The sequence below is a fragment of the Malania oleifera genome, chromosome 1, assembly GCF_029873635.1.
Source record: "Malania oleifera isolate guangnan ecotype guangnan chromosome 1, ASM2987363v1, whole genome shotgun sequence".
NCBI lineage: Eukaryota > Viridiplantae > Streptophyta > Magnoliopsida > Santalales > Ximeniaceae > Malania > Malania oleifera.
This window is the reverse complement of record NC_080417.1, coordinates 127,815,290-127,876,639: the sequence shown is the minus strand read 5'-3', so window position 1 is coordinate 127,876,639 and position 61,350 is coordinate 127,815,290. Positions and strand designations below refer to the sequence as shown.

At 37.3% G+C, this 61,350-nt stretch overlaps 2 protein-coding genes across 4 annotated transcripts; one reads left to right on the top strand and one right to left on the bottom strand.

Moving 5' to 3' along the window:
* The first annotated feature begins 705 nt into the window (after nt 1-705).
* On the top strand, nt 706-5,330 carry LOC131151114 (BES1/BZR1 homolog protein 4). Of its 2 annotated transcripts, XM_058102321.1 has the most exons (3): nt 706-1,483; nt 4,097-4,851; nt 4,946-5,330. In XM_058102321.1, exons 1-3 carry the CDS (start codon nt 1,268-1,270, stop codon nt 4,947-4,949), a joined length of 975 nt encoding a protein of 324 aa, XP_057958304.1. In that variant the 5' UTR covers nt 706-1,267; the 3' UTR covers nt 4,950-5,330. The 2 variants fall into 2 exon arrangements, with proteins under 2 accessions (XP_057958304.1, XP_057958311.1); XM_058102328.1 differs by having other exon boundaries at nt 713-1,483; nt 4,097-5,330.
* A 4,107-nt stretch (nt 5,331-9,437) lies between these two features.
* Nucleotides 9,438-41,427, bottom strand: LOC131151101 (uncharacterized). Of its 2 annotated transcripts, none has more exons than XM_058102304.1 (5): nt 41,246-41,427; nt 38,288-39,202; nt 33,365-33,565; nt 29,822-30,017; nt 9,438-9,974 (listed from the first exon to the last, which is right to left on the bottom strand). In XM_058102304.1, the coding sequence occupies exons 1-5, from the start codon at nt 41,324-41,326 to the stop codon at nt 9,790-9,792; spliced, it is 1,578 nt and encodes a 525-aa protein (XP_057958287.1). In that variant the 5' UTR covers nt 41,327-41,427; the 3' UTR covers nt 9,438-9,789. The 2 variants fall into 2 exon arrangements, with proteins under 2 accessions (XP_057958287.1, XP_057958294.1); XM_058102311.1 differs by lacking the exon at nt 9,438-9,974 and adding an exon at nt 10,223-10,625.
* Between the last annotated feature and the right edge of the window lie 19,923 nt (nt 41,428-61,350).

The following is a 61,350-nucleotide window of genomic DNA, read 5'->3' as shown; positions in this document are numbered from 1 at the left end:
AGAAAAAAAAATCGTGAGTTGGTAGTTATAAGTAATAGTGATATTTAAAATAAAAAGAGAGATACGTAGATGACTTTGCTTCCTTACATTTATGGTTCTTATAATATGGACGGAAAAAAAATTAGTAGTGGACCATTAATAAAGAAATTAGTGACAAGCTTTTTGAAAACGGGTAATTAATTTTTTCAGTATTATCTTTCTGTTCTTTTTTAGTAATAATAATAAAGAAATTAGTAGCAACCTTTTTGAAAACGAGTTCTTAATTTTTTTTAATATTATCTTTCCGTTTTTTAGTAATAATATAAAAAGACTAAATAGAAGAATTTTAGACAAAGAGACTAAGGATTAAGGAAAGATGAACAAGAGTAAAGAAAAAGTAATAATTTTATGAAATAATATAGATATAATTGGAAAAAAAATAATTTTATGAGAAATAGAAAATAATTTGTATTTTTAAAAAATTTATGTAAATTTTTTTATTTTAAAAATATAAATTTGAATTATTCTTGTTGAAATTATTAATTGAGATTTAATGAGAATTAAGATTAGTGCTTTGCTAGTTAAGCTGGTGAAGCGTAGACTTGACCAGCGGACGACATCGTTTCAGCGAAGACAAGTGGGCATGGCAAATTCGTTAATTAAGGGAAAGCCGTGGGGGAATTGTAAGAGACAACGTATTTAGCTTACCAGCTCCCAAAGTCCCACCATTGACATGTATGATTCATGGGTCTATCTTCGCCTCCCTAGCTACTCTTCATTTCCCTCAACACCATAGTGGTTTGCCGGCGACCTCCGCTGCCTGGTTCGCCGGCTACTTCATCCCCTCAGTCAGTCTGTGTCTCTTTCTCTCTCTGCTCAGTTTAAACTCTAGATCTGTTTAACCGAAACTCGTCCCCGTTCAAGCTCGATCGGGTTTCTCCCGGATCCCCAATTGTCCGAGCTGTTTTCCGGCGGTAGAACGTGCCGCAGTTAATCTTGTATTTTTAGGGTTGAAAATTCTTTGTTGCCAGGCCATTTTTGTAGAATATCGTTCAATTAATTTCCTGAGGACGTTAATTGCCGCGTTTGATTTATTACTCGGATTGTCCTTTGTTGTTTGTTCCTTCTTCTGGATCTGTCCTATCCGTACCTGTCAATCCAAGAACGGCGTCGTTCTCGTCGCGATCGCTGAGCAGTATTTCCCTGTTACTGTTTGATCATCTTTGACAGAAAGAGGGAGAGAGTGACGGGGGAGGGGGTGGGGTGGGGTGGGGGGAGATCTGAGGAGATGACGACGGGGACGAGGCTACCGACATGGAAGGAGAGAGAGAACAACAAGAGGAGAGAGAGGAGGAGGAGAGCAATAGCGGCGAAGATCTTCGCGGGGCTGAGGATGTACGGCAACTACAAGCTCCCAAAGCACTGCGACAACAACGAGGTTCTCAAAGCCCTTTGCAACGAGGCCGGCTGGACGGTCGAGCCCGACGGCACCACTTACCGCAGGGTACGTACGCATTCCCCATTTTATTCGTCTTTACGCTCATCCACCCACCACACTCCCACCACCGCCGCCGCCGCTTCCCTTGCAAAAAATTCCAGTGTGGTATCTTCCCCCAGCCATCTTTAGCGTATTTATGACTTTAAGTTGCTCGGCGCCTTGGACCATAGCTGACCACAGCATGTACACTTATCAGTTGTCCGTGCTAACATGCGCTTGTTCGGGGGCTCACGTTAGTGGGCGCGGACTTCGCTCGCAGACTCTTTTGTACCATGGTCCGTGCCAGCTTGCTTCATGCGGCCATGCTAAAATGCGCCGGCGCCAGGGCGTAAGTTAGTGACAGCCATGGGATGCTATTCCACCCTCTTGTGGCTGAGAGCGTGATTGATCTGATCAGTTGGTTTCCTCCTTTCGTTGTGTGCGCGCGCGCACGTTAGCTGCCGTAACCCCTTGGTGTCTGATAAAAAAGACATTGTTGATGAAGTCTGTTGAATTATTTGGCTTCTTTTTTCTTAGCTCGCGGGCGCACGTTAGATCTGCAGTTGTCTCGCTTTTTTTCTTCTTTTCCTTCGTTCTTTTTCGGGGACGCGTGAAGTGCAAGATTCTCTCTCTCTGCTTCCAAGTTCTTGATGATAACTGAGAGTCTCAGACCCTGGAAAATAAAAAGAAAAAATTATTCATCCCAACATGATCAAAATGCCCTTACTATTAGTCTGCTCTGGGCCTGGAGATTCCTTAAAGACAAGGGTAATTTGGGCATTGTCGCACTTTCTCTCTCCTCAGTAGATTGAGTGCGACTTTCTTTTTTTGAGGCATCCCCTTGTTTGTTTATTGGGACTGACTCTCTTTTCTCAGTACTGCAGAGTCTTCCATTTTTGGACACATCTATCAGTGCAGTGTTATCTGATGAACATTACCTTTTTCTTTTGTACTCGGGGGAAGTTCCATTAATTCAGGTCACACCCATATTAATTAGCTCTTTTAAGAAGTTCAAAACTTTTTCGTTTTTTTTTTAATTACGCATCGTTTTTTCACGTGTACGTTTTACGGTTTACGTGACTAATCCCGCACCCCTTGAAGTCGGTTCCATAATTCCAAAGGAAGATAAATTTTAAAAATTCAGGGACGAAAATGAACCCAGGAGGATTTGAACACCAGACCTCATGAGAGGCACTTCCCTTCCGCACCCTGCACTATCACCTAAACGGATAGAAGTTCATAACTTTGGCTGGATGTGAAGGTTGTTTTGGCCTCTTCCTGATTTGGGCATATTTGTTTTAGATTGGGTTTTGTAAGATTGAATTTGTAATAAATGCCATTCCGTAAGAATAAAGGTGGAAAACAAACATGAATTATAAAGTTAGTCAACCCTAGCCCGGAAAACAAACATACCCTCTGATTTGATTTTGGTGAGGGAAAAGCTTCGCAGTCTTGCACGCTGCTTGGGTTATATTTTGACAAAATTATATCTGATTCAAAACTTGGGCTCCAGATCCTCTCCTATGCACCAGTGTCCCCACATTATTTAATTCGTATGCAAAACACGGGTGCTATGCCCTAGTGCATGGTAGAGGAGCTGGGCCCCAAAACTTGTAGCAAGTTTTATTGAACTTTGCGTACTTTTAAATCCAAGGCTTGAATTATGTTTTCCCAAAAGCGGTGTTAGGATAGCTTTGGTTGCCCAGTTGGGAGTAACAAAATCATGAGAAGGGAAGGAGAAACAAGATAATTGTTTGCTTATTATTCTGTTCAGTAATTTTGAACTAGGATGTCAACTACCTGTTCACCATATGAAGTGGTTTGGTCCACAATTTTTATTTTGGTGCTTTCATGCGCGACTATTGTGTTTTTGGACAACAATTTGATAAATATTTAGTATTTTATCATTTTAGGTCAAGTAACCCATGCTGAGAAGTAGAATGTCTAAATTTAGTGCAACTCTTGCATCACATTCCAATGCAAAAATCTGCATTTCCAGAGGATTTGTGTTGCACTAATTTGGTTGGTGACTGCATCATTGTCTTCTTATCACCAAAGAATGCCATGTCTGCCATCTTTGACTTTGACCACCTTTTTTTACCTGTGTCTCATCGTTGAACTCTCTTTCCACACACACCCTCTCCCCCTAAAAAAGAATGATCATATTTAGTGGCCTAGTCCAAGTCATTATAACTTTGTTTATAGGATTATCAATGGTGATTGCCACTCCAAATAAAATGAAGGAAAGCCTTACCTAGAAAATGAATGAAGAAAAGTTCCAGAAAAGAGCAAGTAGCTAGTGGAAATTAATTAGTGTTGCCATATGGAGAGCTGTTAAAAAACTAGTATGATTTTACCGGAAAGAAAAAGCATGCACCCATTAAGATGATTTGGCCATGTATGGAGTAGATCATTCATTATGCCAATGAGAAAGTGCTGACGGTTATGGGCTGCAAATGAGAAGGGCAGGGGTGGTTAGAGACTATACAAGACATGGATGGAACTACAAACAATAGGCTTAAAATATTGTGATTCAAATGCCTTATAAATTTTGATGTGAAATGGTACTGATGCATGATAATTTGCTGTCGTATCTGGGAAACTTTGGATGCTATGCTTATTCTTGTTGAATTTCTGTAGGGATGTAAGCCTGTGGAACGCATGGACATTGTGGGTGGATCTGCATCAGCAAGCCCATGCTCGTCTTACCACCCAAGCCCCTGTGCTTCCTACAACCCAAGCCCAGCCTCCTCTTCCTTCCCAAGCCCAGCATCATCCTCATATGCTGCAAATGTCAATGCCGATGGCAATTCCCTGATCCCTTGGCTCAAAAACCTCTCATCAATATCCGTGTCCACTTCTTCTTCAAAGCTCCCCAATCTATACATCCATGGCGGCTCCATCAGTGCTCCTGTCACTCCTCCTCTGAGCTCCCCTACTGCCCGGACTCCTCGAATGAAGACTGATTGGGAAGACCAGTCTGGCCGCCCGGGCTGGGAAGGAACTCACTACTCCTTCCTGCCCTCATCCACCCCACCAAGCCCTGGCCGTCAGATTGGTCCCGATTCGGAATGGTTTTCAGGGATCCAAACTCCCCAAAGTGGTCCAACTTCTCCTACATTTAGCCTCGTCTCTTCGAACCCATTTGGCTTCAAAGAAGAGGCCCTGGTTGGTGGTGGGTCCCGAATGTGGACTCCTGGTCAGAGCGGGACGTGCTCACCTACCATTGCAGCTGGTTCTGATCAAACTGCTGATGTTCCAATGGCTGAAGTAATCTCAGATGAGTTTGCATTTGGAAGCAATGGAATGGGGCTAGTGAAGCCATGGGAAGGGGAGAGGATTCATGAGGAGTGTGGAGATGACCTCGAGCTCACTCTTGGAAGCTCAAGGACCAGGTAGTTTAGTAAGCATATACTTTATTGAGGTAGATAAAATAAAAAAATGGAGCTTTCTGGCTCATCGCATGACTTGATTGGCATTTCATTGCAGATAAAAGGATTGTGCCGGGACCTGATCAATGGGTTTTTGCATTGAATGATCAAGCTTTTTAGCATTCAAGTAGTTGTAGGAATGATGAGTACCAAGGGAAATTAGGGCGAGAATGATGGAGCAGGTGCTTTTTATTTTTTCCCATTTCGTCTCATTCTCAATTCCTATTGTTCTTAATTATATCTAGTTTCTTCAAGGTTTGGGGTGGTTTTGAGACCCTCTTTTTTTTTTTGTTTCATTTGGTCCTCCGCTGCAATCTGCATGATCTTAATTTTATTGAAAGAAACTTGTATGCAGGCATATATATATATATATACATATATGGATTGGCTGCCCTAAATTGTTGCCGAATGACCGAAAGTGAATTGGAGTAGTGTTATCTTAATTGACTAGATCTTTTTAATTTAGTGGGTTTGGATAAAGTGGGAGTGGACTTCTTTTACCCAACAATTACCCATCCCTTTTGTATATTATTTTTGACATTAGAAATTAAAATGTGGTACGCATGCTCTCCACAGTCCAACTAGTCCTCTTCCTTTCGGCTATTACTTCAGTCCCATGATTATCATTTTCTAACTTTTCTCTCTGATATGTTGATTGACACAAACACACCATTATTGGTGATAAGAAGATTTGTATATAGTACTGCCTAGAGAGAGAGAGAGAGAGAGAGAAGACAGCAGACAAGTAGTGAGTAGGAGGCAGTGTGCCCCCAACCCCAAATTGTGGAAAATTGGGATTGCTACAGGGGGCTGTCTCTCCTTGAATTCTGAGTGATTGTGTATGTTTGACCCATCTTGGAAGGGCTGTGGCGATATATATGAGGCAGCCAGCCCATTCATTATTCAATTGTCCCCTTTGTTTGAATTGGAAGGGCAGAAGAGGACAGCAGTTGTGGCTTCTAGGTACCAAAATTTCACAACAGAGATTGCATTGAGCCTACAAATGAAAACCCACACTCTCAATGGCATGTGATGTAGACTATATCTACTCAGTCCTTCCAATGATAGGCTAGGCCTATGCGGTTGGTACACAGAATAGAATAGAATAAAATAAAATTCATTCATTTTATATGCAAATATCGCAAATTAATTTATAGACAAAATAATAATAATAATAATAATAATTATTATTATTATTATTGCTTTCTTTGCGACATAATATTTTTAACGAATTACATTTAATTACAATTAAATAAAATCGCGTTCTGAAAGTTTATGTTAGTGAGATCTCTTTATTTTAGACCCAAAAAATGGAAGTCCATTTTAAAAGTTGCAGTTTCATAAACATTATATTTGAAAATGGGCTGCTCTGATTATATTATTTATTTTAGACAGATTAAGATTTAAGTTTGAAAATTTTTGTGAACAGATCAATTCAGCTATTCGATTCTAAACAATGAACTTGGCTCCTAAAAATAATTATTAAGATCAAATGTATGTATAGATTCAAAATCTCCAGACAAATTTGTTTCACACCCATTTATTGACTTTTAAGTGGAAAAGTAACCGCAAAATAAAGTTTTAAATAATGAAACACAATTTAAATAAATGTTAAAAAACGGTTAAATATTGCTCGTAATTTTCTTTGTAAATTACTCAAAATATAATAGTTAATAGTAAAGATAACTGTACAAAATATGCATAAAAATTGAATAGACTAAAATAAAATACCTTTAAATAGCATAGGTGCAAGCAATTCTACAATAAATTATAAGATATTATAAACAATTTTCATCCTAATTTTTCCTACATCTGTTGAAAGTATATTGTGTTGCATTATTTTAAGAATATCAACAAAATATCCAAAATTTTAAAATTTTCCAGCAAAGCATAAACCAGAAAAGCACATATATAACAACAGGGCTTCAAAAAGAAGGGAACAAAAAAGGCCATAGGCTCTAGCGAAGCCAAGAATAAACTGTAATTTTTCATAGATAAACGAAATAATTTATCTAATCAATAAATTTCTCAATGTTCCGACATGATATTTCAAATCAGGGTTGATCCCTATAATAGAGTTATAAAAAATCATTAATGCGAATCTAAGATTTCTAATTAATTTGATCCTCTTTGACCACCTACTTATCGAACTTAGCCCGATTGATATATACGTATGCATATATGTATGTATGTATGTAGGTATGTATATATGTGTTTGTATATGTATGTGTGGTTATTTTGAACAATTTAGGGAGCTACTAAATTATTTTCTACCATTATATGAATTTTTTTTAAACAAATTGAAATTTTATAAAATCATTTCTTACTTTTTCAACCCAAAAGATATTTTAAGTTTACCAAGGGGATCTAACATCTTCCAGTACACATTAAATTATGTATTTTCTTATTGGAGTACTATTTTATTTTTCGCTACTAGTAACTAAATGGCTAAATCATTTTAATGTCCCCTCCTCTCTTTTTATCTTTTTTTATTTATTTATTATTACATAGGAATTCCAACCATCAACAAGCCCTTCAGACCTCCTAAAAGGAATCATCACATCAACTCGCCAAAAAGTAGCGCAAGGAAGATGAGAGCACAAACTCTATTTACCTCAGCTTTATTCACGTAGGTGAAATCGCCATATATAGCAAAACTACAATGATAGTCAAAAGTTTAGACCATTGCTATGTAACGGTGAATTCAATCTCACGTTAACCTACTGGAATATGCATTGTATGCCTTAGGAAGTAGAACATCTGAAAGTTGTGAGGAAATGCGATGAATAATACATTTTTTTTTTCTCAAGCACGTGGCAAAATTTATTGCCTCCTAACTGGATTGTTGAGGAAGTTAACCTAGAAACATTCCAAATAAAGCCTGCACAATGGAGGAAAGAATCAGGAAACCAATTGTAATAAAGAGCCAAGGTCACGGGTCCGATTCCTCTTTGAGAGTTTATCTCGGTGAATTACTAGAGGTGCGCCAATGGGCAGGCGGCTTTCACTTCTCCGGATTTGATGCTGTACTATAGTGTTCAAAGTGGCACGATGATGGTTGGAGACCTCGAATTATCAAAAAATAAAGAGCCAATAATTGAGGAGCGATTATTTATGTAAGGATTATCTATCAACGATTGGATATTTCAATGTTTACTTCAATTTAAGGTCATGTTTTTGGGAATTTCTTGTAATTCCAAATCAGACTTGGTAAGGGTAGAAATAAGTGTTCGATTCATGGTTGTAGGACCTTCAACCATTTTCGCACATAACACAACTATTCCACCATTAAATGACTCAGTGCTAATCCCCCCCTCTCTCTCTCTCTCTCTCACTCTCATTACTTTTTTAGTCTTTGCACAATTCCTTTATTTCTCTTTCTTCCCTTTTCTAATATGTGTTTGATCACCTCCCTCATTTCACCCTCCTTTTACGATCTTATACAAGTTCTAGAAATCTTGTTCTACTATTCTAACCCATAGGGTGTACCTTGTATGATAAGATATCGTCCTAAAACCTCTAATTTGAGTGTTGGCTGAGAATCCCATCTCATCCACAACCAATCACAAACCTTCACATCATCTCCAAAAATACCTTCAAAAGGAAGAAAAAATAAGCATTGCACGACATTTCAATTTATTTTTGCTTTAATCTAAAGGCAAAACTAACATTTTATATATTTTTGTGTTAAAATTTATTTAAAGCCACACATCTTGAAATTCATGGTCTCAAAATTCATGCACCTCCAATGCTATGGCAGTTAGTTTGGAAAGTACAATTGACTTTTTTTCTTTTTAAGCATGAAGCATGAGTGGCTAACTTGTGGGGCCACATGTATTATTGGGTAACAGCCCAATAAAGCCTTAGAAATAGGAAAGAAAGAGGAACAATAATGAAAAATCATTGGAAGATAAAAGTAACATTAAATTAACTTTTGACCCTTACACATATTATTTCTTCAATATTTTTGTTGTGCAGAAGCCACTCCCTTTCCTAAAATTTGACAAAAAGATAGAAACATGAGATTTTAAAAATACAAAAGACCTCCCGGAGATTTAAACATATCTTAAAAAAGCTTATCTTTTTCCAAAATATAAGAGAGAGTTTGTATCCTTTTCACAAATCTCATAGAAGTTCTTAAAATTCTTGAAACTTTAAAAAAGACCTCTGATATTTTTAAAATCTCAAATAAAGTCATAATCTTTTGGCCAAAATTTCTAAAGTTTTCAATTTGTTCAAAGTTAGTTTTGAGGATGTCATATAGGACGCAATTGATCAAGGACAAAATTATGACCCTTAGATCAAGCTGGTCCTGAGCCCTAACGTGGTCCCTGCAATTGTTGGAGATTTGGACAGAAGAGGGTGTCCCTTTCTCAAATGGTGGGGGTTTCATGTGAAAAGACCAGTCAGAAAAGTAGCCCAAAGAAGCATGAATACTCGTAGTCCAGTCATCATTGTCGTAAGTGGTTGTTCCATACTCCAATGCCAAACACGAGTAGGCCGCCCGAGTGAAAAATGAATGGGTCACAGGATAAATGTAGAGAGAGAAGAGAGAGAATTACCTTGTATAATTGATAATGTAAATGTAATTGAATAAAAGCATCAATATTTCTATCAGTGAACTCTTGCAGCAATGCACTGAAAGTATTCATAACTTACACATGCCGCCCTAGTCTTCCTTCAATTTCAACAAATGGTAATGGTGTTCGTCTAGATTGAATTTTTCAGATTACTTTATGCTGTACAACCACTTGGTGGTGACTGCTCTGGAAGGAGCAAAGAATAGAGATGGAGAGCAATTTATGCTCAGAAATAGGAGAAGCAGACAGAATCTACATGAGTTGGAGGACGGACTCGCACTAACATCCTTGGAAGGAAGTACAGAGACTCGAGGGCCATCAATCACGTATTGAACTGCTGGAATAGGTCTGACAGTGCAGAATAGAGAATGGTGGCAGCGGGAGGCCTGGGTAATGAACCAAGAAGTATATCTACTGCATTGATGGATTGATTACCATAGAATCTGGAATTCTCTTGTGCTCGGGTCATGACGATACTTCCCTCAAGTGAGCAACCAACAAATGCACCTGCAAAATTGACCTAAGTAATTTTATCTTTTTTATTGTAGCATGTTACGAAATAATGAAGAATAAACAAATAGCATTTCATTACATTCATGTCCATGGCCTCACATGATAGATCCAAAGCACGTAACAATAACAGAAGTAGATCACAACAAGAACACTAGGGAATTGGGATTATTTACCAAGAAATAAAAGTCAGACATACAAGGTGGAAGCAAGCAGCATATATGTGCAAAACCACAAAGCCACCTAGGGCACGGATGAAGAGGGAGATTTCATTTATAGAAGTTTACCGTCTTCAATGTCACTGGACCATATGATAGAACTACTCAATGTTCATATGCTTATTAATTTATATTGTATAAAGGCATTGTTTGCTAGATAATGGCTTAAATTACAATGCTGCTTCTTTCACCTTCTTGATTCAATATTACAATATTAATAGACCTGAAAAGTTATGCACATGTTCTTCATATAGATGATTAATAACCCAACAGAAATCCAAGAAGGTGTTTTAGTTGGATCATTATCCAAGGCCTGCAGCCCTTTGTAATCTCCCCTGTAAAGGGAGACTCCCAGTACATACTGGTTGCAAATCTGGCAGTTGAACCTCAGCAGCAGTGAGCCATTGTAGCATGAAAAGATGAGCTGTTTCTGTTGCACCACCAACAGAAGCCAATGCAAGTGTAGCAAGGTTACCAGAAATGCTAATACCTTGTGTTGTGTAAAAACCCTCAAATATGCACAGCGGAATATATATATTTTTGTAAAAGATCCAACACACAATGCAGCAATCTAAATGGTGAATATAAAACAATTCCACAATCACAGCAAGTAAATAAAGTAATGACAATAACAGTGACACCAAGAATTACGTTGTTCGGCAATGCCTACATCCATGGGAACAAACGGCAAGGATTCACTATCTTCTTGTGTAAATTACAAAAAACAATACAAGAACCCTCTCAATAATACTCTCAACCACACTTGGCACACAATATACAACGTATTCTATGTATATATAAGCCTAGCCTCCTAGGAGGTTTCCCCCCGAAACCCAACCGTATTAACGTCCATTTATTCAAAATTTGAAATCTGCGCTGACCATCCCGAGCCAAACCGTCGACGGTTTCAAGCAAAACAGAAATACCGCCCTGCTGCACCCTGATTTCCTTCATGTTTTCCTTTAGAATGTGAGCCAAAATTCACAACTCCACCTTGGCAAACATATGCCCTTAGGAGAAAACAAAAAAACATGAACCCGTTGCTCCATCTTGAACTAGGGACGTTAGGTTGAGACCATCTCTTATCTAGCAACTGGAAAGAAACACCAAGTCCAAGCAACGCTGCTTGAACTTGTCGATGGCAACTTCGGCTTCTACCATCAACCCCGATGCAGTTGTAGATGCAACAATCTGAGACTTCGCCTTAGGCTTCCAACAAGGCATTCCCACAACAGTAAATACAAACTCTACTGCAAGCCTTCTATCACCAAAGCCCCCTGCATAGTCCTCAACAAATCTCACAACTGACAGTCCACTAAGTTGCCTGCCGAAACACCCCATTACACCATCATGAAGGACCTTTGGCATATCTTGGACATCACAACCCGTACTTAGGTACCAATCGATAGACATTCCATATCAATTCTCCACAGAACTCCCCTGAGATGGCCTCCCCTGAGACGGCAAACTAAGTCTCTATGCGATTCTGTCCACAAAGCCACCCTGAGATAGCACCAATCTCTCTGTAGCCTTGTCTATGCGAATCTTCAAATTAAGACCGTTCTTGATCGTACCCAATACATTCATGTCAAAAATTTTCAATAGAGTTCCCAACTAATAAGCCTCAGTCAAAGTCTTCCCAACCAATAACATGTCGTTCACACACAACAGATATATCACTCCATTGCATCCTATCACCCTCTTCCACACTAGCAGCCTCACCAAACACACACACCTAGTACATATGCAATACTTCCATTTTCTCCACCATAGCTCTCATCCACCTATTTTCCCCTTTGCCATGCATTGCAACTTGAAAAATAGTACAAACCATGCTACTAATAGTAATGAATGCATAAAACTCCAAATTGTCAAATTTTCAACTGAGTGGTGGTCTGATAGTGCACATGGGCCCACCATGATCCTGCTGGTCTCCCAAACTGAAACTCCCTACAATATGAACTATGTCATCTCTACCTTGAATCTGTTGCTCCACTTGCATCACATGCCCATTCATACCGTGATACTGTTAATCCGAGATAGAACTCCCCGCATTTCTATCCCAAGTCCTCAACTCTACCTAAATTACATGTTTGCTACTACCGCAGTTTTCTGGCAATTGTTTCTCTTCCTTTATCTGAGTACGCTACCCCATGACTTTATCACCAAAAGTCATGTCCTCGATCACCCCTTTTTTTTGCCACAGGATCACCCAGCTTGCACCCACCTTTCTAATACCCCAGAAAGATGTAATGTCCGGACATAACACTAAGTCTAGATCCTCCATCACTAATGCACCAGTGGACATCCACTCACAACCAAGTGATCTACTGCAAAACCTGCCAATAATTCATCTGCAACTCCCCCATCTAAGGATACATTTGGCGATCGGTCACACGAGAAACGCGCCATACTCACTGATTTCACCAAAAAGTACCCTGCAAGCCCTGTATATTACTCACAAAACTTCTTGAACGAAACCAGCATACTCAGCCCCAATGTTTGACATGAGGACTTCTCTCCCGGTCTGGCCCTCCACGTCAATCACAAGTTAAACCTGGGAAACACATCAGGCTTGTGCCACATGAGATAAACCAAGACCTTTCATGATAAACCCACGAAAAACATGTCTGCCCTGTGATGTTATCCTCACCGGTCCCCAAACATCTAAATACATGTAGTCACCCATATGTCTTAACTGCATATGTTACAGAATATCTGACTCAGATTCTACAACTGCAACTCCACCTACAACCGTAACACCCTGCAGTGCATAGATATTTCCCGCTACCTTTTCTCCTTTCATCACTATTGAGTTACCTTCACACACTTTCATTTCCTCACTTTCAGACTTGTAACTACACTCGTTATAGTCTAAAGTGCCCAATAAAATAATATTCTTCCTTAGACCCGGTACATGCCTTACATCACATATAGTTCTTACAACACCATCATACATTTTGATTTTGACATTTTCAATACCAAGTATTTTGCATGAAATATCATTGCCCATCAAAACACAATCAGTATTAATTGACCTGTAGGTGTCGAACCAATCCTATTTGTTGTCATTTGATAAGAGTATCCAATATCTAGGATCCAAGAATCATCCGCGAGACACTCCAAACCCAATGAAACACATAACATATCACCATCACTGCTATCCGAGTCTCCTTCCACAACATTTGCAGATTTTGACGAACCCTTAGACATATATTGGTTTTCCAGTTTATGCCAAACTGATGCCGGAGAATCCTCATCCATGACGTGATACAACACTTTATCAGCCAAACAAAGTCAGATGGTTGATACTGTCGTTGCCCCCAATTCATTCCAAGTCGCTTCATTCATGCTATCTGGTTGAATTATATATAAGACCTTCACCATGCCTTACTGCACCTAAAGATCCTTCACCCTTCTCTGCCACAAACCGAAATTCTCAGTTTCATCAAACTTGACAATGTCAAATTTAACAGATGAAGATCTAGAGGCCATTACAACAATGCTTTGATACCAATCATGGTTTTAAAACCCCCAAATATGCACAGCAGAATATATATATTTGTGTAAAAGATCAAACACAATGCAGCAATCTAAATGGTGAATATAGAACAATTCCACAACCACAAGTAAATAAAGCAATAACAATAACAATGACACCAGAAATTACGTGGTTCGGCAATGCCCACATCCACTGGAGCAAACGGCAAGGATTTCACTATCCTCTCGTGTAAATTACAAGAACAATACAAGAACCCTCTCAATAATACTCTCAACCACACTTGGCTTCCTTGGCACACAATATACAACGTATTCTATGTATATATAAGTCTCCTCAGAGGTTTCCCCCTGAAACCCAACCATGTTAACGTCCATTTCTTCAAAATTTGAAATCTGCGCTGGGCATCCCAAGCCAAACCGTCTACGGTTTCAGGCAGAATAGAAAAATTGCCCTACTGCACTGCTACACCCTGATTTCCTTCATGCTTTCCTTTAGAATGTGAACCAAAATTCACAACACCTTGACGGCTAGTGAATTTATATGAACATAACAAAACATCATACACGAAATCTAGCAACTTGAAGTTTCAACCAAATAATTTTCATACAACTACGATATTTATTAGTAAAAATCGAGCACTATTGCACTATAATGGCATTATTAATATACACTACCAAATAAAATATCTTTTAAATGCTTCTCATTACATATTCTTCACTTGTATATCTAGAGAAGCATGCACATAGTGTACCACATTTTAAAGCATGTGTCGTACTACAATCTTGTTTCCTTCACACGTATCAAAATGTTCGGCACTTTCACTAATTGGAAACATGGTTCAAATGGAAAAAACCTGCACATGATGTATGCTTGTACCTGTTGAGAAGCCCATGGCTGACCTCTCCCCCCTTTCTCTTACTTTCTCACTCACTCTTTTGCTTCTCTGAAAAAGAGTTCACCTTCTTTCTTCTCCCTAAATTTCTTCACAGTTCTCTCCTAGACGAGGTTTCTGTAGGGAGCCATTACCCCTCATGTGATCCATACCATGTATTATTGATTTCCTCCCCAAAACAGACGAAGCTAGACCAACACTTTATTGCCACAAAAAACCTCACAAGACACCACTTTAAATGGAGTTGTCATCATGGGTCAGGGTAAATTTGTATAATCATCTTTGAAAATTTTCAAGGTCCCATATTTACATAGATTTTTCCCCCAAATGCATCCATCAATATTATCAAGGCAATTTGTTTTTCACAGATAATCAAATTTCCAATCCCTCGAATAATACTCTGCCAACAAAAGAGCATCTTAGGGCTTGATATAACTTAAAACATGCCCAGATACAACATTCCATTTTAAATTTGTTTGCTCTAGGTAGGTGGCCGCTAGGATTGATAGGTTCCTGTTTACCACTGACTGGGAAGATACTTTTCCCACCCTTACTCAAGAAGTACTCCCTAGAGTGGTTGTTAAATAGGGTCCTACTCCATTTAGACTAGAAAATATGTGACTAACCCGTCCTGACTTTCACACTCAGGTTAGGAATTGGTGAGGAGAGTGCATTGCAAAGGATGGGAAGGTTTCTGTTCTATGAAAAGATTGAGGTGTACGAAAGTTAAATCTCTGGAATTTGGAGACTTTTCGTGATGTTCGACCTAGAAAAAAAAGACATTCTAGAAGAAATGAGTGCGATTGATAGACTGGCTGAGGAGGGACCTCTTTTTGAGGACATTGTTGGCAGATGAGTCCAATTGTCCAATGAGTTTGAAGAAGTTGTTCTTAGGGAAGAGATAAGTTGGAGGCAGAAATCTAGAATGAATTGGGGAAAAAATGGAGATTGTAATCCTAAATTTTTCCGTAGGGTGGCAATTGGTAGAAAAAGAAGGAATCTTATTAAAGAATTTGAGGATGATAGGGGAGAGATTATTAAGGATCTTGGCCGAATTGAGAGTTTGATTACAAACTTCTATAGGAACCTTTTCATTAGGAGGATGAAAGAATTATGGTTGAGGGGTTGGATTGGTGTATCATATCAGCTGAAAAGGCTGCTTGGTTAGAGAGGCCTTTTGAGGAAGAGAAGATTAAAAGATGGACTTTTGACATGGATAGAGAAAAGGCTTTTGGGCCAGATGGCTTCCTTTCAGGATAGTTGGGAGATTTTGAAGGGAGACATTCTTAAAGTTTTTCTTGAATTCTTTGTCAATGGAGTGGTGGGGATGAGTATGAATTCTACTTTTATTACCTTGGCGCCCAAAAATGACACTGCCGTTAAGGTCAAGGATTTTAGACCAATTAGTTTGGTAACGAGTGTTTAACAAGATCAAGGCTAAGGTGTTACCTAGAAGATTGGCTACTATTCTAGAGGACACTATCCCTCCTAGTCAGAGTGATAGACAAATCCTAGATGCTGCCTTGATAGCTAATGAGGTGGTTGAGGATGTTGTTCGAAGAAGAAGAGGGTCTTGTGTTGAAATAGGGAAAGCTGCAGTTTCTTGGATAAGGTTATGGCTAGAAGATACGGGAGGAAATGGATCAGAGGGTGTTTATCTTCTAAGGCCTTTTCAGTCTTAGTTAATGGTGAGGCTAAGTCTTGGTTTCGTGCATCTAGGGGTCTTAGACATGGAGATCACCTTTCTCCCTTTCTCTTTACCATTGTGGTGTATGTTTTGTGTAGGATGGTTAGAAAGATGTGCATAGAGGGTTGGTGGACGGTATTAAGGTAGGTTGTGAGATTGCATCATTTGCATCTTCAATTTGCAGATGACACTATTGTCTTCCTATTAGACAATGAGGGCTGCTTCTCTAATTTGTTGACTACCTTACAGGTCTTTGAGAAAGTGTCCGGGCTGAAAATTAATTTCTCTAAAAGTGGTCTGGTGGGTCTTGGTATTAACGTGGATCCTTTTGTTAGGCTAGCAGGGTGTGCTGTTTTATCTTGGCCTATTATGTATCTAGGTGTCCCCTCAGGTGGTAACCCCAATGCTGACTCTTTTCGAGACCCTGTTTTTGGGAGAGTAACTGGGAGACTAGAGGGGTGGAAAAGAGTGTTTTTCACTCTAGTGGGTCATGCGACCCTCATCCACGCTTGTTTATCTTCTATCTTTTGCATTACCTTTCTCTCTTTAGAATCCACGTGAGATTGGTGCAAAGGCTTGAGAAATTAATGAGGGATTTTTATCATTGAGTGGGGAAGAGGGTAGTAGAGATAATCTTGTAGAATAGGAGACTGTGTAGGCCTAAAAGGGAGGGAGCATGGTTTAAAATAACAGTAATGGACCACGTAATGGTAACAGTAACAATGTAACAGTTGCGGCTGTCCCAGATGTTATGTAATGGAATGGTCACTGCATCCATCAATTCATTTTTTGCACTACCAAACTTCTTAAAAACATATAGATTACATGTTTTGATCCTTAAATCCTATATGCTAATGCTTTAAATGATTTTTAGTCAATTTTAATCAATTTAAATGTCACATATACTACAAGTATTGGACGTCATCTTGGTTGTTTCAGTTGCTATTGGTGAGAAGAAGCATGCATTTGCTACTTTTCACTACTTTATTGATTATAAGTGAAATTCAAACTAAGAAATCATAAATATAATGAAGCATAAAATATAGAATGTCATCTTTTGTATCTTTTAATCTTTAATGGAATTTTTGTTATCTAAAAAAATATATATAGAATGTTCATATACTAAACAAGAACAAAAATATTTTTTTGAAAGCAAAAGAAATTCATTAGATTGAATAAGAATGTACAATCAAGTGAAGAGGCATCTCCTTAATTATGTATGGGGACCCCAGGGAAAACAAAATAAGAAAACCAAAAAGTGTAAGAAGCAATCCAAGGAATTCAGCACAACCTAAGAAGTCAACAGAGAATGCCAAACTCATTGAATATCTGAGAAGCATATCCCCTTGAAATTACCATTATCCATGCAACACTGAGAAACTAGAAAATGAATCTTCTACCACACCAACCAATATGCTAATTTCTTCCCTGAAAATGTACATGAGTTTTGTTCCTTCCACAAACCCCAAAATACTGCAAATAAAGCACTATCCATAGTGCTTTTCCTTCTTCCTACCAAACCTAAAAAGAGATATCGCTAAAAACTCCCCCACTGTGCCTTGACAAACCCAACTTTTTCCAAAATAATTGAATAACTTGTTCCAAACCAACCATGCAAAATTAAAATGCAAGAAAAGATGCATAGTAAATTCTAAACAGTTTAAACAAAGCACACACATATATATGTAGGAGCAAGTGCCTTTAAAGGCCTAATCTACAAGAAGTTATTAGTATTTATCCTATTAAGCACAACCAACCTAATGAAAGCTTTGATTTTAGGAGGGATTTTGGCCTACCAAATAGTTTTGTAGAGTGGGAAGAAGTTGGTGCGAACCAAGAATTCACAAAATGATTTGCAAGAATAGATCCCCAAGGGATTCAATAGCCAAGATCGGCTATCAGCTTCCGAGGATACCTGACAATTATTCAATAGGACCAACAACGAAGATAACTCATTTGTTTCCCTACCATTCAAGGATCCCCTAAATTGAAAAGTCCAAGAAGGTAAAAGACCATTTGGATCAACAAAAAAAGAGGAAATGGGATCATTTTGTCCTCTGAGCTCAATTGAAATAGGTGAGGAAAAGAGGTGGAGAGGAAAATATTCCCCAACCAAAGGTCTTTCCAAAAACCAAATATTACAGCCCTTGCCCAACACAAATTTAGTACGAAAAATAGAAAGAGGGTAAATCTGAGAAAAAAATTTCCATGAACTTAACGAAGAACATCTAGAATCCACATTGGTACCCCATCCATTCCTGTCAAGTCCAAACTTGCTTTTCCACAAAGAAGAATCCTCTAAAAAAAACCTCCAAAAGCCATTTGGCCAAGAGAGCTGTGTTTTAGACGCCAAACTTCCAAGACCCAACCTGCCCTCCTATTTAGACCTTACAAACTGCCTCCTAACTCACCAAATGATCCATAGGACCCCCTACCCTTGACCATAGAAAATCTCTCAATCTTCCTAGAAACATCCATTGGAATTTTAAAAATAGAAAGAAAATACAATGGGATATACAAGAAAGATAAGCTTGAGTTAGAGTAATCCAACCTCCCAAGGAAAAAAACGATCGCTTCCACCCATCTAGACGCTTGGACACACTCTTAACAACCAGGCCAAAAGCTAACTAACCTAAGATTCCCCCCCCCCCAAAAAAGGGAAAGCCTAGATAGGAAAACGGCCACTCCAACTTGACGCACCTCATCTCCAAAGATAACTCTCTAACACACTCTGCAGGCACGTTAATTGCCATGATACACTCTTCCCATACTTATCTTAAGCCCTGAAATATTTTCAAATATATGGAGAAGCCCCAATATATTCAAAAAATAAGGCCTGTGATCTCCAAGAAAGAGATTGTATTGTCAGGAAACTGAAGGTGTGGGACTGTAATCTCCTCCCTCCCCACTTTCAAACCTCCTAGGTTTCCACAAAAATCTATCCACTGACTTATCAACCAACCTACTCAAAGAATCTGCCACTAAAGCAAACAAAAACAGGGAAAGAGGATCCCTTTGTCTAAACTCCCTCGTGGCCTTGAATCAAGATTTAAGTTTTCCATTTACTGTCATTGAGCAAAACACATTAGAAATACAACCTTTCATCCATCTTCACCATCTCTCCCCAAACCTCTTAAAAAAATATTATCCAAAAAGCTCCAACTCACTCTGTCATAAGCCTTTTCGAAATCCAGCTTAAAAATGAAGCCCTTCTTCCTCCTCCTTCAAACGTCCTCAACAACTTCTTTCGCAACCAAAATGGCATCCGCAATTTGTCCCCCCCCCCCCCCCAGCCACGCACCCCTACAAAAGCACTTTGGGCCTCAGAAATAGGCTTGCCAAGCACCCCACTCAACCTATTAGCTAGCACTTTGGTGATTATTTAATAAATACTGGATACTAAATTAATAGGCCTATAATTAGAAATCTTAATTGATCTACTTTTCTTTGTCACCAAAGCAATGAAGGTAAAATTAACACTCTCACTTAAAACCCCATTCACATAAAAATTGTTGAAAACCTTCATCAAGTCATTCTTCACCACCAGACAACAATCTTGACAAAAAGCTAAGTTAAAACCATCCAACCCAAGAGCTTTATCTTTATCCATTCCAAAAACTGTAGATCTAACTTACTCTACTCAAAAGGTCTCTATAACCAGGCCATCTTGACAATAGATAAAGGGTCCCACTCCAACACTTCCGCCATTAGTTTACTCTCATCCTCCTTAGAAAACAAATTGTGATAGAAACTAGTGATCTCAGAGGCAATCCTAGAAGTATTCAAGATAATCACTCCCTATCCCCCTCCAACTCCCTAATTAAATTCTTTCTTGTTTTTGCACTAGCTATCTTATGAATAAAACTAGAATTACAATGGCCCTCTCTTGCCCATTTAAACCTTCTCTTCTGCTTCCAACATCTAATTTCCTTGAAAATTAGATCTTCCAACTCAATCTTCAAAGAAATCTCTCTAACCTCCTCCTCTCTAGAAAGAGCGATGCTTTCTTCCTTTCTCTCTATCCCTTCCAATTCACCTAAAATTATAGTCGTTTTAATCCTAATATCTCCAAACACCTCCTTATTACAGTCTTTTAGTTTTTCTTTCAACCTCTTTTACTTCTTCATATATCTAAACCCCTCTCAACCCCTATCCACAACCTTGGATCAAGGATTCCTTACCAAATTCTATAAGGAGCCATGATCCAACCACACATTTTTGAACCTAAAAGGAGAAAGACCCTAAGGCATCATGATTCCAATAAGATGGGGGAATGATTGAAGGTGGGTCTAGATAGGACAACTTAAGAGAGATTAGGGAACACCTCCTCCCACTCGTTTGTACACAAGAACCTATCAATTCTACTAGCCACCTCCCTAGCTCCCCCCACCGACCACATAAAAATAGCATTGCCCAATGGAAGATCCCTCAAACCACACTCCCTAATAACCAAATCAAACTTCTGTATAGTGCCAATAACCCTACAACCTCCCTTCTTCTTTTGCAAGAACCTCACCGCATTAAAATCACCACCTATAATCCACCTAGGCGAACAAAAGCCTAAGACAAAATAAAGCTCATTCCCAAAAGAACCCCTAAGAGATGGTCTAGAAGGGCCATACACAAAGGAAAGCCACCACTGACCCTTGTCTTTAACTTTTAGCAGGACAGAAAGAGAAAAAAATTCCACTAAACTATCCCACTTCGGTAATAGAACGAGTACCCCACATCATGAGACACCTCTTGCAAACCCCTAGAAGGGAGCATAAACCCAATCCTTTCTATGCCCTTCCCAAATCCCTCTAACAATCTCTCTATCGACTAATTCAAGCTTAGTCTCTTGGATTAACACAATATCCAGATAATTCTTAAGAAAAACCTCCCTAACTAGATTTCTCTTCCTAATATCCCCTAGACCCCTAATGTTCCAACATTTGCTCCCTTTCGGTACCCTTACAGCCCCTATAATTGATGGATGAAACCAAATTCTTTATTTCTTTTTGCACCTTCTTTTTACGCTCATACGTTTTTAGGACTCATCCCCACCTTAACCTCAGTTCCAGAAAAACTCACTAATTTCAAACCCATGTCATTCAGAAGTTCATTTGGGTCTTTATAGTCCCTCTCATTATTCCCTAGGCCAAAATTAGAGGCACTACCCCCAGCAAATCCCTCTTTATGACATAAAGCATCAAAAGGAGAAAAGGACTTAACAGGAGGAGGGAGAATACCTTTTCCAGCTTCCAAAGAATTCAGAACATCTGAAGGATTGCTGTCTCTTCATCAGTACACTTCCCAATATCAGAAGGAATAGCAACGATGTCCACCTTATTAAGAATAGATTCAGGAGCAAGGGACAAAGACCCCCTTTCAAACAAATCTGTATTTTGATCTGAGTTGTGATTAGCAGAATCTTCTAATCCTTGCCCAGTGTCAAAGGACATTAGAGAGCTCTCTTCTTCTATAAGCTGACTTCCATGTGAGGGAACTCACTTCGTAGTATTTCTCCCTCCCTTTCATATAAACAAAGATCTCTTGAAGGTTTTGCCAATTTGTCTTCTTCTTCCATATCTAACTCAACTCTCAGCTGGTCCACTAGCAAACCGTTGTCAGAATCGTAGAAGCAGCTTCTAAATCTGAGTTAATCGCTTCACAAATATCTTCCCCTTGAGCCTCTTCAATATCTAATGAATACTTGGTGCCGATTTTCTGGGATCAATCATCTTCCTGTTGTGTCACTTCATTCCTCTCTTCCAACGCTGTCTCTGGCTCTCCCAAACTGATTGGAAGATTGCATCTATCCATCACAGGATCTTCCTCCCTTTTAGAGAAAACTGGCATCCCCACTTCCCTATTCTCCTGAACTGGTACTTTCTTTGAGTCAGATCCTTCATCTAGTTCTAAGTATCTGTTTGAAGGGACTTCTCCTTTTCCACCCAAGCTAGACTTATTGATCCAGCCCATTTAAAATCTCTTGGGCCTACTGGAAAGGCAGGCTTAATACAAGGCCTCCAGGCCCAAATTGAGCAGCATACAGTTTCTTGTCCACTTCAAGTATCTTCGGCCCAGGCTTCATTCCACTAATAGTAGGCAAGACCTTTCTAAAGTTTGAATACGGATTAGTCCTAATTAATGCCCGAGGGTCTCTCTCCCACTACTCTGTTGTTTCCATATTCATGGGTTTGCCTTCTTGAAAATTTCGACTAGACCTTCTGGAGTTTCCCCATATCCTATCAAGTGCAGCTCCTTCCTTCACCATCTCTGCATAGCTGGGCTCATTGGGCACCCATTATACATAGGACTATTTACTTCTTGCTGCTCCATGTCTACAGAACCACACTTTGGCAAGACCAACCCAAAGTACTCTGATTACTCTGCTGTTTTTCACCTTCATCCCCTTTCAAAAAATTACAGAAGATCCACCAGCTTGTTGCTTCCTTGCCCTCTGGAACTCTCAAAGAAAATCTGCCCCCAGAATATAACAATTTATTGACAACAATCATCCTGCCAAAATAATTTGTGACATAAATCTGATAATCGATGATTCTCCTGGAAAAATTCTTTTTCTTTATCCAAGGAAATTCAGTATTTTGCGTCCAAAATTCTGACAATTGTTCCTGGGTCCATTGGACCTCATTGTCTAGCAATAAACAGTGAGAGCTTATTCCCAGCATGCTCCAAAATTCTAAGAGCTCATGGCGAAGTAATCCATTCAAAAAAAAAACTTCTATCTTGACTGAGGGAAACATGGTGATGTTTTGGTTAATGAAAGAAAGAAAGGCTATAGGTTTCAATGCGTGAGAGAAGGAACAAAAATGGGTGTTGCTGGATATGCAAAAGTTCTTGGTGGAAGACAAAGGTAGGCAGGTGAGTAAAGATTAGAGACGAGAGTGCTGGATGTGATGGACCCAGGAAAACAAACTTTGCTACATTTTAGGGTCTGGCTGTTTCTGGAGGTATCAATGGAGACTATGTTTTGAAGACAGGATCCTATAGAAAACCTGTTTCTGATACTTCTGATGGTATTCTGCTGCTGAAAAGGGAGTATTGATGATGGGCGATAGGTTTCTCTGATTCCAAAAGGTTAGACGACAGTTGTGAGGAGGATTTTAAGACAATGGTGCGATGAAGTAGCGCAGGGAAGAGGCTTCAAGGGATAAGAGTTTCGAAGGGTGGGTATTGTGGGATGAGGGTATTGTAGGGGAAAGGAGAAACAAAATCACCATGCTTCCAGTCTCGCAGAGAGAAAAAGCTGGGAATAGAGCATCGCACCTGCAGCTTGAAGTTATCAGGAACAGAGTTGTCAAAGACGAACACTTGAAGTTATTGAAGACGAACACTTGGAATCACAAGAATCATCATTCTTGAAGCCCCCATTGTTCCTCTGGAATATATCCGTTACAATTTTGCATTTTCTTTTCCAACTCTAAACAAGAACAAAGTGTATACAATTGAACGTGTCTACTCTCTGAACTAGGTGTAAGAAAAATAGAAAAAAAAATAAAATTGAAAGAATTCAGAATACAAACATATGTAATTTAATGATAGTAAAAGTTGGGTTTATTTTAATGGTAGTTGTTGAAAAAATGCATACTAAATGTCAAGGAAAATAAACCCCAAAAATGAATTTTTTTTAATAAAAAAAATCACCAACTAAATAAACCAACTTAAAATTTAGTTTCTAAGCTTCAATAAAGGGAAAAGAGAGGGCAAAAGGCAAAGAAGGGACCAAAAAACCTGTTTTAGTCATTCACAACCAATCTGGCACTATAACGGCCCATAACAGCCTGTAATGACCCAGAACGTTTTGTAACGGACCATAAGGGTCGTTATGGTTGTGAATCGGTATATCCCTGAGACTTCACCCTGTAGCAGTCTTGTAAACCACCAATAGCATAATGTAACGTCTGTGATGGCCGTTATGCACCAATTTTCAATACTATGGGAGGAAGTCTTGGGTCTTGGTAATTTGGTGTCCAACAACATCTTTTCAGTGTAGAAATGGTGATGGCACTTTTCTTTAGAACCTAATTCTCTTTGGCATAAGGTAATTCATAGTAAACTTGGAATACTACAAAACATGTGCGATGCTGAAGTAGGAATTAATATCACGTATTCACATCCTGGGAAGTTTGTATCTCAGATTTATGACTATTTCCTTCCTAAGGTTCAGTGTTCAGTGGGAAATGCGGAGCCAATTTGCTTTTGAGAAGACCATAGGGTGGAAAAAATGCCTTCAAAATGCCTTTGTCTATTCCACTCCCTCATCTTTTTCGGCTATCTAATCTTCATTATATCCCTATTTCTGTGTTTCTTCTTTTGCAAGGAGATAGGCATTCTTGGAATTTCCATTTTGGAAGAAATCTTAATGAGAGAGATTAATGAATTGGACCTCTTGACTAGGCTACTCAGTTCTTTTTATGCTCATTTGAGGAGTGACGTAAGGGTTTGGAGCTTAGACACTTATGGGAAATTCTCATGTAAACCTTTTTTCTCTTACTTGACTAATGACTCTACTGCAGATAATTTTATGTTTGTATCCAATGATTTGGAAAACTAGCAAAGCAAAAAAAAATAATTGATTTGGAAAACTATAGCTCCCTTGAAAATAAAAGCTTTCATTTGGACTATGATACTTGAAAGAATGAACACCAATTATTTACTTTAGAAGTGAAGACCTAAGAAAGCCGTGTCACTGGGCATTTTTGTCCTTTGCTTGAGTGGACAGACTTGTGCACATTTTTTTTCTTCATTGTCCTTTCATGTTACCTATTTGGAATAAATTATTTGGAACATCTGGTGAAAACTGGGTTTGCCCTTCCACATTCCACATTGAAGGTGTTTTGTACCATTACTATTAGAAGTTTTAGTGAAGGATAGGAAAGCATTATGGTGATGCACTTTTATGGCTATTATTTGTTTTGTTTGGTTGGAGAGAAATGCTAGAACATTCAAAGGTGTGTCTATGTCTAGTAATTTTCTTTGGAGTAGAGTGGTTTATCTTCAGTTCTTGTGGGTATTGGCAAATGGATTCTTTCGGCCCATATCTCTTTGGAGGACCTGTGGCAGGACTGGTTGGATATACTGCATTGAGTTTGGTTTTTGGGTTTAGACTATCAGCTTTGTAATTAAATTATTTTGATGTAAATGGAGGATTTTTTCTTCTCCCTAATTTTTCATTTTTCTTTTCTTCTTGTGCATTCTGCTCTTCCAAACAAAATTTCCTTGTTAATCTAAAAAAGAAGGCCACAGATATTTACCCAATAAAGGCAGCCTTTTTGGGCACCCGAACGGCCAAACCACCCTCCAAGTCCTCCACCTTAGATCTATACCACATATTCCCGATAACCAAATGATCTCTCTTGTCCCCTCCACTAACATAGGAAATCTCTCATTTCCCAATTTTCCTAGCTAACCCAAGCAGGATTTTAAAATGGATAAAAAACAAAGAGGGATACAAAAAGCACTGAAACCCCCCAATAATAAAACTCAATATAGACCATCTTCGTAAAAGTTTAATTTTATGGGTTTGATAGTTCTCATACAAGACTTTGAAAAATTTGAAGAATTTTATTTAATAAATCTCGCCTTAGAATTTTAAATACTTGAAGCTTAAGGAAAGCTTTGGTAGGTTTAAAAAATCTTCAACTATAGTGTTGCCATCCCAAACACATTAACACCCTCCTTTAAAATTTGGTTATTTGAAACTATTTTTATTCATTTAACACCTTACTTACTATCAATGTGTTCCAAAGGGGAACCCACACAAATCCAGATGGTGACCAAGCGAGTGGTTAGGAAAATGTAGTGTGAGATTTGGGTTTCCAAAAATGTTCCATGGAGTTACCACCTAGGGAGCATGGTTTTAAACAAAGGTCGCAACCGCTACATAACGTTTTTTGGGTTACCGATACCATTACACACCGCAAAATCGGTGGAAAGAAAAATCACGACTGTAGCGGCCGTTACGAACAGCGACTGTTATGTAAATGCCGCTACGACTGTTACATAACCGCTACAGGACTGTTACATCAAAAAATTTATTTTATTTTTTACTTTTTCTTCTCACTTTTTCCCTCTCATTCATAAATCATTCTCAATATACCATATGACGAGAGTGGGAAAAGATTATAATGAAGATGACAATGATACAAAATTTATTATTTCTTTAAATACTCACAAGAGATGCATTAATTAACAATTTGAAAAAAAATTAGGAAAACATTTTACTTTGACAATATTAGTAATGTAATATTTATGTTCTATATTTTTCAACCCGTTTAAAATGGGTCCGGGTTTATGCAAGTCAACTCGTTTATAAATAGGTCAACCTGTGATCCGTCCGTTTATAAATGGGTCAACCCGAGTTCGGGTCGGGTCACCCGTTTATTTGGCTCTTATAAATCCTAATCCCTGGACCGTCGTAGGTTGACACAGTCCGACAGCAATCTTGCCATGAAATCCGGTGGCGTGCTTCTATCTTCCCTGAGCTGACACCTCTACCATGCCCAGAATCCCCCAAATCCTGGAACGCCCCCACCTTTTCCCCAAACCACCTAAACTATGAAAATCTCAGGTACCAGCAAAGCAGCCCTTTCCAAAGCCAAAGTTTCCAACGGGCTGGTTATCGCTCCACGTCGTCCACAATTTTAGTCTTAAAGAGTTAAAAGTCCAAAAATTAGAATATTGTGCTTACCCTTCGTGGAGCCAGCGAGAACGCAATGGGGTAGCCCTAGCCTCTGTCCGTTCGATTGCTCTCCGACTTTGCGTCTCTCATCTCTGATATTGACGCAGAGCTGCAAAAGTCGTCTTCTTCAGTTCTTCCTCTTCTTCTAGCCATCTGGGTAACATGAGTGTTTTTTTTTTTAATGTCAATTTATATGAAATTTTTAAAAAAATTTAAAATAAGTAAAGTATATTTTTAAATAGGTAACCCATGACCCGCCCGTTTATTCAACGGGCGGGTTAAGGTTTGCATGCTTGTGACTCGTTTAACACTGACCCATTTACAACCCGCCCATACCCGGCCCGCGAACCCGTTTTGCCACAACTAGTCCCATCATCACTTTCTTTTGACTCTCTTCCATGCGAACTTCTAGAAACGCATCTCGAATACTAGGTAGCGGTTTCAACCCCATGATTCTTCCTCAAACTTCATCAAGGTCCTTGTTGAGCCCAACAGAAACTTATAGTCTTTTCTTTTAAATGATTTTCCGATATTTGATTCCATCTTCTGGGAAGTTCCAATCATATTCTTCAAACATGTCTAATTGCTACCAATTCCATGCGAGAGCGTTGAAGTATTGTGTGACCGTGAGATCTCCTTGGTGTAGATCGTGAAGAATACTTTCAACAACGAACAGTTTGGATTAGTTATCAAAGCTACAATACGTTTTTTTGGCTGCGTCCCAAATGTCCTTTGCGGTCACATACAATAGGAAATTTTCTCCTATTTCATTGTCATTGAGTTGATAAGCCAAGACATCACCATGTTGTTCTTTGACTTCCATGTTCTGTACTTTGGATCTTATTTGCTTGGTGGGGCTGCTACTCCGGTGAGGTAGTTGTCTCTTCCCTTTCTGCAAATGAACATCATTACTGATTGTGACCACTGGAGATAATTCTGTCCATTGAGTTTATGCCCTGTAATGGGAAGAAGATTGCCATTTGATCCTCCATTGCTGCCTATGGCAGAGGTTTCAGGATGGGAGGTGACTTCGGAGAAGGATTGACTTTGCCGATCCATTTTCATCCCGTATTTTGTCATCTATCTACGGTTCAGAGGTGGCTCTAATACCATGTTGATTTTAGAGAAGAAAATAATTATCTTATTTCTTAGTGATAAATGTACAACCTGTATATAATGGAAGGAAGAAAAGTTCCTTTATACTAATTACCACAAAATCAAGAAACTAGCCAAATATAGGAACTACAAAATAAAAAACAAACTACTAGAGATATCAAGAATTTTCTCGAATATCTTTATTCCTAAATTAACGTAGTCAACTAACAATAAAATCAGAATTGTTGCAACAGTATCCCTGAAAATCAATGATCGGGTCTTTTCACAATTTTATGCCTGTGAGATAAACCATAAAGGCTACATATCTTTCAAGAAGATTAATGGAAAAGTTTAACAAAAATAAGATAAGCTAGCATATGGTTTCTATGGACTTAAAGTAAGCCTATGATAGAGTACTTAGGGAAGTTCTATTGCAAGTTTTTGAGAAGAAAAAATGCAGTCGGTATATTAAAATTATTAAGGATATGTATAATAGAGTAATGACTAACATTAGGACTACATATGGAGAGTCTAGGGAATTTCCAATCAAAATAGGTGTACATCAAGGATCTGCTTTTAGCCCTTATCTTTTAGCACTCGTGAGGGATGAACTCATTAGGAGCATCCAAAACGAGGTTGAATAGCATATGCAAATATTGTCTTGATTGATGAAACTAGGGGTGAAGTAGAATTTAAGTTAGAATTATGGAAAGAAGCTTTAGAATCTAAAGCTTTTAGGGTAAGCAAAAATAAAGCAGAATATACGAAATGTAATTTGAGTCATGGTAGGATGAATATTAGATAAAGATTAAATGTGATGGTTAAAAAATTAATAGTGCTACTAGATTTTGACACCTTGGATCTATTATACAAGCTGAAGGAGAAATCGGAGAAGATGTCATAAATAGAGTTAAAGCAAGGTGGGTAAAATAGAGACATGCTTTGGGTGTGCTGTGTGATAATTCAACACCCATAAAAATTAAAAGAGAAGTTATATAAGATGGTTATAATACTAGCTAAGCTATATGGATCAGAATGTTAGACAACTAAGAAACAACATATCTAAAAAGTAAAAATTGACAAAATGAGAATACTAAGGTGGATGAAGAGTATAATGTTAAAACATAAATTAAGGAATGAAACATACTCATGATAAGCTAGGCATAGACCCTATAGAAGATATGATAAGGGAGGGGTTGCTATCCGGCATCTACAATGTAGGTTAAATAATTCACCGGTGAGGAGTGAGCTAATTACTATTAGTGGCAGCATAAAAGGTAGGGGTAGATCTAAACTAACTTGGAATGAGATAGTTAGGATTTAATATAGCCTGAACTGTTGGAGGAAATTGCCCACAATTGTGTAAATTGAAAAAAATGGATTAATATAGTCAATCCCATATAGTGGGAATTAAGGCTTGGTTTGTTGTTCGTTGTTGCCATTCCAATGCATGGGTAAGGCTTTGTACACCTACTGTCTGTGTAGACCCCACTTTAGCAGGAGCCTTGTGCATTGATTTCCTTTTTTTTTTTTTTGGCAAGGCTAAATAGTATGATTATGAGTCTATGACACACAAAAAAAAAAGGGTAAGGTTGTACATTTTGGAATCACCTTGTTGCCACACAATGCATCATAAAGGTCAAATTGAAATAGAAGGGTAATCCAAGCAATGGTGGTCTCTTTTTTTTATAAACAAGAGCAGCAGACAAATCAGTATATTTTCATCTTCAAGTATTCTAAGGCATGTCAGACAAAAGATCTACCTTTACTGCAGCTGTATGTATAAGAAGCAGCATAACCTCCATCACCAGCACGTACATCAGCTTCTGCAGCTCGTCCAACAATGCCAAGAGCAGCACTCAAACCTGCTCCAACTGAGAAATGCACATTTCCACTAAATGTCTTGACAGAATCATTTGTTTTCAATACAATTATGAAGTCTGTCACTTCTCCTCCAGCCTATTATAAATGGGATGACAAATAAATAACAAGTTTCAATAAACTGAATTCAACATGAAACAACAAAATGCCCCAAATAAAAAAATAAAAAAAAAAAGGAGAAATTCTGAGCTCTTGGGCTCTTGTAAATCATATTAAGTGAGAGAAATAATTCAAATGAGTATGTCAACGTGAAAAGGAATAGATGCATTTATGTCCATAAATTTTTGGTATTCAATTAAATACAATTATTTCTCCATTGTTTTATGATAGGTGACAACTAATTTGAATGCAATAAAGTTAGCAAAAATATGATGCAAAAAGCAATGTTTTAAACGGCTCAATCGAGGCTTGCCTCAAGGGAAGCCATGCCTAAAACGCCTTGAGGCTCAACCCAAAATACCAAATTCCAAAAAGAATAGCGCATTACACGCTGAGGCTTACACATTTGTATAAAAGGCACGCCTTTTGTGCCTCTTCAGTTGAGGCTTATGCATTTTGGGTGCGTGATTGTTAGGTTAGATCTGGCTAGAAAACTTTTAACTCCATGTTTATATAAAAGGAATGTATGATATGAGTTGATTTCTAAAACTCTTGAACCTCAACCTTTCCAAAATAAATGAGAGTTGTATCTTAGATATTGAAAATAATTTGAAATTTGTAATGTTATAGCTATCTCTTGTCATGGTTTACATAATAGATTCAAGTTAGCAATTTTTGAATGACCAACAAGTGGTCTGCAAATTATATTTGATTCTTTTACATTATGCTTGTGAATTTCTTAATTTTTTTAATTTTTTTTTAAATATATCTAATTTGTTTACATAGTAAAAGTTGTCGAGATGAGAATGCTTAGATGAATGAGTGGTATAACATTGTATTCATGGTAAGTTAGGTGTAGCTCCTATAGAAGATAAGGGAGGGACAACTCAGATGGTATGGACACTTGCAACGTAGGCCACATAGTGCACCTATGAGGAATAGTGACTTAGTTACTGTGGGGGGTAATAGAAAGGGTAGGGGTAGACCTAAAATAACTTGGGAGGAGATAGTGAGTAAGGATTTAATATCCTTGAATCTATCAAAAGAAATGGTCCATGATCGCATAAATTGGCGAAAAAGGATTCATATAGCCGACCCCACCTAGTGGGACTAAGGCTTGGTTTTGTTGTTGTTGTTGTAATTTGTTTACATATTTTTATCTAAAATATTTTAGATAATAAAGCAATTCTATTAAAATGGCATAATTACAATGAAATGAGGATAAGAAATCCTCCAACTAAAAGCACAAAAGAAAAAAAAGGAAAGATTGACAAGCTACATCAAAGTTTCTTTCCAATCCCTTTGAATGTCGGAAAGCAAAAGACCCCCTCAAACTCCGAAAGAATGAGCCCAAAAAGAAGCAAAAAAAAGAACTTTCACCCAAAGCAGTCTAGGAGAGGTCTTTTGATTTTAAAAAACTCGAGCATTCCTTTCCGGCCAAAGCGACCACAAAATTGTATAAACAGTGCAGTCCTAAAATATCCTCTCTCTCTCTTTCTTCCCAAAGCCCCAAAACTTCACTTCCAAATAATCCTGAATTGTTGCTGGAGCCACCCAAACCACACCAAAGTATGAAAACAAATTATTATTCCACATGCAGCTCACTACAGTGCAATGAATGAACAAATGACTCATAGTCTCATTAGACTCATTGCACATCACACAAATATCTGGACCAAGGGCTTTGTCGGGCCCCCTTAACTGTAGCACATCATTTGTATTGATCTTGTTAAGAAATAAGGTCCAAATGAAAACCCTGATTTTAAAAGAAATATTTTCTTTCCAAACAGCTTTATGTAAGGAGAAAAGGCTAGGATTTGTGGATTTTATGAGATTGGAAAAGAAAGACTTTGAAGAGAAAGACCCTAAAGCCTCCCCAATCCAAAGCCTTGCATCCCCCTCCCCCTGGGAAGTCGGCACAAAAGAATCCAGCACACCCAACAAAAGAGTTAACTCACTAACCTCTCTTTTATCGAGTCTTCTAAAGAAATGAAAACCCCAAGATAGAGAGCCTCTCTTAAAAGAATAAAAAGCTGAAATTGGGGCATTTTGAACAGTGGACAGTCTAAACAAACACAGCACCAACAACTCCAACGAAGAATGACCAACCCAAATGTCCTCCCAAAATTGAATTTTATCCCATTTACCTGCTTTAAAACGAGGAAAAAAAAAAAGGATTAGCAACCTAAGACACTAACTTCCACAGACTCACATGAGTGGCATACGACTCCCTTTGGAATCCCATCTATATTTATATATTCCGTATTTACTCTTTATTACCTGTGCCATAGTGAATTAGATTCTAAGGGAGACCTTCATTACCATTTCCCTATCAAGGATATGTTTACACCTCACCTCTTAAAAGTTAGAGTGCCTCGCCTCGTGCCTCTGCCTTCTAAAATATTGGCGAAAAGAGAATAGGAATCCAACCATATGCATGAGCTTAAACAAATTACAATGGATGTCTAGTAGACACAGTCCTCCTATTTCAACTATGATTAGAGTGCAGCAGCAATGGAATGAGATTTGAAAAAGCATAGTATCATTTATAAGATAGGGCTTGTACACACATCAGAATTGCAAGACATTATAATGGAAGAGAAAGGAAGTCAAAGCCATGAACCACAAATTGGCTAATAATAGAACATCATTATAACTAAAGCAGTGAAAAATTAAAGTATAAAAGGCTTTCTAAGCACAACTGTGACTCAACTTCACAAATCCTCGTATTAATCACTAGTATCAACTACATCAAATTCTTTTACATGCCGCTCAACTCTATTTGGTGTATATTTCATATTGACCATAGGATTTGAAATGAGGACCATGTTGCATCTGAATCCCTCCATCAAATCACAAATTAAACGCACCATTTGAATCTTTAAAATAATATTAATATATTAGCACAGAATAATAGATCTAGATATCATATGAAAGTTATTCAGAGTTTTCATCCTTCCCATCCACAGCACCTAGCCCTCTAATGTACACACCTAAAAAAAAAAATACTTATATGTATGTTGGCAAGTATGCAGACCCTCCATCCTCTCCCAATATAATAAAATAAAATAAAATAATGAAGAAGACCATGTGTTTCTGCAAGCCTGAGAAAAGTGTATACATCAATTCAACTTTGCAGTCATAGATATATATCATCAGCTAATATTGGAGATCAAGAGCATTTGCTGTTAATTCTTGTAAAGAAAATGATATTCTCTTTTTGCCCAAAATTTACCAAGGAGAAAGTAAATTATGTCAAGAAGCATGTCCTACAAATCCTCAAAGATAGACACCAAGATTCCAAATATGTAACCATGCCATGTCACCTGAGCTCCCCAGCCTATGCCGAAAGAAGAAATGGCAGATGGTGGAGACCAAGATCCATCTTCTCTGCGAGCGACAACTAGCCCTGTTCCAATCTTATAGGTCATCATCACCCCAACTTTTGCAACAGTAAGGATAGCAAGGCCTTTTGCTTGTTTCAGAATAGCATCTGGAATAGCCTTCTCAGGCTTCAGAGAGCCAACCTGAGCAATGGTCAAAATTCATGGCAGCCAGTTAACACTCCACAATTTATTTGCAAACGTAATTAAGTGATAAACATTTTCTTAACAGTTTTAATCTCTTTATTAGTGATAAACTTATACAAGATCAATAATAAACCGAGTAACTGATCCAAACAAAGAACTGTGTAGAAAGCTTGTGAGAACTTGACAAAACCCAAGTGCTTCTAAAAAATTGAACTATTAAGGTTACGTTTAGTTCGCATAATGTCGGTTACTAGCTATAGAATGATTATAGTAGAAGAACTTGATAGTTTACAAAAAAAAAAATGCATATCATCATAAAGCAAATAACAATGCAAAATTTTTATAAATGCATAACAAGGAATAGATAAGAAATAACTGTTCCAAAATTTCACTATTTGAATGTCCATTCCTTTCCTTTCCCATGTTGGATGAAAAGCCACAAACTTTTGCTTGAGAGCCCTTTTACAAAGTATAGCATCTTGATACACAAGAACATCAAGTAGGGGTATACAAAAATTACCGAAAAACCGAAAACCAGACCAAAACATATTTCGCTTTGATTTTTCGGTTTGCAGTTTTGGTTTCGATTTTGAAAAACAAAGAATTTCAGTTTCAGTTCTAACCCAAAACCGAAAACCAATTTAATTAATTATCAGTTATGCAATTTAGATGATACAAAAGTTACAAACACTTGCAGTCACATTCATAATTATTTAAAGTTTTAATCCCAAACCATAATGCTTAATGTCCATTTTTCAGAAGTTAAATATGACAGCAATTTTTTCCTGGTAATTTCTAAAAAATAAAGGAAGCCTATGTGTCATTATATACACATGGTGAGGCTACGACAACTTGTAGATTGTCGATGACGGACAACTAAAAGCTTGTTGTTTGCTTCTCTACAACTACTAATGGTTCGACTTCAATCTCTGTTTCACCTCAGAAGTGAATAAGTGGTTGCTGCACCTCTCATTCAATAACCAATCGCTGTTGTATTCCGACAGCAAATCATAGACATAAATCTTCAAATCCTTCAACAACCCTGCTTAATCAAAGTCCAAATTAAAAAATAAAAAAAATCAGCAAAACAAATCAAACTAGTAATTGGGGAAAAAACAGAGCATAGGTTAACTAATGGCAAAACCTTGGTTGTGTTGCTGAAGAAGAGTTGAGGTATTGTGATTCGAAGAGGGCACGGAAGGCGAGAGCACTGGTCGTGGAATGATCAGGGACGACGGTGGCTCTGAGCTTCTGGTGGAGGTTGCAGCTGATGAGCTAGGAGCTGAAGAAGTAGAGGGAGAGAGAAATCCAGAGAACCCATATGAAATAATTGTGAAATAAAAAGATTATCGTGTTGGTCATGCCTGTGGAGGAGCTTCATCTTGACATAGAACCCCTTGTTCTAGGGGGATCTCTTGAGCTCCACCATTAAATAAATGCTCAGGAGATGAATCGTCCGCATAGGAAGAGGCAGAGGCAGGTGGGGTGGGGCTTTCATTGCTGGTTCAAGGTGAAATGGAGAACAAAAAAATAGAGATTGAAGTTGAACCATTGGAGCAGAGCTGAGGGTTTGTTGTCAAAGCCGTGCTAATGCTGCTGCCCACCTCCCAAAAATTCCATCCTATAGCACTGTACCACATCGATTATGGAAGGGGAAGGAATTGGTTTCAATTCCTATAAATACCAACACCCCCATCATGCTTTCATGTCTCAGCCCAGGTTATGGGCTTGCTCTACAGGCCCATGTAAGGCCTATAGCCCTTATTGCTATTGCTCTTTTTGACCCCTGCTTCTCCAAGGTCTGAAAGACAGTCCTAAAAGTTTTTAAAACTGAAGTTTAACCAAACCGAACCCTAAAACCAGCAGTTTGGATATTTTATTAACCGCAGTTTACGGTTCAGTCCCAGTTTATGAAATCTTAAAACTGAAGACTTCGGTTTGGTGCTCGGTTCTGTCAATAACGAAACCAAATAAAACTGATTACACCTCTAGCATCAAGGAATTACAGCCAAGAGAGAATTTGGGAGAGGTAGAGAACAAAATAAGAAGGAAGAAGATAAATTTTTTTTGTTGGGGGGGGGGGGGGACTTGCATTAAACATCTCAATTCAAATTCATAAAAAATTAAAAATAAAATAAAATATATTAAAAAAATAAAAACTAACTCTTACATGGATTTCACACCCTATTCATAAAAAAAACTAAATTACATGAAATTACACATAATTCCCTAAAGATACATGAACTTACAAATAAACTCGTAAAAGACACATCTATTACAACCAAACCCCCAAATACACAGAACCCAACTACTAATTAAACTAAACAACATAAAAAACTAATTAACAAAACACATTTAGGTTAGGATCCAACAATCTTGTGATCCAATTCTAGTGTCTTAAAAAATACATGCATTTCGTTTGAGCAACTTTGACATGGTCAATACTATTAGGTTCTTTCATCTTTGCCTTAGTTGGTTTGTGGAGCAGGCTTCACAAAATAATCTTGTTAACATTCCAGTGAAATAAATATGCGTTCTCATATCCTTGAATCACATCTAAATCTTCCAACCAAGGAGTACATGTCCAATATTCATGGGTATGATATCACAACGAACATTATCAAAATAGTCAACCATTTGAATAGGAATTGAACATCTTTCACAAACATGTGAAGTAGAGTAATTAACCCAAGATATCACACAAGGCTTTGGGCAAGGTTCCGAATGAAGCTACAGAAATGACCCCATTTCTAGAAATGACATTCATAGGGCATCTTCCATAAATGATGATTTTGTTAACATTTGCTCCACAAATGAGAAAGGCATGAAAAGGTTTGAAATTGTGCCCCGGGTATGAGAAAAGGGCATTTCTTTTTCCAATAATTTGTCACTGTTGCTTTTTTTTACTACAATTAAACCCAGTCAAACAAGTGGTTCAGGGGTTGTTAGTCGTCTAGAAGACTAGAACAACATGCTGACATGGCAGGTTGCTGAGGTGGCATACTATTTGTTAGTGTGGTTGGCTTGGATAGGTGGCAGTGTGGTTGAGTTTAATGAACTTGGGTTAAGTACATTGAAAGAGAACATTAAAAAAAGGGCAGCCCGGTGCACAAAGTTCCAGCATATGCGGGGTCCGGGGAAGGGGCGGACAAAGATGTGCCTATAGTATGAAAGTCTGATTTTGTATAAGAAGATGGGATGGCTTGTTTAATTTTTGTTATTTTTTTAATTTTTAGACTTGCAAATAAAGATGTGGGCCTTGGCTTTAGTTAGTATTAAGGAGCTAAGAGGCTGGCACGTGCAAGGAAGATGGGTTTTTATCCCCCTTTTGGGCTGGGTCTAACATACAACGAAAGGGCCATGTCCATTTTAGAAGAGAAAATACAAGAGTTGAACTTTATTTTACTTTCTCATTAGCAGCAGCCAATGCATGAGATACATGGGGATTTCTTCGACAGATTCTAGCTGACTTCCAATAAGAGCAGATCAGAAGATCTGGAACTCAACCATGCTGGTGTTGCACCAGGAAATTTCAGCATAATGAGCAAACAAGAGGATCTGTGGTTGGTGAAGTTTCATGCACTGCATGAAGCTTCCCCAGTCATTAGATGTCAACAGAATTTTGAGGATGAACCTTTCGGGGGTCTCTGTCTCTGATGGTGGTGGAGATGTAGCAAAATGGTTGTTGGAAATTGGTGTTGAAATTGAAAGGCAGTAGCTGTAATTTTTTTTAAATTAAATATTTGTGGATGTTGTGGAGATGAATAGAGAGTGAGGAAAGGAGAAAGATTCAATGTGCAAGTAGGATAAAAAATGGAGAAGATTATTGATGTAGTGGAAAAATATTGGAGAGCAGAACAGCAGTATAGACACTGCTCGAGGAGAACTAAAGAGAGAAATAGAAAGAAAAGGAAAGGAGAAAGAAAGAAAGGAAGAAGATCCAATATAGAGAAGTTGGTTCAAGAATTCTGCAGGATTTTGATTGCTGTCAAAGAGCTCAAATTGAACAGAAAAAAAGAAGGAAGAAGAAGAAGAAGAACAAGTGAGGGGTGAAATGAGGGAAATGGAAGAGTGGAGATTGAATTTGGGCTCTGATACCAAACGATGCACAACAGCATCAAGGAATTAAAGCCAAGAAGGAATTTGGGAAAGATAAAGGAGAAACGAAAAAGGAAGACAGAAGAAGAGAGGAGGAAGGAGATATAATTGGGGGGAAACTTATGTTAAACTTCTCAATTCAAAAACATATAAAACCAAGTCTAACATGGCTTTCACACCCTACTTATAAGAAAGCCTACATAACATGAAATTTCATAAACCCCTAAAGATCAAAAAATTACGAAGGAACCCCTAAAAGAAACATCTATTACAAACCAACCCCTAAAATACACATAATCCTACTATGAGTTAAACTAAACAACATAATAAACTAATTAACTAAACATATTTGGGTTAGGATCTGACAATATTTTTCCAATTCTTCCGGATTAGTCTCTAAAAAGGGCCTAGCCACAATCTGACTTCCTGTTCTACATCACATCCGTATACAATTCTTATTACATTCTCATTGTGTTCCATCCTATTCGTAGGAATAGGTGCTCCACGAGCCGAACATAACCGAAAGTCATGTAGTTAATGTTTTGGGGATGCTATTAAGCAGTAAGGCAGTCTCACACATGAATACAAACTCAAAATACAGCCAGGAAACTCAATTGTTACCTTGTTATAATCACGGATTGCGTTTGTAGCCTTATAGATTTCATATTCCATGGTCTGGCCCCATGGAAAATTAAGCCATGATCGCAAAGTGCTCAGGTCTGTAAGATCATGAGTTGGAAGCTGTGCAGCATGGCTTATTTGATTCATTAAATATGACTGGACAGACTCAAGGCGCACACAACATACATCACATACACGTTGGGGGTCTCCAATTTGGAACTTTTGAGGCAATAAGCTCCTCCCTTTAGAGCACTCATTGCAAAATATCCCTCCACAAAACCGGCAGTGGTGCCTAGAGCACATGATTGGATGGAAACGCACGTTACACAGCATACAAGCAGAAGCAGCACTGTCAGCCAACCATCTAGGAGGCTCTGCTTCAAGAATTTCCTTGATGTTCCCAAAATTAGCCTCAGTAAGAGTTTGAGCCATCTCTTTCCATGCTTGCTCAAAAAGATGGCTTGATATCCAGGGAATTCTACATCTATGGACATCACCTGAGGCAAGAGCACTCACTTTCCCTCGTGCTGTGAGTAACATCTCAAGGACCACGTCCCACATGGTCAGTTCCTTATCTTCCCTAGCAAGCTCATCCCAACCCATGTCTCCATCAGGGAAGTAACCTCCATCCACGCAGAGACCTCTATTCCATTCTTCATGTTCACTTCCTGACATAGGGGGAACAGATACAGGTATCCAGGCCCCAGTATCTTCAGATAGCGATGACTCATAAAAGAAGTATCTGCCCTGCTTCTGATTAACAGTGCCTGCAACTTTTTCTCCTTCATTATCCACAATGGTGCTTTGGGGTGCTTCACTTTCACAATCTCTCTGCCGCATATTATTCAGTTTCACAACATCATCAGTAGGTCTGAAGTTACTATCTTCTTTATGTTCCTCTACTTCTCTTGCAACCTAATCACAAACATCAAGGCCATTAAAATCAATTTAGAGAATCAAGGCAAAGCAGACCAAATTCAACTATTACCAAAAAGCCATCAAAACACCTATAGTTCCATTAATGCCATCATTCATCCATTAATAGGAAGTAGCAGGTCAGAAGAAATTATACCCCGCGAATTCAATGATAAGATGGCCCAGCCAATTAATTAAATAAATACTGACCATGCCATGACCCTGTCAACATATAATGGAAGAGGTAAATTCTTTCCCCGGAATATTTATGCATTTTCACAGGACTCCACTGGATATTATTTACTGAAGATTGCACATATCCAATCAGCTTTTTAAAAGGCTCAATCGAGGCATGCCTCAAAGCAAGGCACGCCTAAAACGCCTTGAGGCTCAATCTAAAGTACCAAAATCCAAAAGGACTAATGTGTTACATGCTGAGGCTTACGCATTTTTACAAAAGGCATACCTTTTACACCTTTTTAGTTAGGGCTTACACATTTTGGGTGTGTTATTCTCAAGTTTGAGATGGTTAGAAAATTTTAACATGTTTGTATAAAAGGAATGTCATGATATGAGTTGATTTCTAAAACTCTTGAACCTCAGCCTTTCCACAATAACTGAGAGTTGTATCTTAGATCATGAAAATAGTTTGAACTTTACAATGGTATAACTATCTCTTGTCATGATTTATGTTATGTATTCAAGTTATCCATTTTTTAATGGTCAACAAGTAGTTTGCAAGGTATATCTAGTTTTTCTCTTTTACATTATATCTGTGATTTTCTTAATTGTCTATATTTTAACAACATATACAAATTTTTTTATATATAAAAAATATATACAATTTACTTAACATCTTTTTATTTTTAAAACAAATTATCAAAGGCTTATGCCCCAATGCCTTAAGGCTTACGTCTCGCCTCTTAAGGGTTAAAACACCTTGCCTTATGCCTTTGCCTTTTAAAACCTTGTATCCAACAAATGACAAATGAGTCTGACAATAACATGAGACATCATGGATAAGGCAGTTTAAGAAAATATATATCTATAAGAGTTTCTATTTAAAATCATAAATCTATGCATCTACTCCAATCCATGTACTTACTCCTCATTCAAAAATTCAACCCACTCTCGCCTTCAAGGATCTCAATTTTTCTTGCCTTTGAAACAACTGAATGAATTGCAGCATCCTCCTAAGGGTTCATCCAACCCTGCACTTGAACAGGGTTCAAACCTCACTATTCCCCTCCCAGTTTACCTATTAAAAAAATACCATATATACACAATTGCTTATTCAATTGCACTACACATCCCAAATGATCAGCTCCTCAGCATTTTCGCTTTTTAAAATTTTGTACATACTATGTGCTAATCTGCCATTGCATATCCTAATCCTAGTTATGATGAATTGTATTCCAGATTAGAAATTGTTTTCCATAAAAAACCAACATTTTCCATCTGATGGCATGATCAACTTAAACCCATCTGTGATTAATTAATGCAAGTATGCAACTTAAATAGATTTCCTTTTTTTTTTGACAAGCAAACTCCAGCCACCGATGAGCCACATTGGACCCCCCATGTGGCACCAAACCCACGGGATAATGGATCCACCCCACTACCCTTCTCCACTTAAACACCAAGGTCTAATCTCGGATGGAAAGCCGCCGACCTGGTCAATGACCAGGAAAACCTTGAGTTTACCACTGAGCCAACACCCAAACCTCACAATTAATCCAAATAATTGAAACATGCTAATTTATTCCATTAAAAAAATTAAAATAAAAAAGTCAACTTCGTTTTGCTACTGACAAAGATAATACAAAATAAAATAAATTGCTTCTCAGTACGCAACTGAACCTCATACAACTCCTTGGCCTACTTTGCTGTTGGCCTTAACTTTGTAATATGTTTCGAGAAAACAATGAAACTTGCAGCCAAAAACAAACTGAAATATTCATTTTTCATTTCAGAGATTTTCTCAGCAACCAAACTCTGGCTAGCGCAAAAGAAAGAAGAAAATTCAAGGGAGGAATCAATTACCGGATCAAATAAGAATTTTGGCTGGTAATCTTCGAGCTGTATTTGAGGGTATAGCATCCTTCCCCCCTCCATGGACGACATTTCAGAGAGAGAGAGAGAGGGAGAGAGAAGCCTTGAGAATGGAGGTGGGTTGGGGTTTACTTGGGAAGACTAAACAAATGTTTGGTGAGTAAAAGGTGCACGCTAATCATTGAGGCCGAGATAGATTAAAACGCACAACAAAAATTAAAGGATTAAAATTTAAAACTAATAACTTTATTTTTTATTTTTTTACAGTTAAGAAACAAGTTATAAAAGATATTTATTTTTATTGCTAGTTGTTTATTTTTGTTGCTGTTTTTCAACTATCAGTCAAAAAATTAAAAATTATATTTTATAATTTTCAATTATTTAGACAACATATTGTCAGAAATTTTAATATCTAAAAAAATTTATTAAATTATTCACTTTACATACTTTTAAATTAAAATCAAAATTAATGATCATATAAATTTAAATATAATTAATATATATATTTCAAAATAATAATAATAATAATAATAATAAATTCAATTACAAAATACCTTTACTATTTTTCATTTGTCACATCAAAAATTTTTATTATAAAGTAAATTTTTAAAATAAAACAATTAAAAAAATAATCATAATAAATTTATTTTTATTGTAGTAATTTTTTAATGTATATTATTTATAATTTTATAATTGTAATCATATTTTTATAATATTATTTGATTTAAATATGAAAATGAGCATTTTTTAATTATGTTTTAAATTGGTTTTAGATTTGTAAATGTTAACCAAATAAGTTTCGGGTTTCTAGTTTTTAGTTTCAATTTCTAGTTTTTAGTTTTCGTTTCTCTAATTTTTGAAAATAATACCAAATGAGCCTTATTTAATTTATGTTTTTTAAAATGAAACACATTGAAAGATTAATTGTAAACTTGTTTATTTTTGTCTTTGAATTAATTAAAAATAAATATATAATTGAATAATAATTTCAAGATAATATCTTTCAATAAAAATATAAATTAACTATAACTATTTTATTTTGTTATTGTATTTTTAAATTTACTTTCTGATGCTCAAAGAAATTTTATCTTTATTTTTACTAAAAATTGAGCATAGAGAATTTAATTTATGAAAGTGAATTCTTGACCATAAAGTAATATGATTACAGGCCATCATAAAAAAAATTGAAAATCCTGAAATTCAACTGTAAAATTTTTCAATATAATTTTTTTAAAAAAAATACCAATGTAAACAAACAAGTTGTATTTATTTTATTGACTGCCATGAAATTAAATAAAAATAAAAATAAAACGATTCCAAATAGCTATAATTGAATTATAGGATTTATGAAAAAAAAGTTACCTTTTTTGAGAGCATTTATATTGTCATTTACTTCCTTTATTCTTTCAAAAGAAATATTTATCTCCTTTTTAAGTATAAATCTCTACAAATTTTTTTTTTGTTTTTCCCCTACTTTTTTTACTAGTATATTTTTGAATTATAGGTCAAAAATATGCAAAAGCAATTGGAGTTCTTAAAAACATAATAAAATACAAAATACCTAACTAAATATAATAGGTTGTAGTTTTGGCAGTATGAACATGACTTGATCCAGTTAGTTTCACATCAATGTTCATATGTATGTTTCTGTGTGTGCGCGTGTGCGCGCGCATATGCATGTATGTAAGTGTTTGGAGTTAGTCTTTGAGCATTGAAGTGATTTTAAATTTCACTTTATTGTAAAATGTGACATACATATGATTCTGTACGCATGCAAAGAAGGCATACTGAAAAACACAAAACAAACTACAATGAAATGAGTAGAATGGAACAATTTATATATACCACGATATGAAATACTTACATCCACGGGTGGAACCCTAACTTTCACTTTACATTTATATTGCCAATGAACTTGCGACAAGCTTTCAACTCTCAACCATGAGTATATAGAGTTCCAATGTGAAAATTAAAAAAAAGCTCTAATACGATAATGTAACAATACTAAGTTCAAGCAACATATGAGGGAGAAAAGCATCCCCAACTATGATATGCATGCAAAAGACAAAACACAAAAGGAAGAGAAATCAAACATTTCAAATTAAAGAAATTCAGAAGGAACCACATTTGTGATGTTAAAACCTACGGGGTTAATTAAACTTTTAAGTTAAAGTTAGTACTCATTCATGCATATCAAAACCATTACGAGAACTCTCATGTTGAAAAAATGAATATAAAAATAGGATGTAAAAAAATAAATTTGAAAAAACTTATCGGATATGGTATGCGTAGCACTACCATTAGAGAAGGTTTCACCTCTCCAATATAGCGTAGAATTTAGGCTCATTGGTGTTTATCATCAACTTTCGATTGGCGTGCGTTCATCAACCGAGGACCACCGAATTGACTAAAAAAGAAAAACGTGCACATTTGATTTGAATTTTAAAAGATTTAAATTATGTTTTTTACGTAACACCCATGCATTAGGACCAAACAACATAATGCAAGTAACTTATTTCCCCTGCCAAATCCCTTTTCACTCTGATAACAAAAATAAAAAACCCTTAATTATATCCCAAGCCCTAACCATAATGTGATGGCTCATAAGAAACATATTTTATTATTTAAGGCGAGTTTAATTGGTTCTCACTTTTAAAAGCAAATGTTGGATATAATGTGTTTGCAAACAATTCTTTCAACAAATAATTTTGAGAATTTTTGAAAGTCATAAATTTGTAACTTTTGAAAGCTATCATCCCGCAAAAAGCCCTCTTCCAACTTATTTTGTAGACATGGAAAATAATTACCGAGTACTCCTGTGACACATCGAATGCAATCATTTTCATTTTAAAAACAAGAAACGAAAGAATAATTTCTCCACCTAAGATTTCAAATACTGTTCCAATCATCACATAATGTGAAGTTAGCATCTAGACTCCCACAAGTAAAAGATGTGCCCAATGACTTGCAATACTAATACAATTGTATATATTAGTGAGCTCTAAATTAATCTTAGGCATGCAGAAACCGTACTTTCAGTACAAGCATTTCTCTACTTCCCAGTGAGCAATTCCACCCTTCCCATCTTCTTCATGGACTCGGCAAAGACCGTCTTGAACTGAGTGAAGTTCTGGCTATAAGTGATGACCAAGTTCTTGATCTTGTTTGCAATGTCGCTACCATCGCCGGAGTAAAGCAGCTGGTCGGAGCTTAGAACGCCCTGCCTCTTCGTCAACCTCACGTTGTAGTCAGCGGCAAATGTGCTGCTGGTACTGTCAAGCCCACAGGTCCCATTTTCGCCCTTACGTGCATGGCAAGTCTAGTTAAGTTGAATTCTGGTTTTGTCGCTCAATGAGCGGTCGTTTCCCGACAATCTATCTTGAAAGGCAATCCATCCCTTCTTCCCAGTTCAACTTTCCACGAAGGTCCTCCAGCCTGCAAGAAAAATTAATTGTTAGGGTATCAAGCATCAAGCATGAATACACATTGGCAAAGCTAGGAAAAAAATTTAAGACTTTAAAAAAAAAAAAAAAAAAATCATTTTGTTAGATTTATAATATTCGTATAAAAATGAAAAAAAAAATTGACACTATTCCTTTGTAAAAAATAGGTCTATTTTTCATTTTAAATTTTTTAAATATGAAAAATGACACCTTATTTTTTAATTTTCTAAGTATGTGTGTGAGAGTTTGAAAATATCTCTAGATGTTTATTTCTTAATTTCGTTGTATTTGGGAGCATAGAATTCGGATCTTCAATTGAATTCACGTATATTTAGACAAATTATAGTACAAGATCGATACAAAAATTCAAATCCAAACTCAAAAATCATGCTTACCTTATATAATTTTTTGAAAATTAGAAAACAAGTTGTATTTTTTTTATAATTATTTTAAAAACTATAGCCGATCCCACCTAGTGGGACTTAAGGCTTGGTTTTGTTGTTGTTTGTTGTTATAAATAGAAAATTAAAAATTATTTGATACAACTAAAAAAACTTTATATTTTCTACTTCTTTCGCACAAATCATGGAAAACTGAAAAAGTAAGCAAAATTCTTATAATTATATTAAAAATAAAAAAATTATAATTAAAATATTTTCCACAACTAAACAAGCTCTAGCCTTTCCAAAACATAAATTCCAAAAGTATTCCAGGAAGACCCTAGGGATGTGAATGAGGTCCACCGGATGCGGGTTTCTCCCCAAGATACTCTCAAGATTGATTTTTTTAAAAAAACTTATCAATTTTCATGCACATTATCTAGGCAGTTAGGACTAATGTCACACTTTGATTCTTTCTTCTTCTTCTTCTTTTTATTACATAGGAACTCCATCTATCAACGAGTCCTTCAGACCACCTGCTGCGGCACCAAACCTGCGGATCAGCGTCCTCCGTCCCCAGGTCTCATTGATCAAGGTAAAGTCTGGATGCGGACACAATTTCTGTACATAAGTTGGACGTTCGGCCAACCCGACCCCCAGGACACATCTCCATTACCATCAACAATTTTCGTTGGCTCACAGAGAACTCTCACCATCCATGGTCCCCGCTGACTCACTAAGTAAACTCTCACCATCCATAGATACCGCTGGTTCCGTGAGTGTATCTACTTGGAATTGAACCCCTAATGCTCCTTCTTACTTGTTGATGTCTCTTCACTGTGCTATGATGTGGGGGTGTCACACTTTGATCCTTGGAATGAAATGGAGTGGGTTAGGATTGGAGTGTAATGAAAAACGTACATGTAAAAATCAAACAATTCAAGCTAGCTAGTAAGATCTATTTGCGCTTTAAATATTCTCTCAAACGTTGAAAATATGTTTTCGAAAACATTACAATGCTATTATTATCTACTAGTCATACATTAGATTGCTTTTGGAAATATAAAGTTTAAGTTTGTCTTATAATATTTAAATTTATGTGAAATTTGATGAAAGTTAATTATATTTTGTATTATAATTTACTCAAATATGTTAGATTACTCATTTACCTAAAAGTTTAAACTGTTAGATTGTGGGCCAACAATGTATATTAAGCTTTAACACTCCCCCACACGTATAGAGATAAACACACAATATGTAACGACCTAAAAATTCATACCATTTTTTTTTCACAGTTGTAAACTTTATTACTCTGATACCCCTATAATATCTATTATAGCATCTCCATCCCAAAGTGGGCACCGAGGAATCCTTGTTCATAAGATAATACACCTATGCAGTAGAAAACATAAAATCATATAACCATAATTACAATACCAGAATTTAGTATTTTGTCCAAAACATATATATACATTACTCTAGTATTCACCAATAGATCATCTAGTATCTACACAAAAACACATCTCCTAACATACACCTACCCTTCTGACAGGGCAGTATAAATGTCTTCTCTATCTCAGAGCCTGATCTGCTCGTCTAACTGGATCATCTAAAATATATTAAATTACTAGGATGAAACAACTCTCAGTAAGATGAAATATACTATTACCAATGTGTGGCAACTAGGTTTATATGAACAATATACTCGTAATCTACTGAAACTGAAATAGCATGCAAAATATAATACTGAATAACTCACACCTATGTGGCTTAAAATATACTGTTTCTGAACTTTCTATTTAATCATACTTTTAGTATCTATAGGTATATTTATTGTTTTTTGTAAATCTATGAAACGACCTGCTTATCTAAATATAAAATGAAACATACTAAATGGAATAGTCAACCCGAACCCGTGGGTAACGGGGACACCTGTCAATCACAGCGGAAGCCTAAACAACAGTAAATATAAATCACAATCTCAAAACCATAAAATATATATAATACCAGAGTCTACTACAATCCCATAATACTGTGTTTATATACAATCTCCAAAAAGGCCAAAATAAACCTATAATCATACAACAAAAATCTCCTAATCCTAGTACAACACTTACCCTCCTAGCGAGGTAACTTAATAAACTCAACGGCAGCCACGACCTGCCAATCTCTCAGGGTCTCCTGAAAAATTAATTAAGTTCGGGGGTGAGACACTTCTTAGTAAGAGAAAATAAACTAAATACAGTTTTGTGGCAACATGAACATTTAATGATATTGTAGATATATAATACATTCTTCATATAAAAAAAAATTCATCATTTAATAACTATAAAAGCGTATACTTTCATATTCTATATACCATACTAATCATAATTGTCTGCTATAGCTAATAATACTGAAAACATACACAGGATGAATAGCTAACTGATGTCATATATTACCCCCCCAATGACGAGTTGTACAGCCCGAAGGCGGGACCTGACAATGGTTGGCCGACCACTGCCGAGTCAAAATTGTCTATAAGAACGATGGGCCCGCCACACCCTGGTCCAGACTGTCAGGTAGACGTATACTCTCTACACTGAAAGCCACATCAACTATCCATCTCCCACCCCTTCGTAGGGTGGTTAGCATTAATTTGATCATAGATATCTGATCTATAAGCTACGGTAGTGTGCTCCTGAACTGAACTAAACTAACATTTGGGTTCTGATAACATATAATACATGATAATATAGCATTTAACATAGATAGATTGATAGCATTTCTATAATTTCACAAATATGGCCTCGTGCCAAACATTTCATAATTACGGCCTCGTGCCGAACATTTCATAAACACGGCCTCACGCTAGCTATCAATCACGGCCTTACGCCGAATATCTCATACATATCATTCTAAATAATAAATCAATTATCATGTATTTTAAAATCATAATGTACTATATTTTTTTATAATCTCTGAAAAACATACTTCATTCATAACATTGTCATATCATAATATTTCTGAAATAAAATAATATTCATGCCACACATTAGCTATATAAAACCATACATTGTATTCTAAAATCATAGTTTCTGACATATCATACATACATATATATTTCAACATATTAGCAGTATTTTCCCAAATGTGCATTTCCCTTGTAATATACAAATATAATACATGCTTTCCTGAAAATAAATTTACTAATAAATAATAATAATTTGTATGGAAAAATCACTGCTTTAGTTTATTCCCTTACCTGCCAACTAAAAAGCCCCTATGAATTCCTGGACTCACACCCCATAGGATTTCCTAATCAATACCCTGAAAGTGAAAACTCTCAGTACTAAACTTCAATATTTTCACGTGAATATCATTTCCTATAACTACAGTAAGACCAAATTCGGCATAAAAAGTCTTATCTCAACTCAGGGATGATTTTCAACGGAGTTTCACCGATGATCCGCTCCAGCAGATATGCAAAGAACTTCTCCAAGAGCGTCGTGGTGGCCTCAGATTATCAATCTGGCAAGCGATGGAGCCGAAATCGAAAAGAGAGGAGAGAGAAATCGAAGGGGAGAGAGAGAGAAAGTGAGAGATTTCTTAATTTCTGCGTTAAAAATCCAAGTTTCTACTATTTATAGGGCCAGATTCGTCGACAAGACACGTCACCTCATCGACGAGTCTTTTAGAAAGTTCGTCAACGAACCTGCACCTTAGTCAATGAATTTCAGACTTTCCCCAAAATCCTCTCTCGATATCTTCTCGTCGACAAAACTTGGCTTCGTCGACGAGGTCCTCTTATACCCTCGTCGACGAATCCCCTGTGTTCATTGATGAGGCCCTAATAATTTCCCTCAGTTAATATTCCCAAAGTGCAATGTCGTTGACGAACGCTTAACCTCCTTCTGTTACTGTTTCCATTTTCCCTCCTCTTTATTATTTAAATACCATTATTATTAGTTAGGTCGTCACAATCTATATATGTGTGTGTATATATATATATATATGTTAGGCCAAGTGATTGATAGTCTTTCATTCCAACCATGTTTTGATGACAACAACCCATTAGCAGTTCTTTAAGGCTACTAACCTTTTTCTCTAGTCCTGTTCAGTTGCACAGAAAGGCTCCAAAGCAAGCAAATTTCAAATCAACCAAAAGCAATATGTGACATGACTAGAGCACAGCCACTCAAACCAAAGCACTCATGGACTCAACATAGCATGCAAGTGTTTTAAAGATTGAGTGTGAGAGTTAGAGAGATTGTTTTTGTAAATCCCTCGTATATGAAGTGACTCAATAGAACAAGCAAGAAATGGGCAAATCACGTACACATCACTTAAACAACAGGCACAGTCACACACACACACAACGAGACAAGTAAAACTAGGTAAGATGTCTAAAAACCCTCAAAACATGTTTTACTAAATCTAAGACATCTTATAGTGAATCAGGGATCATTTCTCATAAATAAACAAGGACCTTTTTACTTCAAACTCAAAAGGATTTTTAAAGTATTAAGAGGGGCCTCATCGATGAACACAGGGCTTCGTCAATGAGTAAAACACAGACCCTCGTCGACGAACATAGGGTCCTCGTTGACAAGAATTTACCGAGAGTACCTAAAAGTTCAAAGCACCCCTTGTCGACAAATACAGGGGATTCGGTGACAAGGCCTGTGCAAATTTCATCAACAAATACAGGGTTTTCGTCGACGAAAAGAAATCGAGACTTGTCTGCATTCAGAACCAGCAACTCGTCGACGAACACAGGACTTCGTTGATGAAATGATTGAAGAGCTCATCGACGAAATGATTGAAGAGCTCGTCGATGAAGGCGAGACCTCGTCAATGAATGTCGGGCCGCAGACCATAATTAATGTGCCAAAACGACTTTTTTCACCTTGTCTCATATCAATAAATGCCCAACGGTTCTTCAGCGCTCTGCTCGCCCATTTGATGTTTAAATAGGGATCTTGCATTAACTTCAAAGTAAGGAAGCTCGTTTAGTTATTGAAATCATTTATTGTGCATTCACTCTAGGGTTTCTTTGTGAAAAACACTTGTCATCTTGCTCTTGCTCTTGTTTTACTCCATTGAAGAAAAGGAAATAGTGTGAGATTTTTGTTGTGATACTCAGCTCAAAAGGAGCATTTAAGATTGTATCTACCTCTCATCAACTACTTATATAGAAAGGCTTTTTGTGAGACATTGTAGGGTATCTCTAAGTGAGTACTTTTGTAAAAGCTCTTTGTGAGCAGCTGTGTGTATAGGCTTCTCCACCAGAAGGAGGATCATATAGTGGATTTTGGGAATCCTTGAGTTAGTCTCAAGGCGTGGATGTAGGCGGGGTGCCGAACCATGTTAATATCGTCGTGTTAAGCTTTTCTTCTCTCTTTTGTATTGCTCATTCATTTCCATTTACTTTACTTTTATATTGTGATATACTTCACTTGTTCTTGGCAATATTTTTGTTTGTAGAAAATTTGCATATCCACGAAAAACGTCTATTCACCCCCCTCTAGATGTTCAACCGGGCCAACAAGTGGTATCAGAGCACCAATCGCTGGAAATTCGAAGTAACTCCTAGGCGGAAAGATTAAGATGGCGGATATGTTTGCCCAAGGTCAATCCGTGGACCGTCTTCCCAAATTTTGTGGAACTAACTACCCGGCATGGAAATATTGAATGTCAATCTTCATCCAAGCCTATGACTACCGAATGTGGAATGTCATCACTGAAAGAGACTACACCTCCAAGAATGAGGAAGGCGATGACATACCCATTGGAAAAATTCTTGAGGTTGATGCAAAGCTAGCACAACCGAACTTCAAGACCAAGAACTTCCTCTATTGTGCTGTGAATGATGAAGAGTACAATCGAATCTGTGGATGCAACACGGCTAAGGAAATATGGGAAAAGCTTCAGGTAACATATGAAGGTACAACCCAGGCAAAAAAGTCAAAAATTTATATGTTAGTCAAAGAATATGAAATGTTTAAAATGGAAGAAGGTGAGACAATTACAATCATGTTTACTCGTTTCACACACATCACAAATGGACTAAAAGCTTTTGGTAAAGAATACTCTATGGAAGATAATGTGCAGAAAGTCCTTCGCTTGCTACCGGCATCTTGGCATGCCAAGTCCACAGCAATTGAGGAAGCAAAGGACCTATCAAAGGTTACTCTTGACGAATTGATCGGGTCTTTCATGGCCTATGAGATCAAAAAGAAAAATGCTACTGCAGAAACTGAAGCACCCATGAAGGCTACCAGAATTACTCTAAAAGCTGGAAAGCAACAAGAGTTCGTAGAAGAGGAAGAAAATGATGATGATGATGAAGTCGCTTTCCTCACAAGAAGATTCAGAAATTTTCTGATAAACAAACGAGGCAGCAAACAAAAGGAGAAAGGAGAATCAAGCATAAGATGTTACAATTACAAAAAAATCGGGCACCGCATGGCCGACTGTCCTCTATTCAAAAACAAAGGCAACAATCAACAATGAGACAAAAAGAGGTTCAAAGCAATGAACGCAACTGAATGGGATGAACTAGATGGAACCTCAACAGACGAAGAAATCGAGGAAGAAGTTGCAAACTCTAATGACGAACAAAGTGAGGCAAACTCTAATGACGAATATCACCCATCTTATGAAGAACTAGAAGAAAATTGTAGGAAACTCTGATAACTGCTAAAAAGAAAAACAAACTTTTAGAAGAAACTCATGCAAAATGTAAGCAAAAACAAATTTACTCATGTGACACCTTGAAAGAAGAAAATGCATCTCTCAATTTAGAAAATGAAAAGCTTACTAAGGAATGTAAAAATTACAAGGAGTCTTTTCAAAAAGAAGTTGGAAGCTTAAAAAGGCAAATTATCGAAACTCTTCATGAAAACTCAGAACTGAAAAGAAAGTGGAAGATCAAAATTATATGATTTACAAGTTTACAAATGGTAAAGAAAACTTTGATAGGCTTCTTGGAGTCCAAAGATTTGAAATTTTTAAAGAAGGATTAGGATACGGCTTATCATCATCTGAATCAATAGGTTTTGCAAATCTATGCGCTAAAATAAGCTTCGTCTCAAAGAAAATTCCTGCACCCAAACCAAATCCTTCACATGTTAATAAAATTTGCTTATATTGTGAAAGAAAAGGTCATGTACGTTTTACTTACCCCTTCAGGGGAAATAAAGGGTAATTAAGAACACTAACCCCATAGGACCCAAGAAAATGTGGATACCAAAACAAGTCACTTAATGTTGTGTGCAGGTATGCTTGAAGACCAACTCCACAAGAAACAAATGGTTTCTTGATAGTGGATGCTCAAGATACATGACGGGAGATGCAAGCAAATTCCACTCTCTCACCTACAAAAAGGAAAGATTAGTCACATTTGGAGACACTGTCAAAGGAAGAATCATCGGTAAAGGTAAAATAGGTAATTCATCCTTGGCTATTGAAAATGTTGCTCTTGTAGATACTCTCAAACACAATTTGTTAAGTGTTAATCAGTTATGAAATAAAGGGTTAAACATTACATTTCAATCCACCCAATGTTTAATAAATGATTTGAATGGAAAACCCATCCTTGTAGGAAAACGTGAATCCAACATATACACAATTGATTTTGATGACATTAAAACTTGTGGCATTAGATGTTTAGCAGTTACCAATGAAAATTGTTGGTTATGGCATAGAAGACTAGGTTATGCTAGCATGGATCTACTTTATAGACTATCATCTAAAGAACTAGTAAATAGCCCACCAAAAGACAATTATGTAAAAGACAAAATTTGTGATGCATGTCAATATGGAAAACAAGTTAAAATTTATTTCAAAACCAAGAAAATGATATCCACCTCAAGACCCTTAGAGTTAATTCATCTAGATTTATTTGGTCCTAATGACATAGCTAGTATTGGTGGAAATTTGTATGCTTTTGTTATAGTTGATGACTTCTCTAGGTTTTCATGAGTAATTTTTCTTGCAAACAAAAGTGACACTTGTAATGCATTCATCCATTTTTGTGGAAAAATCCAAAATGAAAAAGGAATGTCAATTGTTCACATTAGGAGTGATAGAGGAAGAGAATTTAGAAACCAAGAACTAGAAAACTTTTGCAATGAAAATGGCTATTCACACAACTTCTCTGCACCAAAAACTCCACAACAAAACAGAGTAGTTGAAAGAAAAAATCGAACACTCCAAGAAATGACTAGGACAATGCTCCACGAACATAACTTGCCAAAATATTTCTGGGCAGAAGCCATTAGCACAGCTTGCTATGCTAGTAACCGTGTCATCATTAGATCCAAGTTAGGAAAAACCCCATACGAGATATGGAAAGGTAGGAAACCTAACATTTCACACTTTAAGGTTTTTGGATGTAATGTTTCATATTAAATGATAGGGATCATTTGGCTAAATTTGATTCAAAATCCGATGAGGGAATCTTTATAGGATATGCCATGAATAGCAAAGCATACAGGGTATTCAACAAAAGAACTCAAACTGTTCAAGAATCAACCCACGTTGTGTTTGATGAAATAGACCCTCGCACATCCAAAACACCTGTTGAGATTGAAGAAGATAATCAAGTCACTACCTTTAGAATTGAAAAAGAACTTGAGCAACTTAAGTTAAATAATGATCAAGATAGAAACTGTCAAGACACAAACATTGATCATCAAGAATCATCTTCTCAAAAGCCTAATGAACCAGAAGAAGAGAATCATGAACTACCTAGAGCTTGGAAATTTGTAAAAAATCACCCAATTGATCTTATCATAGGTAGTCCATCCCAAGGAGATAGCAACAGATCTTACCTAAGAAGTGGATCATATTGCTTTCGTATCTCATCTAGAACCAAAAAACTTTGAAGAAGCTGAAAATGATGAAAACTGGATAAATGCCATGCAAGAAGAATTAGACCAATTTGGAAGAAACAAAGTAAGGCACTTAGTTCCAAAACCCAAAAATACTACAATAATAGGCACCAAATGAGTGTTTAGGAATAAGAAAGATGAAGATGGGAATATTGTTAGAAACAAAGCTAGATTAGTGGCGCAAGGGTATAATCAACAAGAGGGTATTGACTATGATGAAACTTATGCCCCTGTGGCAAGACTAGATGCTATTAGAATGCTACTTGCTTTTGCTTGCTACAAAAATTTTAAGTTATTTCAAATGGATGTAAAAGGTGCTTTTTTAAATGGATACATAAATAAAGAAGTCTATGTCAAGCAACTTCCAGGATTTGAGAGCCACACTCATCCTGATTATGTGTACAAACTCTCAAAAGCTCTTTACAGACTCAAGCAAGCACCAAGAGCATGGTATGAACGTTTAAGTAAATTTCTCCTAGATAATGGGTTCACAAGAGGTAAATTTGACACTACTTTATTCTTAAAACATAAGGAAAATGATGTGCTAGTTATACAGATTTACGTAGATGATATCATTTTTAGTGCTACAAATGAAACTTTGTGTCAAGATTTTGCCATGCAGGAAACATTTGAGATGAGTATGATGAGTGAACTAACCTTCTTCCTAGGATTACAAATTAAACAAATGAAACATGGAATCTTTATAAATCAAGCCAAATACGTTAAGGACATGCTAAAGAAATTCGGTTTTGAAATAGGTAAGTCTAAAGTAACCCCTATGAGCATCACGACAAAAATTGACGCCGATGAAAAAGGGAACAATGTTGACCAAAAACTTTACCGTGGAATGATTGTTAGTTTGTTGTACCTCACTTCTAGCAGGCCCAATATAATGTTCAGTGTTTGTCTATGCGCTAGATTCCAATCATGTCCTAAAGAATCTCATCTTCATGCAGTCAAAAGAATCTTTAGGTACTTAGCAAGCACACATGACTTAGGACTCTTTTACCCTAAGAATGTTCCCTTTGATCTCACCTGCTACTCGGATGCCGACTACGATGGTTGCAAAACCGATAGAAAAAGCACTAGTGGAACATGTCATTTCCTAGGACACTCACTTGTGTCCTGGTTTTGCAAAAAGCAAACTTCCATAGCTCTCACAAGCACCGAGGCTAAATATATTACAGTCGGTAGTTGTTGTGCTCAAGCCTAATATATGAAGCAACAGCTTGAGAACTTCCGAATCTTAGTTAAGGGTACTCTAATCCATTGTGGCACTAGTACCATCAACATTTCAAAGAATCCATGCCTCCATTCTAGAACTAAGCATATTGAAATTAGGCACCATTTTATTCGAGACCATGTCCAAAAGGGAGACGTTGAGTTAGTTTATGTTCCTACTGAAAATCAACTAGCCGACATCTTGACTAAGCCTCTCAATGAAGAAAGATTAAATAAAATCTGGCAAGCCTTAGGCATGTGTACTCTCTCAGATCCATCATAGGATCTTCACATTGCTTCTTCCTTCATTCTTTAGCTCATCCTAAGCTAAAATCATTTTTTCTTCTTGCCCTCGTTGACAAACACAGGGTATTCGTCGCTGAGAAATCTGTCCTTTTCGTCGACAAACACAAAGGTCTCATCATCGAATTTGCCTTAATTTCGTCGACAAACACAGTGCCTCGTCGATGAAATTTGTCGGGATACTTCATATTCCCACTCGCACATCTCATTCTTTTTGCAAACCCTAGCTATCCTATCTCAATCCCTCTCCTTCCTCTCCACCCTATGCCACTCTCTCACCTCCTTCTCTCAACCCACATTGTCTCGAGCAACCCAAACACCTTTCGCCCTCCAAGCCTTCGTCTTGGTATCACCTCCCTCACCAATGCACACTATCTTCAAGCCTCCCATCTCCTTAGCACTCCATTCGTAGCTACGACTGCAACCACCATCACTCCCATCTCCCAGCCCTCTTCCCACTCACATGCTTCCCTTCAACCTTCAATGGCTCCCCGACCTAAGTGCTGTAACCTTCAAACCGAGGTTGGAGAGGGCTCATCTCATCGTCCTCCCACCATTCCTCCTCAGACAACCCCTGCCAACTTTGACTGCCGTTTCGTCTCTGCAGAGGCCACCTATCGTTATCAGAATGACATTATAAAACAGCACATCATTCACAAGAAGATTGTGTCCTCCAACTTTCTTTAGCTCTATTTTCCCACTCTGCTCTCCAAGATTAAGGCAGACGGGTGGGATGCACTTTTCAACCTCGAAGAGCTTGTCTACGAGGACTTGGTTCGGGAATTCTATGCTAACTTTGTCCCATCACATCGAGGCATTGCCACCTACTCCACTGTCGGCGGCACCATCATTCGACTCTCTGAAGATACATTCTCTGTCATGCTTGGTTGCAGCCCCTATCCACTCCGAGGCCTCCCCAAGGCCTCTTGGCCCACGTGGTTTGAGTGGTTTGACTTGCACGCGGCGCTCAAGCTCATTTCCGGTGACCCTCGTATTCCCTCCATTGCCCACCCCAAATCTAAGGACCTCACGGTTGAATTTAGGGTCCTCTACCACATGATTACGTATAATCTTTGCCCTTGGACTGGTGGATGGGATTGGGTGACTTTGGGTGACATTTTCAGCATGTACTGCCTTTGGGTTGGGTGTGGTATCTACTTGCCCCCTATCATCGTTCAACATATGGAAGAGAGCCTCAAACGGCAGCGGGGCTTCCTTCCTTACAGTCATCTCCTCACGACTTTTTTTTTTATCACTTCAAGCTTATCCGCACGGGGATGCCCTACATTCGTCCTGCACCTGAGAATACATACACCGAGGCAACCCTTCATCACATGCATTTTGAAAAGTACGATTCTACCAACACGTGGGTCAAAGCCCACGAGCAGGGTCAAGCTCCGGTGGATGAAGTTGAGGCCGCTATGGAGGAAGATGTCAAAGAGGATGAGGATGCCTCCTATGGCCATATCTTGGAGCGCTTGGACGGCCTTCAACATGCCATGACACAGTCAAAAATACGTCACCGTGCTCATTTTGACTCTCTCGATGCGTCCATTGCCCGTCAAGAAAACACCAACCGAGCTCGTTTTGATTCCCTTGACGCTTCGTTCGCTGCCCTTTTTGACCGCCTTGGTCGCCCACGAGAGTGATCCCCTGTCGCTTCTTTTCCCCAATTTTGAAAATGGCAAAGGGGGAGAAATAGATGATATAAATGTAGGCTTTTCCCTTCGAATGAAATCAGTTGGATACTCTTTGGCTGTAGTAGCTTTATAGTCACTGCAATTAATGTAGTAGCTTAAAATTCACTGCGATTAATGTAGTAGCTTAGTATTCACTATGATAAATGTACTTAGCATGTATTGTAATTGTTGAACATGAATGAACTAATGCTCTACTAATATGCTTGAATGTTGATAAACTGAAATTGTTAAAAATTGGTATTATGCAGGATTATAAAAACTCAGAAAATGCCTTATTTATAGACGGCATGCTGCCGAAAATTTAAATAAAAACTCCCTGCAATTAATGCAAACACTAAGGGGGAGGATTTGTTAAAATTCTAAACATGTACATTTAATAAGGGGGAGCATTTTTTTTTTTTTTTGTTTCAAAAAGAACACTAATGGATTGCCAACATGAAAAAGGGGAAGAATGTTAGACCAAGTCATGAGGGTCTTTCATTCCAACAATGTTTTGATGACAACAAACCATTAGCAGTTCTTTAAGGCTACTAACCTTTTTCTCTAGTCCTGTTCAGTTGCACAGAAAGGCTCCAAAGCAAGCAAGTTTCAAATCAACCAAAAGCAACATATGACATGACCAGAGCACAGCCACTCAAACCAAAGTACTCATGGACTCTACATAGCATGCAAGTGTTTTAAAGATTGAGTGTGAGAGTTAGAGAGATTGTTTTGTAAATCCCTTGTAGATGGAGTGACTCAATAGAACAAGCAAGAAATGGGCATATCACGTACACATCACTTAAACAACAGGCACAGTCACACACACACACAACGAGACAAATAAAACTAGGTAAGATGTCTAAAAACCCTCAAAACATGTTATATTAAATCTAAGACATCTTATAGTGAATTAGGGATCATTTCTCATAAATAAACAAGGACCTTTTTACTTCAAACTCAAGAGGATTTTTAAAGTATTAAGAGGAGCCTCATTGATGAACATAGGGCTTCGTTGACGAGTAAAACACAGACCCTCGCTGAAGAACACAGGGTCCTTATCGACAAGAATTTATCGAGAGTACCTAAAAATTCAGAGCACCCCTCATCGATGAATACAACAAATTCGGCGATGAGGCCTGTGCAAATTTTGTCAATGAACATAGGGTTCTCGCCAATGAAAAGAAACCAAAACTTGTCTGAATTTAGAACCAGCAACTCATTGACGAACACAAGGCTTCGTCGACCAAATGACTGAAGAGCTCGTCAACGAAGGCGAGTCCTCGTCGACGAATGTCGAGCCGCAGACCATAATTAATGCGCTAGAACGGCTATTTTTCACCTTGTCTCATATCAATAAATGCCCAACGGCTCTCCAATGCCCTGCTCGCCCATTTGATGTTTAAATAGGGATTTTGCATTAACTTCAAAGTAAGGAAGCTCATTTAGTTATTGAAATCATTTATTATGCATTCACTCTAGGGTTTCTTTGTGAAAAACACTTGCCCACTTAATCTTGCTCTTGTTTTACTCCATTGAAGAAGAGGAAATAGTGTGAGATTTTTGTTGTGATACTCAGCTCAATAGGAGAATTTAAGATTGTATCTATTTCTCATCAACTACTTATATAGAAAGGCTCTTTGTGAGACATTGTAGGGAATCTCTAAGTGAGTACCTTTGTAAAAGCTCTTTTTAAGCAGCTATGTGTATAGGCTTCTCCGCCAGAAGGAGGATCGTATAGTGAATTTTGGGAATCCTTGAGTTAGTCTTAAGGCATGGACGTAAGTGGGGTGCCGAACCACGTTAATATCGTCGTGTTAAGCTTCTCTTCTCTCTTTTGTATTGCTCATTCATTTCCATTTGCTTTACTTTTTTATTGTGATATAATACACTTGTTCTTGGCAAGATTTTTGTTTGTAGAAAATTTGCATATCTGCGAAAAACGTCTATTCACCTCCCTCTAGACACTCAACCAGGCCAACAACATATATATATATATATATATATATATATAAAACTATGAAAACTTTCCTGAATAATTGTATGTTATGATTTAACCCCTCATAACAGGGTTGTGCAGCCCGTAGGCAGGACTTAACACCGGTTGGCCTACCAGGATAAGTCAATTGAAACCTCTATTGTCAAATCAACCGCCTCAACCCGGACTACTGGGGAGTCTCCAAGCTCTCCCAAGGCACGATCGGCTACACATATAATCCACACACTATCTAAAATATGTAATTGCACTCTATACTGTAATAGTTACGGTACCGTGCTCTGTAATCTGATCTATTTCATCAGGGTCTGATACTATATAATATTGTTATTGTAATGACCTACTTCTCTAATCATATAATAAAACATATTTAATAATAAGGTCAACCTGAACCCGTGGGTGACGAGGACATATCTGACATTCACAGCGGAAACCTAAGCAATAGTAAATATAAATCACATTCTCATAACCACAAAATACATAATACCAGAGTCAACTATAATCCAAAAACACAGTTTTTATATAGAATCTCTTAAAAATACAAAAAAAAAAAAAGTATCTCTAGGACCCCACATCAAAATCTCCTAATCCTAGTTCAAAATTACACTTCTAGTAGGGTAGTACCACACTATCTCAACGGTGGCCTCAATCCACCGATCTTTCTGGGTTTCCTGAAAATTATTTAAGTTCGGGGGTGAGACACTTCTCAATAAGGGAAAATAAACTAAATATAGTTGTGTGGCAATATGAATATTTGATGCAATTATACATATACAATACATTTCACATACCTGAAAACATTCATCATATCATACTGAATAATCATATACTTTTGTATTTTCTAATAAATCATACAGATCATAAAATGTCTGATATAACTGATAATACTGAAAATTCACCCAGGATGTATATCTAACTGATGTCATGTCTTACCCCCCATGACGGGCTGTGTAGCTCGAAGGTAGGACGCGACAATAGATGACCGACCACTGTCGAGTAAAAAATATCTGTAAGTACGATGAGCCCGCCACAACTAGGTCCGGACTGCCAGGTGGACGTCTAACACTTTAAACTGAAAGCCACATCGACTATCCATCTCCCACCCTTTTGTGGGGCAGTTAGTACAAGTTTAAACATAGATATCTGATCTGTGTAGCAACGGTACCGTGCTCTTATAACTGAGCTGAACTATCAACCGGATTCTGATAATACATAATACATGATAATATACAGTTTAGCATAAATAGATTGATAACAAGTTCTTTAATAACGTAAAATGTAATGTCCTACTAATAAAATAAAATCTTTTTCCCTAGTTTTAAATCCAATCATTAATCTAAACAGCAGAAGACCAATAATATAAAATAAATCCACGCATAATACAATGCCAGAGTGACAAATCAACCCACGATATGCAATCATCACTATCCTCTCAAAACTACCCTTACTGATACCAAGGGTTTATAAAAAACATGCCACCCAAAAATACTCACTCTCAAAAAGGGAAGGGCAGTACAACAACCCCTCTACCTGCGAGCCTGCTCTATAACAACCTTCTTAATTTAACATAAATGAAACATAAATAATAATAATCTCAACCCGAACCCGTGGGTAACGGGGACACCTATCATTCACAGCGGAAACCTAAGCAACAGTAAGTATAAAAATACAATCATCCAACCATAAGACATTATACCAAAGTCTATTTACACCAAAATAGCATACATATATTCTCAATCTCCCATAACATTCAAAATACAACTAGGATCTCACAACAAAATAATCCTGATCCTATAACAAAATCTTACCGTCCTAGTAAGGTAACTCAATAAACTCAACGGTGGTCACGACCCGCTGGTTTCTCAGGATCTCTTGAAAAATTAATTAAATTCGGGGATGAGACACTTCTCAGTAAGGGAAAATAAACTAAATACAGTTGTGTGGCAACATGAATATATAATGCAGTTATACATATACAATACATTTCATATATCTGTAAACATCCGTCATAACATACTGGATCATCATATACTTTCATATGTGCTAGTAAATCATATCGTACATAAAACGTCTGTTATATCTAATAATACTGAAAACATACCCAGGATGAATAGCTAGCTGATGTCACGTATTATCCCGCATGATGGGTTGTGCAACTCAAAGAGGAGACCCGACAATGGTTGGCCAACCACTGCCGA

Bases quoted from the DNA above. Each gene is read 5' to 3' on its own strand.
- LOC131151114 (XM_058102321.1), top strand. From the start codon at position 1,268: ATGACGACGGGGACGAGGCTACCGACATGGAAGGAGAGAGAGAACAAC. The intron at 1,484-4,096 runs GTACGTACGCAT...GAATTTCTGTAG, and splicing joins ACGGCACCACTTACCGCAGG to GGATGTAAGCCTGTGGAACG.
- LOC131151101 (XM_058102304.1), bottom strand. From the start codon at position 41,326: ATGTCGTCCATGGAGGGGGGAAGGATGCTATACCCTCAAATACAGCTC. The intron at 33,566-38,287 runs GTAACAATTGAG...ACCATTGCTCAG, and splicing joins CAATCCGTGATTATAACAAG to GTTGGCTCTCTGAAGCCTGA. The intron at 30,018-33,364 runs GTGACATGGCAT...CATTTATAATAG, and splicing joins GCATAGGCTGGGGAGCTCAG to GCTGGAGGAGAAGTGACAGA.